The sequence below is a fragment of the Nomascus leucogenys genome, chromosome 22a (assembly GCF_006542625.1).
Source record: "Nomascus leucogenys isolate Asia chromosome 22a, Asia_NLE_v1, whole genome shotgun sequence".
Lineage (NCBI taxonomy): Eukaryota > Metazoa > Chordata > Mammalia > Primates > Hylobatidae > Nomascus > Nomascus leucogenys.
Window position 1 is genome coordinate 39,459,033 of NC_044402.1, and position 72,089 is coordinate 39,531,121.

Below are 72,089 nucleotides of genomic sequence, written 5' to 3' on the forward strand. Positions count from 1 at the left end.
TTCTTACAGCTTTCACTTGAGAATTTTAGGCATGAGACACAAAACTTACAGATTCACCAGTTTTGACAGTTGAGTCAAAATTATATTTTTGGCAAGATGGGACCTGTTCATATGGCTAAACTTTATTTGCCCTCATAGGTAATCTAATAAGGCTGCAGACCAAAATTGTGGGTGAAGCAATGTGGTTAAAAAAAAAAAACAACCTCTTTCTTTTTTTCTATTTTAAAGTTTCAAATGAGTTTAGGGTTAAATTTTCAATGTTTACATTTTAGCTAGGACTGGCTGAATTTTATAAGAAAAAAACCCCCAAATCTCCAAATAGTCTTTTTAGCAACAAACCTATCTTTTGTTTGCCGGTTTGGTTTGCTTGACAGTTGATGCAGGTGGAGAAACATTTTAGCAGGTTTTTTTATTTCTTTTCTTTTTGGCCTCTGCATAGCAGACAATGCAAAATTTATGCCCGACAAAGACACCTTATATTATTGCACTGAGCTCAAGATTTTGACCTGTTTAATCTGAGAGTATAACTTCCAAAAACATTTGTCTAGTTCTTCCCTTTCAGACTATCAATCCTTGGATTAACTGTTCCATCACCATAAACAACTGCTAGTCATAGCATTCCATCACCATAAACAACTGCAAACCTAAATATGCATTTCCAAAAGGTGTCTAGGTTGTTGGTTACCATGGAGCTATTTTAATTTAGTAAAGCCATTCAACGGAAAGTCATGTGAGACTCTTTTAAAACCTTGGCTGAAATGCCACAAACAGTGAGTTTTATCTCAACATCAGTAGAAAAGTTGACCGATTAAAAGTTGGCAGAAAAGAAATAGAGATAGGGAAGTTAGAAGGCTCTACATGTTAACTCTATAGTTGCAAGGTGTTTTTAAAAAGAGCTTGAGTAATGATCATTTGGGCTCTGAATTTTTCTTGATGTAATTTGCCCATCAATTTTTAAATTGCACATGAGAATAGGCCATAATATATGGACAGTGGGAGTCCCAGAAAACTTGACATGCTTTAATGTTTGAAAATTCTGTTTCTTATTAATTTCTCAAGAACAAAGAAAATGCTATAAATTCTTTCATAAAATATCAAGAATTTGGACCAGTGTTTTAGTTGATGGTGACCACACTAGTGGCTTTCAATTAGCTATCTTGCATACACCATCTAGAATGTTTATTTTTGCTCTTGGACGATTTTTAGAAACAAGTAAGGGAAAAGGGCCAAATCATTTACAGATGGGCATAACCAAGCCAAAATGGAACCAAGATAAGAGTGTTCACAAAACTTTTAACCCAGGCATGCAGATCAAACAAAATATTGAATTAGGCTTGCAAAAAGGACCAAAAGTAAATTTACCAGAAAAGATATGCCTTGTAATAACCAATGGTATGCTTTTTTTTTTTTTTTTATACTGGTTTTACATGTGCACAATGTGCAGGTTTGTTACATATGTATCCATGTGCCATGTTGATTTCCTGCACCCATTAACTCGTCATTTAGCATTAGGTGTATCTCCTAATGCTGTCCCTCCCCCCTCCCCCACCCCACAACAGTCCCCGGAGTGTGATGTTCCCCTTCCTGTGTCCATGAGTTCTCATTGTTCAATTCCCACCTATGAGAGAGAACATGCGGTGTTTGGTTTTTTGTCCTTGCGATAGTTTACTGAGAATGATGTTTTCCAGTTTCATCCATGTCCCTACAAAGGACACGAACTCATCATTTTTTATGGCTGCATAGTATTCCATGGTGTATATGTGCCACATTTTCTTAATCCAGTCTATCGTTGTTGGACATTTGGGTTGGTTCCAACTCTTTGCTATTGTGAATAGTGCCGCAATAAACATAGGTGTGCGTGTGTCTTTATAGCAGCATGATTTATAGTCCTTTGGGTATATACCCAGTAATGGGATGGCTGGGTCAAATGATCTGTTCAACCGAGGATCCCATCTCACATACATAAAGACCATCACATAATGATACCCTTAGGCTCAAAATAAAGGGATGGAGGAAAATCTACCAAGCAAATGGAAATCGAAGAAAGCAGGGGTTGGAATCCTAATTTCAGACAAAACAGACTTTAAACCAGCAAAGATCAAAAAAGACCCTTTACATAGTGGTAAAGGGTTCAATTCAACAAGAAGACTTAACTATCATTAATATATATTCACTCAACACAAGAGCACCCAGATTCCTAAAGCAAGTTATTAGAAACCCACAAAGAGACTTAGACTCCCACACAATAATAGTAGGAGACTTTAACACTTCACTGACTGTAGTAGACGGATTATCAAGGCAGAAAATTAACAAAGGTACTCAGGATCTGTACTCAACATTGGACCAAATGGATTTGATAGACCTTTACAGAACTCTCCTCATCAAACCAACAGAGTATACATTCTTCTTATTGCCACATGGCACATACTCTAAAATTGGCCACACAACTGTACATAAAACAATGCTTAGCAAATGCAAAAGAACTGAGATCATACCAAATACACTCTTGGACCACAGCACAATAAAAATACAAATGAGGACTAAACAAATTGCTCAAAACCATGCAATTACATGGAAATCAAACAATCCAATCCTGAATAACCTTTTTGTGTAAATAATGAAATTAAGGCAGAAATCAAGAAGTTCTTTGAAATTAATGAGAACAAAGATACAACATACCAGAATCTCTGGGACACAGCTAAGGCAGTGTTAAGAGGGAAATTTATAGCAGTAAACACCCACATCAAAGGTTAGAAAGATCTCACATTAGAAACCTAACATCACAATTAAAAGAAATAGAGAAGCAAGAGCAAACCAATCCCAAAGCTAGTAGAAGCCAAGAAATAACCCAAATCAGAGCTGAACTGAAGATTAAGGCATGATAAACCATTCAAAAGATCAATAAATCCAGGAGTTTTTTTTAAATTAGTCTAGCTGCTAGCTGGATTAATAAAGAAGAAAAGAGAGAAGACACAAATAAACACAATTAGAAATGACAAAGGGGATGTTACCACTGACCCCTCAGAAATACAACCACCAAAGATTACTATGAACACCTCTATGCAAACAAACTAGAAAATCTAGAAGAGATGGATAAATTCCTAGACACATACACCCTCCCAAAACTAAACCAGGAAGAAACTGAATCCCTGAACAGACCAATAATGAGCTCCAAAATTGGATCAGTAATAAATAGCCTACCAACCAAAAAAAGTCCAGGACCAGACGTATTCACAGCTGAATTCTACCAGATGTACAAAGAAGAGCTGGGACCATTCCTATTGAAACTATTCCAAAAATTGAGGAGGAGTGACTCCTCCCCAACTCATTCTATGAGGCCAGTATCATCCTGATATCAAAACCTGGCAGAGACAGACACAAAAAAAGAAAACTTCTGGCCAGTATCCTTGATGAACATTGAGGCAAAAATCCTCAACAAAATACTGGCAAACTGAATCCAGCAGCACATCTAAAAACTAATCCAACACAATCAAGTAGGCTTTATCCCTGGGATGTGAGGTTGGTTCAACATATGCAAATCAATAAATGGGATTCATTACATAAACAGAACTAAAGACAAAAACCACATGATTATCTCAATGGATGCAGAAAAGGCTTTTGATAAAATTCAATGTCCCTTCGTGTTAAAAACTCTCAATAAACTAGGTATTGAAAGAACATACCTCAAAATGATAACAGCCATCTGCGACAAACCCACAGCCAACATCATATCGAATGGGCAAGGGCTGGAAGTATTGCCCTTGAAGACTGGCACAAGGATGCCCCCTCTCACCACTCCCATTCAACATAGTACTAGAAGTTCTGGCCAGACTAATCAGGCAAGAGAATGATATAAAAGCCATCCAAACAAGAAGAGAAAAGTCAAATGATCCCTGTTTGCAAATGCCATAATTCTATATTGAGAAAACCCTACAGTCTTGGCACAAAAGTTTATTTAGCTGATAAACAACTTCAGCAAAGTTTCAGGATAAAAATTAATGTACAAAAATCACTGGCATTCCTATATATCAGCAACAGTCAGGCCAAGAGCCAAATGAAGAATGCAATTCCATTCACAATGACCACACACATAAAATATACCTAGGAATACAGCTAACCAGGGGGGCGAAAGATATCTACATAGAGAATTACAAAACACTGCTCAAAGAAATCATAGATGACATAAATGGGAAAACATTCCATGCTCATGGAAAAGAAGGATCCATCTTGTTAAAATGGCCATATTTCTCAAAGCAATGTATAGATTCAATGTTATTTCTACTAAACTACAAATGACATTCTTCACAGAACTAGGAAAAAAACTATTTTAAAATTCATGTAGAATCAGAAAGGAGCCCAAAGAGCCAAGGCAATCCTAAGCAAAAAGAACAAAGCTGGAGGCATCATGCTGCCTGACTTCAAACTGTACTACAGGGCTACAATAACGAAAACAGTGTGGTACTGGTGCAAAAACAGACACATAGAACAATGGAACAAAATAGAGAGGCCAGAAATGAGGCCACACACCTGCAACCATTTGATCTTCGACAAAGCTGACAAAAATAAGCAACGGGGAAAGGACTCCCTATTCAAATAAATGGTGCCAGGATAACTGGCTAGCCATCTGCAGAAGATTGAAACTGGACACCTTCCTTACACCATATACAAAAATCAACTCAGGACGGATTAAAGACTTAAATGTAACACCCAAAACTATAAAAATCTTGGAAGATAACCAAGGCAATACCATTCTGGACGTAGGAGGCGGCAAAGATTTCACAAAAAAAGACACCAAGAGCAATTGCAACAAACGCAAAAATTGACAAATGGGATCTAATTAAACTTAAGAGCCTCTGCACAGCAAAAGAAACTATCAACAGAGTAAACATAACCTATAGAATGGGAAAAATTTTTTTGCAAACTATGCATTTGATGAAGGTCTAATATCCAGCATCTATAAGGAACTTAAACAAATCTGCAAGAAAAAACAAAAACAAAACCAAAACAAACAACCCCATTAAAAAGTGGGCAAGGGACACAAACAGACGCTTTTCAAAAGAAGACACACATGTGGCCAACAAGCATATGAGAAAAAGCTCAATATCATTGATCATTCGAGAAATGCAGATCAAAACCACAATGAGATAGCATCTCACAACAGTTATAATGGCTATCATTAAAAAGTCAAAAAATAACAGATGCTGGCAATGTTGTGAAGAAAAGAGAACACTCATATACTATTGGCGGGAGTGTAAATTAGTTCAAGCATTGTGGAAAGCAGTGTGGTGATTCCTCAAAGACCTAAAAACAGAACTACCATTTGATCCAGCAATCTCATTACTGAGTATATACCCAAAGGAACATAAATTGTTCTACCATAAGGACACATGTATGCGTATGTTTATTGCAGCACTATTCACAATAGCAAAGACATGGAATCAACTTAAATGCCCATTAATGGCAGGCTGGATAAAAAAAAATATGGTACATATACACCATGGAATACTATGCAGACATAAAAAAAATGATATCACGTCCTTTGCAGGAACATGGATGGAACTGAAGGCCATTATCCTTAGCAAATGAATTCAGGAACAGAAGACCAAAAAGTGTATATCCTATCTTGTAAGTGAGAGCTAGATGACGAGAACATAAGGACACATTGAGGGGAATAACACACCCTGGGGCCTACTTGAGGGTGGAGAGTAGGAGAAGAAAGAGGATCTAAAAAATAACTACTGGGTACTGGGGTTAGTACCTGGGTGAGAAAGTAATCTGTACAACAATTCCCTGTGACATGAGTTTACCCATATAACAAACCTTCTCATGTACTTGTGAACCTAAAATAAAAGTAAAAAAAAAAATGAGAAAATTAAAAAGGAAAAAGAAAGAAAATTAAAAAGAAAAAAGAAAGAAAAGAAAAAAGAAAATGAAAAAAGATATGTCCTGCAGACAAAATGAAAATTCTAGAGAAGCCAGAATACTCAAACTAGAAGGATATTTGTACTTATACCAGAAAAGAATTGCTAGAAAATACAGTCTTTTATCCCTCCAGAGGGATGTAAGGTCCTTTATTTAAGGTGGCCTTATAACAAAATCAAATCCCAAATAAAGTCAAATCTACTATCAAAAGGAGGGAGGCTCAGCCTGAGAGAAGTCTCACTAGAGCAGAAAAGGTGAGCCGTAGAAGTGGAGAGCTCAAAGGGTTAACACATCAGTTCTGCACACTGGCGTAAGGCACACCGGTTCCAAGAATCACTGATTCCTTCCAATAGTGATTTTTCTTCAGATCCCAGTTGTGACACCATTTATGCCAACCTAAATAATGAACACAGAGAGAGCAGTCTAAAGAAAACATTTCCTATGATAATGATATCCCATTGAAATCTATACCTCTGTATGATATCTATACCTCTGTAACCCTACCCTATGTCAACAAAAGTGAACTGAGGGTGAGACACCCACTACACTAGTCTTGCTTGTGGACATCTGGACCAGGACAGTGGCTGAAACCCACATCTCTTCAAAGGTCGGAAAGGGTTATTGATTATTGGAGAGAGGAGGAATACCGGCTGGTGCATTCACTGTCAATTCCAATTTTACCAGATGGGGTGAAGGCACAATCTACTTATCAAGATCTTAGGAATTCTGATCTAAACGTTTCAAAATACAGTTACATTTTCTTACTTAGGGATCATCCCTGCCTCCATTATCTATAGTTGCAGCTCTGGTCCTGGGATCACTGCATCAGGTAGGAAAAATAAAGTTGAGGTGATGCAGGGGAGAATTGTTTGCTCACACCAACATCCTTCCCCATGGTAAGGTTTCTATAGTCATGTCATTATGCTCCCTCTCCTCTTATTCAGATCCCCTAGGACAATAGAGGAATCTATCTAGTGGAGACTCTCAGTAGCCCCTCCCATGTATAATTCGAGCACACATTTGTGAAGGTGTGTAAGCCAGCCTTTTATGCCTTTATTTTCCTCCATTTTAGATATCAAATTTTCAACTGACCATTTGAATTCTCTATCAAACCCTAACTCTAAGGATGAGACTATGTTGTTTGGTCTGAAGAAATGTGTCCTGGTTCATATTGGTACAATATCTTTTTCTCAGTCTTTTTATAGTATTTTTAACATTTCATCTACCACCGGTTATGCAAAACCCAATCCAGAGTAAGTGTCTTTTCCTGTCAGGACCCATTAATTGCTCCCAAGTCTACCCACACTGATCCAATGAAACTGACTTGCCAGCTGGGTTAAGGGCTTTTCCCCTCGGGAAATCTGTCCCAGAGCCATCTGCAGTCTGTCTCTCTCACTGGCACACAGAACAGATCTTGTTGGCATTTTCTGCAAGGGGAATATGTCTAGATTCAGCCCATCTCTGCATTGCTGAAGTACCACATCTACTCATTTCATGGACCCAGGTGGCCATCTCAAGCAAACACAACAGGATATACTCTTGCCAATTCTAATTGCCTTCTGACCCTAGAAAGGATCTCTTCTGATGAACATTATCATATTCTACTTTAATGTGTTCCTTAAATTCCTATAGTAATTTCCATGAGGTTGTGCCCCATACAGGCGTCTACTTAATAGGCCAGTGTTCCATTGACTATATAGCCAGGTCATGGGCTACTGTCATGAGTCAGTAAAAACCCAAACATAAAGGCTTTTATTATTACTCAATTCCCCCTTCACTGCCAGGAAAACAGCATGTGACTCAGTCCGTTGAGCTAATTTGTTATCTTTTTCAGTCAGAGTCTTTCAATCTGCCAGTCTTAGTGTGGTGGCCTTCCAAACAGGAGGCTATTCATCCACCTTGGAACTGCCATTCAGGAACCAAGCAGCTCTTTGATGGTTAATACAGATCTATTAACAGGGCACCCTCCAGGTGGCGACAGGACCCAGTAGCTCCTCAGGTGTCAATCCTAGAGGGAAAGAGTCTACCTGCTTGTAGATACAATGAGTACCTCTGTGTCCCCCCAGTAACATGTTTCTCTCATTTCCACTTTATTATGGAACTCTTCTGAATGCTGTCTTCCTTATTAGATTGTTTCTCTGACATAACACAAGACAATATCAGTATTTCAGGTTTCAGAAGCATTTTATGTCCTTCACTCATAGGGGCTGTTACCATTAATGTCCAATAGTAAGGTAGTAGCTGTTTCTCAAGTTGTGTATATCTTACTATACCATTTAGGAATATTTTGATACAGAATCCCAGTGGTCACCTATAAGTGGTACTCACAGGCTTTTGCAGTAATCTCCAGTCTGCATATAATAGGCATGAGTTACAGATACTTCCAAGATCATATATGGTAGGGAAGGACAAAATAAGCATTGAGAGAGGAACTACTTTTTGCAATTCAGCCGTGGCCTGCTTTTTTGTCCCTCATTCAAATACAGCATTCCTTGGGTAGTTTTATGGATAGCAGTGAGCAACATTTCTAGATGTGGAATACGCATCCTCCAAAATCTAAATAGACCAATGAAACATTGGATTTCTTTGTTTATTTCAAGGGGTAGTAATGAGATCAGTTTATTTGTGCTTACCAATGGAATGTCATGGGTGGCACCTGCCCAGGTTATTCCTAAGAATTCCACCATTTTGAGAGGCCTTGACCCTTGCTAGACTTATCAGCCAGCCTCTGCTGGTCATGTGTGTCACTGCTGCATTTAGGTCATTCCTCACCTGGCTTTCAGTTTCAGATATTATCAGGATATAATCAATATAGTGTATTATTACACTCAGAAACTGCTTTAATCCAAATCCCTTTTAACCAAATTATTGTAGTAGCTGGTAAATTTAAATAATCCTATAACAATGTAATCTTTCCATGTCAGGGCAAACTGCAACTGTTTTTTTTTCTAAGAATGACATAGAACAAAAAAAGCATTTGCAAAATCAGTCACTGAGTACCAGACTCTCCAGCCTGCTGTACTTTTTGTGTCATTGAAGCAATATCAAGCCTACTAGTGCTATGGGTGGCACCAGTTTATTCAAGCCTCAATATTCCACTATTAGTCCAGATGAGCCATCTGCTTTTTTCACAAGCCATACAGAGCTTTGTATAAAAAATTCATGGATACCAACACTTCAGCTTCTAACATGTCATTGATTTCTTTTTGTGCACCAGATGTCCTATAATATTTCAAACTAAAACCTATGAGGTCTTGAGCAGCTCTAGTTGTTCCCAATTAGCATGTCCCATCAAGACTGGCAGACTTGACTCAGGGCAGACTTAGATGCTTTCTGTTTTACAACAGTAGGTAGGGAAAGTGTTCCATAGTCAGACTAATACCCATACCAATAACACATTTAGATACAGGAGACATGAAGTCCCTCCAAACATTCCAATTCTTTTTTTTTTTTCTACTGGACAATTTCAACAACAGAAATGTAAAACATTCTAACTTATATTCGATCTTTCACCTTAATCCCATGAGCCACTGCATGTCTGTGCCCTCCCAATCTAATTGTAGCTCCCATTAAGACTTCATTAACAGATTTTGAAATCACTATGTATTGGTGTCCTTAGTCAAGGAGTCCTAGAAAAATCTTCTCTACTCCTGGTCATTTCACCCTACATGTGTATAAGGCCTTGAGTCTCCAGGTGGGATACAAAACAGAAGACCTAGTCCTCTAGTCTATCTTCATTGTGATTAATCTGGCAGACCGTTGTGACAGGTAATTCAGATTTCTCATTGTCATCTTTGTCCTTTGTTGTTGTTTTTTAATTCCTCAAAACAGGGGTAAATAGAGCAGAGTTACTTAAGGTCCTTTAATATTGAGGGGTCAGGAGGGTTTCCCATTGGCCCACCTAACTTCCACAGTGTTGCATTAAGACCTTTGTTTTAACCCCATCAATGTCAGCTTTATTCATTCCATTTCTTCATTATTTAAATATTTCCACTCTGCTGGGACATGTCCCTTGACTCTTCCATTTGTCTTTCCTCACTTTCTTGTGAATCACCCTAATTTTCTCAGCATTTGTAAAGCCCATAAGGGTAAGCTAAGATAACACATCTGATGAGGTTTCTCTTACCATTGTTTGATTTTATAGCAGTAAGATTATATGCGGTCCCAGGCAAAAGGGTCCCCCTTAAATCTTCGTATTTACCATGACGTGGGTAAGGGCTATATTTCGTGGATAAATAACCTGATCATTATAATGTTAATCCAACTTGGCTTGCATATGAAGTGTATCAGCTCCTTTATTTGGAAAATTCCATTGGGCATTTTTTTTTTTTTTTAGTAAAACAATCCCCCTTCTTAATGTAAATACATTTTACAGTAGCCTTTATCCAGTCCTCCAGGCTAGCTGTACCTGCTATGTGTCTGGATGATACACATCTACAATGTTCAAAAGAGAGCTGTGGATTTTACAGCAACCCAAACATGTTCTTCTAATCTGCAGTGTTCAAAGCCAAGGATGCTGCCCCTATGTTAGTCATTTTCACAATCATTTCAGTAAAGGCTTTACAAAAAAAATGATGGTAATGATCCACAAAATGAGACAAGTCTTTCACACTATCCCCTAGTTTCTGTAGTTTCTTGGTTTTACCCTCCCTCCACCTGGACAACCTTCCCGGTGACCAGAGGTTGTAGGCATGATGTCTGTTGTCCCAGCATAATTTGTCCCTTATTTCTTATTATTTTGCATTTTCTTGCATATCAAGCAAGCCAACTCCATGGGAGCTGGGTCTACCACTTCTAAATTTTATTGATTACTTTTGCCACTCATAACTGATCACAGTGCAGCTATAGTTCCATACCATGGATGACCAGATAGCCACCCAGAATTAAAGGTTCACCAATCCCTGCCCTTATTTCCTTTCTCTATCCAAATCACATAGTTCAGTGAGTCAGGGTTGATCTAGTGAATCCTGGTCCAGAGGCCAACTGCAAAAGTTACTTAACTATGAAGTTGGGAGAATAAATCATAAGACCCCCTCACTTCTGACACCAGTTGCAAGTGTGAAGATCCCTAGAGCACCCTCAGTTTCAGTCATTCACTAGAAAGACTAACAGAACTCACTTAAATCTATTATACCCACAGTTACAATTTATTACAGGCAAATAATACGCATAAAAATCAGCCATGGGAAGAGACACATAGGGCAGAATCCAGGAAAGTTACCAAATATGAGAAGCTTCTTCTCCCCATGAAGTAAGGATAGCATTGCTTTCCTGGCACAGGTGCATAACAATACACACAGAATACCAGCAATGAGAGATGCTCATCCAATCCTTGGTGTCCACAGTCTTTACTGGGACTCATATAGGCATGCTTGACTTCCCAGTGGCTGGATGATGTCAGTTTGCAGTCCCCAAGGAAGTCAACCACTGTGTGAGGTAAAGCCCCCACCCTAAATCACATTGTTGGTGGGGCTCAAAGCCCCTACCATAAATCACGTTGTTACTGTCTGGCTCACCTAAGACCCCAAGGCAAGCAAAGCCACTCCCAGGTGGGACATTCTAAGGGCTTAGAGACCACCTCCCAGAAGCAAAGCGGGGGGAGGGGAAAGAGGTCAGACATCTTTTGGGCAAGGTTAAATTTTTAACTACATAGCAATCCTCAAGTGTTATTTAAAAACAAGTAGGAAAACTACAGAACACAATTTAATAGTATTTTCCTCCTTTTTCACATAAGCTTATGGCCAAGTAAAGGATCCTAACTCTAGCTCTGGATACAGTATTTGGCTCATTCTGGGAATCTGACTTTGATAAGAAGACGAAGAACTTTGTGAATTGAAGTAAATCACATGAGAATCACTGACCTGACCTAGAAAAGTTTGGATTTCTGTGAAAGAGTATTCTACCACTCCTAAATGAATATGCATTTGGCTGCAGTTTTCCACTTTTCACATAGGAGAGTGAGCTTTCTCTTGTTTGAACAACCATCAAGAACTGGGATATTATCTCATTTCAGGTGAAAATGGTATTCATGTGTGCTTATCACAAATTCAGTATTCAGGATTCAGTATTTGCACAGAGGAAAAGCAAGCATAAGTTTTAGATGAAAGACATAAATTTTATTATTTATTTTTAACTTCAAAAATATTATTTTCTATGCACATATGGACCTATAAAAGAGATCAAGAAATTAATACATGTGTATAATACATTTATAACTGCCAGACCTTTATTTGAGTCTGGTCATGTTACTCAGTGAGAAACTTTTTTCTAAGTCTTAATAAGATGTCTTACACTATATTTTTATTTATATGGCTTTGGCTTGTGATTAATTGCTTTGCTATTCAATACTGGCAAAATTTTTATATAGTAAATAACATTAATTAAAATAAATTTATAAAGCTTATTTAAATAAATCTATCAAGACAATCTTTCAAAAAAAATTCCTTTTGGTTTAAGCCAGTTATTTAAGGGAAATGTATTATGTTTGTCTCAAGAATTTTTTAAATTTGTGAAAAGGAAAGAAAGATTAATTTCAAGAAAGGTTTCCAATCTTGGAGCTACCTGATTATATTCAAGACAGATTGGCTTAAAAAATTTGTTAGCTTTAAATAGCAGAAATAACTACTCTTGCATGTATCATATGCCATGTCCCATACCTCATCAGCATGTCTTATACTATAAATAAAACTTTGAAGTCTACTTGGATAAGATTTTTTGAAAATCAGGTAGGAATTTATTAAAAGGAAAAACTGAGATTTTCTTACCTACATTACTGACTTGCAGTAGAAGGGTTATTCTTTGTGGGGTGGAGGGTAGGGGGACCACACAAAAAGAGCAGGCTGATAAATTGGCTACCGTAAATAGATCCATAGGAAAATGTCACTCCTTATAAAAAATTGCACGACAAATAATAGTAGGTTATTATATCCATAGCTTACTGTCATAGTAATGACCCATAGCTTTAGATGTAATTATGTTTATGCAGGGATTCCTGGAGACCTGAAAATTAACTCAAGCACTCCTTCGAAGTAGAAAGATTGAGAATGGACTAGAACCTACTGCCACTATGTCAGTGTGACTTGGGTTTCTGTGACTTCTCGTTTGCTCACGTTCTGATCCCCGAGGACTGTGAAGAGCAAAGGTCTACTGACCACTGACCCCAGGCCACTCAAAAGGCAGGATCCGTTATGACATCGTTTTGCACAAGCAGAGCCCTAGTGCCCAGTTGGGCATCAGCTCCACTGCAGGATTGAAACATGGCTGCTAGTCTCCCTGTATTCTTATGAGTGCCTTCAGTCAAAAAGTGCAGAATTGCTCTTACATGAGGTAAATATACCATGTGCTGATTAAAAAAAATCTCTGAGACATATTAGCATGAAAAACAACTTATCAAATGGAATATAGTGTGTAAATACATTTATGCAAACACATTAAGCTATATAGTTACTATTATGCATCACTTAACCACCAGGAAAATTTTGAGAAACCTGTTAGGGAATTTATTTGTGCAAACATCAGAGTGTATTTACACAAACCTAGATACATAGCCTACTACACACCTAGACTATATGGTATAGCCTATTGGTCCTAGGCTACAAACCTGTATAGCATGTTACTGTACTGAATACTGTAGGCAACTGTAACACAAATCACTAGGTGATGGGAATTTTTCAGCTCTATTGTATGTGTGGTCTGTCATTGACAGAAATGTTGTTACATGTGGGCTGACTGTAAATGAGTTTCTGTGATTATGTATTCCAAGACATAGAGGTGAAGTTAAAGGTTATGATATTGTAATATTAATTATAATAAGAAACATTTATTTTGGTCATCTTCCCTGGTCAGAACTGGACAGAGCTCGAGAAACCGTTGTAATTTCCCAAGTAATAAAGGTGCTAGGAGCATATTTTGTTCTAATGAGGTGACTCTTGCTGGGTTCCTTAATGAAGCCTGGTCACCAGGAAGATCAAGGCATGGTTAGAAGCTTGGAACCCTCCCTCATCCCCTGTCAACAGGTAGGGGAGAGGAACTAGAGACTGAGTTTATAATTGATCATGCTTACGTGACAAAGCCTCCAAAAAAATCTCTAAAAGACAGGATTCAGAGAGTATCCATGTTGGTGAACACATCCTATGTGCTAGGAGGGGGTTGCATTCCAACTCCATGGGGACAGAAATTCTGTATTCAGGACCCCTCCAGAGCTCTCTCTATATATCTCTTCATCTGGCTGTTTATCTGTGTCCTTTATAATATCCTTAATAATAAACTGGTAAACGTCTTCCCCTGAGTTCTGTGAGCCATCATAGCAAATCATCAAAATTGAGGAGGGAGTTGTGAGAACCCTCCATTTGTAGCCAAGGCTGATAGAAGTGTGGGTAACCTGGGGATTCACTACTTGAAACTGGCATCTGAAGTGGGAGCAGTCTTGTGGGACTGAGCCCTTAACCTGTGATGTCTGCACCAACTCCAGGTAGTTGGTGTCACAGTTGAATTATAGGATGCCCAGTTGGTGTCCAGAGAGTAGCAGAATTGGTTGGTATCAGGAAAACTCCCACACATTTGGTCACAGAAGTGCTGAAAGTGTTGCATGTCATAGAGAAATGCTTTCCTTTCCTCTTTACGGTAAACTGGGGAGAGAACGGAAGGAAAAAAACTTCCTTCTTTAAAAGCCATGGAAAGGAAAGGAATTTTAAGAAAAATAAAACTCTTAAATATAGCAAATGGGATGACAGCTGCTGTATGCAAAATGACAAAATTAACAAAGTAATATACCCATTATGTGTACAGCAATTTGCAGTTATCAAAAAATTTTCATATATAATGCATGTGTGTGTATATATATATGTATAGATTATGTAGATTATATAAATGTGTATGTGTATATAAATTCTCTTCCTGAAGATAGAATCAACTGGTTCTTCCTGGGGCAAGAACACTGAGTTATAGCTTCAAGACCTGAGTCATATTACTATTTGCTCTGAATTTAAAAGTTAAAAAGTCAAACAGATTTGCAAGACTAGGTTCCAATGAGTTACTTTGTCAAGGATGCAAACCACTTTTCATTTCAAAAGCGTATGTGGACTTAAAGCTGTGAAAACCAGATAAAGGTAGGCATCCTTTGGAAAGAAACTGCCTGGTATAGAGGGATTAATTGTTTCCACACATCTAAGCCTGACTCTAAAACTGGCAATGGAAGACTGTATCTTGCTAACAAGTCTTAGACATGTAGTACTTGAAAAAGAACAGGTAAGGCCAGGCGCCGTGGCTCATGCCTGTAATCCCAGCACTTTGGGAGGCCGAGGCAGGTGGATCACGAGGTCAAGAGATCCAGTCCATTCTGGCCAACATAGTGAAACCCTGTCTCTACTAAAAGTACAAAACTTAGCTGGGCTTGGTAGCACTCACCTATAGTCCCAGTTACTCGGGAGGCTGAGGCAGGAGAATTGCTTGAACCCAGGAGGCGGAGGTTGCATTGAGCCAAGATTGTGCCACTGTGCTCCTGCCTGGCGACAGAGAGAATCTCCATCTCAAAAAAAAAAAAAAAAAAGAACAGGTATATCCTATACCAAGGTGTTTGGAATGGAGACCAGGAAAATGATAGGAACGAAAATGTGTTAAGAGCAACCCAGGCTGAGACTGGGGAGGCACACTTGAAGACAGGACGGGGCAAGAGGTTTCATAGTTAACTTGGTTTCCCACCCATAGCTGCATTTAGACACTCTACTAACTTCAATAGGCATGTTGGGCCAGGATACAAAATTATTTGCCTTTTAGTTCACAATATTTTATCCATTTCATAACACATATGGCTTAGAAGTTGAGAGTATGGGGCTTGAAGACAAATCTCAGTGCTAATGAATAATAATTATTAATAGGCTGGGCAGGTTATTTAACTTGTCTCTGATTGCTTCCTTATGTTTCAAGGGAGGATAGCACCACCCACCTCAGTGGGTTTGCATAAAGATAAAAACACCAAATGTGCCTCAGTTTGGTACATAGAACATACTACAAAACACGGACCCATTAGTAATAAAAACAGCTGCTCTAGAACTCTCCTTAGGAGGAAAGAGCCTGATTTTAACAGAGAACAAACATAAGCTGTGTTGCACAACCCCTTTCTTCAGCTGAATCTTCTGTGTGTCTCCCTGGGTCCCAACACACAATCCTCATGACCCCATAGGAGGCTCAAGGCATCTACAGAAGACAGATGTTAAGACAGAGGTGTGATTATTTTTTAAGAGACTAAGAAACTCCAAATAATGAATGGCTGTCTGTCATGTGCAATGACTCTGGAGAAATACAGAATACAAACTCTGCCCTTAAGATATTGTCAGCCTGGTGGCAGTGGGAAGAGGGGCAGGGGAAACACTGAAACTTGGTTTGGAGAGACAGCCATGTAAAACCAAGTAGATGTATTCATAAGGCTTCCCTGAAGAAGGGATGCCTTTGCTGAGTCTGAGGGAAGAGTAGAACAATCCAGGGAATGAGAAGATGCAAGTATGAGATGCAAGAACATTGTTATGTTTATAGTAGAAGGAGCTTGTGAAGGCAAAGGGAAAAGAATCAGGAACAAATCAACAAAATCCCAGTGTGGGAAGGCAAGAAATGTATATTTTATCACCAAAGCCAATGGAAAGCCATGGTTGAATCTCCACAATGAGATGAACTTGATCAGCTTTTCACCTTGGAAAGGTTCCTCCAGCTTGGTTTCGAAGTAAGAGCAAAACAGAAGCTACAGCTACACTCCAGGCAAGACAGATGACCACTTCAACAAAATGCAGTGACTGAGGAATCAGGAGAAGATAAACTAAAAGGTAGTAGATATCATATTAGCAGGGCTTGGTGACAATTGGGTATGGAAGAAGTGAGAAGGATCTTGGCTGACTGCGGTTTCTGGCTTAGACAACTGAATGGATAGTGGGCCCATATGTTAACATAGAAAATGCAAGGAAAGGGCCGGGCGCGGTGGCTCAAGCCTGTAATCCCAGCACTTTGGGAGGCCGAGGCGGGCGGATCACGAGGTCAGGAGATCGAGACTATCCTGGCTAACACGGTGAAACCCTGTCTCCACTAAAAATACAAAAAATTCTCCAGGCGTGGTGGCGGGTGCCTGTAGTCCCAGCTACTCCGGAGGCTGAGGCAGGAGAAGGGCGTGAGCCCGGGAGGCGGAGCTTGCAGTGAGCGGAGATTGCGCCACTGCACTCCAGCCTGGGCGACAGAGCAAGACTCTGTCTCAAAAAAAAAAAAAAGAAAATGCAAGGAAAGGACCAGAGTTCCTGGGAGCTGATGTGCACAGTCCATAGTGATTCATAGAGGTCCATGTGCACTGTGGCCGTAAGCAAAGCTGTGAAAGACGCCCTGTGTGATGGACAGAATGTGATTTGGTGTCTTTCAGAAGGAGTCTCAGTCCTGGTTTGGGGCTTTGATGACTCAACAAAGTGAAGTCTGGAAAGAGGGCAGGGAGACCTCCTGGTGTGTCCTAGAGGGAGGAGAAAGGAAAGGATACCCTGACTTAGAGAGGAGAGAGAACAGTAGCTGCCCAGACACCCCAGGACCTGCCCAGTCTTGAGCTACTCCTGTCGCTGGGATTCCCTCTGTGCCCTAGACAAAGCAACTGGGACTCACCATAAAGGTAAGAAGATTGTATGTTGAATATTTTATATAAATAGATCTATAGAGATACAGAGATATGAATAAATATTCTTCAAAAAATACCATAGGCCTGAGACAGGTGTCCCATCCCTTGGGCAAGAGAATGCTATAGAACGGTATATGTGCAAAGACTTTCCAAGAGGTAAGTAGCCATATATATATATTTTTAATCAATTTCTTCATTAGTATGAAAGATTCAGAAAGGCAAATTTTTAAAGTTTATAGAGACAAAATAGATAAAGATTGTCTGGGCCTGGGGCTAGGAAGAGGGATCAACTGTAAAGGGCATGAGGGGTTTTACTGGAGCCATGAAAATGTTCTACAACTCACCGAATGTGATGGTTGCACCAGTTGGTAAAGTTACAAAAATCATTGAATTGCAGACTTAAATTTTATGATATGTGAAATGTATGTCAATAAAATTATTTCTTAAAAAAATAAGTTTTTTTTTTTTTTTTTTTTTTTTTTTTTTTTTTGAGACGGAGTCTTGCTCTGTGCCCCAGGCTGGAGTGCAGTGGCGCGATCTCGGCTCACTGCAAGCTCCTCCTCCCGGGTTCACGCCATTCTCCTGCCTCAGCCTCCCGAGTAGCTGGGACTACAGGTGCCCGCCAACACACCCGGCTAATTTTTTGTATTTTTAGTAGAGATGGGGTTTCACTGTGTTAGCCAGGATGGTCTCGATCTCCTGACCTCGTGATCCGCCTGCCTCGGCCTCCCAAAGTGCTGGGATTACAGGCTTGAGCCACCGCGCCCAGCCAAAAAAAATAAATTTTCAGATCTTCAACTTTCATGTGTGGTCTTTCCTAAATATGATTTGCCTGAGAAATCACCTGTGCTTGCTTATGTAAAATTCACTTTGCTAGCTCCCCTTTTAGTTGGCCTACTCAAAAAGGAAGAGAGACATATTCTTTTCCTATCCTTATTTTTACTATGGTGAAAATGGAGTGTTGAGTGAAGAAACCTTCAAGCTGCCAACAGTAAGACCATCCTAAATATTGTTACTGAGATGCCTCCTTTAATGACTCATGCCTTGTGGCTTGTTATCTTTCTCTTTTTTACTTAATTTGGTGAAGAGTATAGCCTTGTTTTAGAAATTAAATGTCTTCACCTGCTTTGGGATGTTCTGAATTCGGATATATGGTAGAATGGGGCAGTGGATGTGTTGACAATTTTCCTTTAAGGACCTCACCTTTCCGTACTTCAGCTCTTATCAAAGAACACAGCTGGGGAGAATTCCACAAGAGATAAGCAATGATAGCATGGATATACAACATTCAGTGCTGCAACTAGCTTTTCCAGGTATTACATGTGTGCAATCCTTTTCAGCTCTTCTCAACAGTCACCCATAAGTTGTGTTATTAGCCGGGGGGGAAAAGTCACCTTTGAACAGATGAAGCTGAACCACCTAGTGACACTGGTTTAGTGACTGCCAAAGTTTTCAAGATATATTAGAAAAAGCCATGAATCAAATTTCAAATAACTTCTTCAGATTCAATATGAATTAACCGGAAAGATAGTTGGAGTTTATTTCATCCAGTCACATCATGAAATCCATAATCTGGCTCCATCATCACTAATCTCAGGTGGCCCCAGGACCAGGTTATTTCCTCCTCTGCCATCTGCTCATAGGGGACACTGCCTTAAGACCATGTAACACATATGGCTTAGAAGTTGGGAGTATATAAGCTGAGAGAGAGGCATCCATGCAACAGGGGTAGGTGGCATGGGAATCTGGGCACCTGCTTATGTGATTTGTGTAACCTACTTTGACCTGATCCTTATCGTATCACTTCCTTCAAATGGTGGGTTGCTGCTGTGTCCTTCTAACTTTAAGACTGAGAGAGCCCAGGTTATGATGAGTAGCTCTAGTCACATCATCCTTTGAAATTCCATGGTCAGGCTGGGCGTGGTGGCTCACGCCTGTAATCCCAGCACTTTGGGAGGCCGAGGTGGGTGGGTCACCTGAGGTCAGGAGCCTGGCCAACATGGTGAAGCTCTGTCTCTTCTAAAAATACAAAAATTAGCTGATCATGATGGCACGAGCCTGAAATCCCAGCTACTCGGGAAGTTGAGGCGGGAGAATTGCTTGAACTCAGGAGGCAGAGGTTGCAGCGAGCTGAGATCATGCCACTGCACTCCAGCCTGGGCGACAGACTCCATCTCAAAAACAAACAAACAAACAAAAAAAACAAAAAAACACCAAAAGAAATTCCATGGTCAGATACTCAGTCTCTACCAGGGATCAGGTGTACTTGCTACTTTTCAAATGTTTTATTGTTTCGTGCTGCATTTAGCATTGCCTTGCACTAGAACCCTAGGGTTCTGTGCTAAGACTCCCTATTGGAGCTTACCAAGGATTACTCATTAGAGCTTTATTGGCACAAATATCTGGGACTCTATGAGATCCATTAGGTCCTGTGGCCCAAGTGGCAGGGCTGGTTATACAACATCTTAACCTGCCGCAGAGCCTTCTCTTACCCTGGGCCCCACTCAAAACTGACAGCCTTCATAATCACCCAATAAATAGGTTGCAGCAGAATTTCCAAGAATAGTTTGCAATGTCCCCCAAACCTGAAGAGCACTACCAAATTTTCATTGTCTTTCAACTCTGAATGAAAGTCTCAGTATGCCTCAAACCACTGGAATCCTAAAAACCACTCATGTGATGGGTTTCTGGATCTCTGCAGGATTTACCTCTCACCCTCTGAGGCACATATGTATTACTTAGACATTCAGAGTTCCTTTGACTTCTGCTCATCATGTCCAATTAACATTATGTCATCAATATAATGCACTAACATGAAATTCACATTTTAAGTACTCAGGTGCCCAAGCTGGAAAACTGGGCCTCATTTTTAGCTCCTTTTGCTCCGAGGGTGACCAATTTCTCACAAACGGCTGATAATTTTGACTAATAAATATTTCCCAAATCTAACTTACTTTCTGCATCTATACTACTTCTGACTAGTTCAGGGCCTGGCTGGATCCCTTCCACTGGCCCCTCCAGGCGCATGCCCCACTCTGTTCCATGCTCTTGGAGGCTGAGCTGTGTGGATGACATCTCACTTCCAGAAGCGTTTTCCTAATAGAGAATCTGATAGATCAGAGGAAAGGAGGGAAATGCGGTTGTGGTTTCCTTCTGCAGGGGTGTCTCTGGCTTACTATGACACTTAACCAAAGGTCACAGCCCCTGACAGGCAGCCCTCTGTCTTTGTCCTTCTTGGGGTAACTCACTTCCTCCTCTTGCCCCTTCAGGCCTGGATGGTATTAAAACCTCCCTGTGCCTGGCTCCAGTGCTGCACTATCTCTTGTGGTTACCCCATATTTTGCCTCTTAAATAGCCCCTTCATGAAACTCTCTTCAATTTACCCAATTTAAATATGCCATCTATTTCCTGACAGTATCTGATGGGCACAAGACCTTAGTATCTCTTGCTGCAAGAATCTCCTGGCTGCCACATCAAATAAGTGCACGTGCATATACACACATGCTAAAGTCTCTATACAGCAAAAATCTGACCTTATCAATACCTGACTCCTTTGAATTTCTTATTAAATTTCAGTAACTCCCATTTGCACTCTACATAAAGTCTAAGCTTTTTGTTTTGGCATGCAATAACCACCACTATCCAGCCCTTGACCAATTCTATAGCTTCATCTCCAGCCACTCCCCACCTCATATTTGCTGTTCCAAGGATAACAAACTCTTGGTAGTTTCTCTCACTCTGTGCTGGTTTTCTCCCCCTTGCCCTTACATGTGCTAACTTCCTTGCTTGGTATGCCCTTCTATATTTCCAAACTCCTTACTCCATTCTCCTTCAAGAATAAGCTCTGAAAAATTAAAATAAAAAAAAACAAGTCATGTATACTGTGGTCCCATTCATGCAAAATTGAACACACAGCTATTATATGACAATGGATATTTGGAGAGGTGACTTAAAGAATGGCAAAATAGTAATAATAGTTAACAGTGAAATATCAAATTTTTACTTATGTTGGATAATTTTTGAGAAGGTAAGATAATGACTCCCATACAAATATAAAATGAACAAGTGCCAACATTTAAAAAATAATTAATTAATGAGGGGAACCACAAAGCCATTACAACTGATTCAAAGGTAAATTCAAAGAACCACACATATATAGGACATAGGGAAGAGTAAAATAAGTTTGTTTAATAGATGCAAAGCTGATTTCTTCCAGTGTAGAAGGAAAATTGAATCTCCTCCAGATGAAATTTATATGCATCTATGGATAGATGCAAATATTTATTAGTTATCAAAAACTCTGAGTTGTAAATAGCTCAAAGACAATGTAAGATACAGAGACCCCACAGAATCAGGTCACCTAGAAGAGTAGCTAGATAACGCCTAGTTTTTCACTGAAGATACCCAGAGTCCATTTCAAAGTCAGGTCTGTTTTAGAGTCTTTTGCAACTTTTCTCTCAACTTTCTTATACATTTTTACAAATGTTTTAAAAACAATTTATAATGAACATATATCCTTTTTTAATTAAAAAAGCATGCCTCCTAAAAAACAAACAAATGCAATATTAGAAGCTCCTTTTCCTCAATTGACTTAGGTGTCACCTTTTCCAGATTATTTATCTAACCACTGCCACCCCAAGGTTAAGTTAGGCGCAATTCCTTCTCCTGTGCTCCCATAAAATTGTGTGACTCATATGTTCCTCCTACCACAATGTATTATAATCATATTTTTCTGCAGGCCCAGCTCAGGCTGTGAGTGCTTTGAGTACCAAAATCATGAGTCATCTTTGTATTCTGGCCGCCCAGCCCATAGCAGGCTCCCGATAGATGCTCACTGAATGAATGAAGAGACTAGTGCATGCATAGATTCTGTATCTTTTGCCAAAATTATATATATATGACTGGGGCAGAGAAGGAGAGAGAGAGAGAGAGAGAGGGAGAGAGAGAGAGAGGGAGAGAGAGAGAGAGAGAGATGCTTAGCTTTTAAAAATAAACTGTTTGGAGTGACATTAACAAAATGTTGAGTAGGAAGAGAAGAAACCCAACACTGTTTTGAATCCTCGGCTACAAGGGAGGTAGGAAAACATAATGAATGAGTAGGGATTGTAGGAGCCAAATTTCAGAGAAAAAAAGAATTGTGAATTTGTCTTTAAAGTTTGCTTCAAAAGCACTTATCTGCTATGATATTTACCTAAGATTTACTAAGGTTGAAGTACTTAAATAAGGGAATTGGGTTTATGTAAATAAGTTCATAGCTACAGATCTGTGAAGATTTGAACAGAGACTCAGTATTCTAAATATCAGGAAAACACAAGTTCACAGTGTACACAATGCCTGATACCACCCAAAGCCTGAATACTTAAAAATCAAGAATGGGTACTTTACAATAAATGCTTTAAGACCAGAGCTGAACTGACATCACTGACTGCACAGGGGAAGGGTCTGACATGCAGTAACTAAGGAATTTGACCTGTAGGTCCAGTGAGGCCCTTAAGAAACCATTATATCACTGCAGCCAAATCTGCATTCATTCATTCATTCATTCATTCATTCATTCAACAAATACCTATGAAGCAATTGCTAAGTGCCGGGCACCCTGCTAGAAGTGACAAATGTAACATGGTCACTTAGAGTTAGAAAGAGGAATGTGAGGAGTAAGCACAGGAGGGCATCAGGTCACATGGAGGAGACAATGAATAAGCTTTGGGGTGTCATGTGCTGAAAATGAAGATAAGTCTAGAAGAAGAGGCTGAGGGATGAAAATCAGACAGAGCAGAGAGCACTGGGAGCAGGGAGTCAACTGTGTCTCGAAGCTTGAGGCTAGAGACTCACGGAGGACCAAATGATAAAACACATCACTCTTAAGCAGCTGTGGAACTTTGGGCACTTGATAATTTACAAAGCCCTCTCACATCTTAATTTATTTGGGCGTCTCGCAAGAAACCTGTGAAGTAGATGTTCATTATCCTAGGGGTTCTCAATGAATAAATATTTATTGGATATGTTGACCTAAGATAATGAAGCTGAGGCAAAATTAATACAAGTAGAGAGTTTATTTGGGCCAAGCCTGAGGATTGCAACCCAGGAGCACAGATTCAAGTTGCCCTGAATATACGCTCCAATTAGCAGAAGTTACAAGTGGATTTTTAAAGGCAAAAAATGGGGAAGGAAATGGACTGTTACAAAACTGTCAGAAATTCTCATTGGCTTACACAAAGAACATTGATTAGTGATTGGCTACACATTTATAAACTACAGAGTGTGTGTTATAGTGTCTGGTGTGGCATTATTAGGTTAATTTCCAGCTACTTGTGGCAATAGCAAGCAGTGTCAAGAGATGAATACTTAGCTCAAAGAGGGGAGTAGGGTGTGGGATTGTGGCCTCATTTTAATGTCTCTCTGGGCCTAATAATTAACAGGATTTGGATTCCTCAGATAAAAATTATTTCTTTTCTCAAACCTATGTGTGCATATGCCAGAATTTGATACCAGATAACAGAAGCCACTCAAGCTAATTTAAAGAGATTTCATATATGAAATTCTGTGTTCATAAAATCACTGGAAAGGCTAAATGAGCAGGCTCGAGGTTGATCTTCCAGGAGCTATTCCCAGATCCACCCAGTTCTAGCCCAAAACTGCTTCCTGCTTACAAGAACTGCTTACTGGGACTGTGACTGCCTTTCTAGAGGCTTCCCTCCTTGGACTGAGTTCAACAAGAGGGAGATCAAACAGAAACCACCATGTTTACTTAGGCCCCTGACCCTGGGTTGGGGGGCCTCATGTCCCCTGTGGCTCCACTCAGCATGAGAAGCACCAGCAGTGGAGCCAACTATAGGCTCAAACTAGCCATCAAAGCTGCCATGATCACAGGATCTACAAACAGGTGAGAGCAACTCTTTGGGAATTTGGGAACTGTGGGTGTCTCTAGGTTTTGTTGACCTCATTTTCTTAGGCTCATCCCCTCAAAGCAAAGCCTACTAGGTTTAACTGCTAGTAGTTTTTTGGGAAGGTGATCTTAATGAGAAATATTGAGGAAAAGGAAAGGAAACTAGAAAAGGAGACAAAGCCAGTGCAGGATGTGTAATGGCGTCGGCCCACTATAGGCCACTCAGTGATAGGTTTCAAAGGTCTTCTAGGAAGCAGGAAATGCATCTCAGAGGCATCTATCAGTGGAAGAGGAGAGAATTCCTCTGTCAGTCAAGAGTTGCCCTATGTGGGTTAACGCCTCACACTTTCAAGCTGCATGCCTGTGAGCACTCAGTGGTTTCACATGCCTGAGGCAGGGAGCTCTCTGGTTGCAGCTACAAAGCAAACCAAAGCCTTGAGGAACTGAGAACGAGTTTTCACAGTAGGAATTCTAGTGGGAGGGGAGGCCAAGAAGATCTGATGTGGACATAGGAGGTTCAATGCATCTGTGGACTGACCTATTTCCTCTTTATCTCTTCTGGTCCTCTGACCATCCATAGTACAGCATGAGGTTAGCTGCTCTGAGTTAGTGGAGAGAATTCATTTGGTGCCTCAGGGCTAGAAATGCAGCAAGAAAAGTCTCAGTCCTAGTCTAAATTGTCACCTTCTCCTCATCTTTGCCCCCAGGTTCGGCTTCGCCATTGCCCAGCGTCTGGCCCACGATGGGGCCCACGTGGTCATCAGCAGCCAGAAGCAGCAGAATGTGGACTGGGCTGTGGCCACGCTCTAGGGGGAGGGGCTGAGCATGTGCCAGACACCCTGTGCCACACGGGGAAGGCTGAGGACTGGGAATGGCTGGTGGTCATGGTGAGGGGCATAGAAGGAGGTGCAGACAGGCTCAGGGATTCTGATACTATGACCCACACTAGGGCAGAGGGATAAAGGCACCATCACAGGAATCAGGTCAACTATGTGTCACTTGAGCCTTGTCCACGAGGCCCAGTCTCCAGTTAACAGACCTGGGCACAGAAAGGACCAGCTCAGGGAGGGCGTCCTTTCTCCACCCAGGTTTGTTCTCTCCCTCAGGGAGAGAGGGAGTGCATGTGGCCTGGAACTCAGGGAGATGTTGGGGTGGGGACCATGCTGGTGGGAAAGAAGAAGCTGGCTTCTCCACCAGCTCCGTGGAGCCAGCCAGGCCCTCCTGGTAGATTCCTGAGGAGGAGTCTGAGGGGACAGAGATGTACAGAAGGAAGCCCTCATCTTATAGTCAGAGGTAGAGTGTTCAGGGAAATGGAGAGGGGACAGTGAAATTTCAAGACACAGTGCAGGTGAGAGATGTGTTTGGGGACAGTTAGCAAACAGTGCCTGGGACTAGAAGGAGGACGTGAAAGGGTACTTGGGTGATGCTCCACTGCTTTTTATCCAGAAGCTCAGTACCTGGATCCCAAAGGAAAAGAGATAATCTCCATCCTCACACCATATTGTTCTCTTGTGCTTTGAACTTGACCTAGGTACAGCCTCTGGGACATTAAACAGGAGTCACCTTTCACTGCTGCAGACACCTTCCTCTTCCGTAACCTTATTCCTTTATGTCCCTTTCTCACTCTCAGGCCCTGGAACACTGTGGGGGTGTGGACTTCCTGGTGTGCGTGGCAGGGATCAGTCCCTTGGTGGGATGTGCCTTGGGGATCAGTGAGCAGGTCTGGGACAAGGTGAGGTCTGGGGAAGCCAGGAGGGGGCAGGCCGGACTTCATCCTCACCTTCCTGCCATGTAACCCTCTCTCCATCTAGGCTCACACATCCAGAGCTGATCCTCAGCTCTCACACATCCACCTTCCCATGACAGGTTCATTGGTGCAGAGTGAGGCCTGGGGCTTGGACTTTCTAAGCCTCAATTTCCCCATCTGTGAGATGGATGTAGGAGTGTCTAAGTGGCAGTTTTGGTCCCCGCTGTTCAGGAGCTACCAGTCTGCAGGGAATGTCCAACCAAAAACCAAATGTCACAAAAAATATGGGGCACAGAGAAGGGAATGACAGCCTAATCCCTAACACGGGTACCTCCTGGCTATCACCCCAAAATCTAGCCTTTCCTAGACTCAGCTGTTGATGCCTCCTCTGCTCCAGATGAAACTAGTGTGCTTGGAAACATTGGGAGACAACCCATAGACTCTGGGGTCTTCTGCTGGAAGAGTCTTCACCCCAATCCATTTACTCCTGTATCTTCAGGATGCCCCCATTTCCACGAATGCACAGGAAAGCCAACACTCCACCCACATTATGGGTGTCAGAGGCCATCATGCCCACATCCTAACCTGGTACATTTCCTAATATGGTGAGACCGCTGGACTGACTGCATCTCCACTCCCCCATCTCCTGTTTGCCCTGATTTCAGATTCTAAACATCACTGTGAAGGCCCCAGCCTGCTGCTGAGCCAGCTGCTGCCCCACATGGAGAAGATGGGGCGAGGGTGCGGAAGGGGAATAAGGAGGTAGCTGCTTGATATCAAACAGGGAGCAGGGAAACTAGAGTGAGAGGGGGCCGATTTGAGAGTTAGACATTCCTACTGGGAAACAGGCTTAGCTGAGCCAGTCACACAAGAATGGTGAGTGTGTGGCTTTCATACTTCTGGGTCAGCTAAAGAAACAAAAGTTCTATCCATTAGTGTCATTCTCTCACATCTGGAGTGCCCAGGGGGTCTGGCAAGGACTTGACTGGAATAAGGAGGAAGGATCCACAGACAGAAGGTCCCAGAGTCCTGACAACGGTCTTGGAATCAGAGACCCTTGGGCTACAGGAGCTCTGGCCACAAGAGTTCAGGCTGATGACCCTGAGGCACCCCATAGCCAGCCTGTAACTAGAGCAGTTGTTTCCCAGTCCCACTCAACTCTTATCCCTCCTGCTTCTTCTTACACCTGTCCTACCCGACCTTTTCCTGGCTCCCGCCAGTCAGTTCCCAAATTAGGAAGCCTGCTTCCTTGCTGTCCTCACAGCCCGTGATAGAAGCATCACCTGTGGGATGGGCCTAGGGCTGTCTCTTGCTGTCAATTCCCCACTGGTCTCAGCGACTCAGGATGTTCCCAGATATTCTCCCCATGCCATTTGTCCTAGGGTTGGAACAATCTGCCTGTGCTCCTGGGAGCTCCTTTTTTGTTCTTGGATTTCAGCCCAATCATTAGAAGATTTAATTTTCTGACCATCTTAGGAACACACCTTAAGCCTGTCTCATTCCTGTTCTAAAATAGATCCCTCTGGCCATGCCCCAGCCTCTTAAACATCTCCCCCCACTTAGCCATGCCTTCTCTGAAGGTCAGGGCCACCCAGTTATCTCTACCAGCATTGCCCTCACTCTCTTCTTTAAAATGGTCAGTGGAGGTAAAGTGAATTTTCCTCAGTCTCAGGTAAAGTGCTTTGCAGATAGATGTAGTTTCAAGACTCTTTTTCCAACTGTTTTGCTTCCCTTCAGTTCCCATATTGACATTCTGGAGCAGCCACTGAATTCAGCAAGCATTTACTGAGCAGCTAGTATAGACTGGGCTGCTTCCCTGGACTTGTGTGATCATCTGTGAAACACAACCAGGACTTCTAACTAATGAGGACTTCTGAGGCCCCTTCCATCTCTAACACAGGCATGGTGTGATATTAGATTGAATCTCAGTGGTCCCAAGTCACTGAGAACAGTGGGGAATTGACAAGAAGAGACAGTCCTAGGCCCATCCCGCAGGTGATGCATCCACCATAGGCTGTGGGGAGAGCAAGGAAGCAGACTTCCTAATTTGTGAAATGACTGGCAGGGGCTGGGAAAAGGTCGAAGAGGACAGGGCCAGTGTAAGAGGTAGTGGGAAGGACAAAAAATATCATTTTTGTTGAGAGAAAATGGCCAAATACAGTAATTTATGTGGTTGAACACAATACAATGGTTTTCAAATTATTTTTAATGGCAGAAACCTTTTGTCAAAGAATAACCTCCATAGGATTCCAATATATAAAACAGACAAAAGCAGAAATGCCCAGCTTAAAATTGGATTAGGGGCCTGGTGCTCAACCATCTGGTCCCTGTTCCTCGTACTGGGCACCTCTTGCGGAATCTGGCTTCACAAAACTTGTTGCAAACTACAAATGTAATGAAGACAGCATGGGCTTTGGAGTCAGAGAGACCTACCTTTAGATCCCTGCCCTGTCACTAGCTACATATGCTTGGTAACTAAACTCTCTGGGCCTTTGTTTCCTTACCTATTAAGTGGGATAATGATGCTTGGCAGACCTCTTGTGGACATTAATTGGCATGATAAAATATGTTGATTATGCACATAGTAAAGACTGTGTCTATGTATATTTACTAGAGTAAATAATAAACACTGGCCGGGTGCAGTGGCTCACACCTGTAATCCCAACACTTTGGGAGGCTGAGGCAGAAAAGTCGCTTGAGCCCAGGAGTTCAAGGGTGCAGTGAGCTATGATCACACCACTGTACTTCCAACTGGGTGATCAAGTGAGACGCTGTCTCAAAAAAATTATTTGAAAATGAATATTATCATTTTCACAGCTACAAGAACATCACAAACTAAAGTTCTTTACAAGTGAAAGAACTTTACATCACAATTAAAAGAACTAGAGAACCAAGAGAAAACCAACCCCAAAGCTAGCAGAAGACAAGAAATAACCAAAATCAGAGGTGAACTGAAGGAGACTGAGACACAAAAAAACCATTCAAAAGATCAATTAATCCAGGAGCTGGTTTTTTGAAAAAACTTAATAAAATAGATGCTAGCTAGACTAATGAAGAAAAAATCCAAATAAACACAATTAGAAATGACAAAAGGGGTCATTGATCCCACGGAATACAAGTAGCTATCAGAGAATATTATGAACACCTCCGTGCACGTAAACTAGAAAATCTAGAAGAAGAGGATAAATTCCTGGACACATACACCCTCCCAAGACTGAGCCAGGAAGAAATTGAATCCCTGAACAGACCAATAATGAGCTCTGAAATAAAATCAGTAATAAATAGCCTACCAAGAAAAGCCTAGGAATGACAGATTCACAGCTGAATTCTCCCAGCTGTACAAAGAAGAGCTGGTACCATTCCTACTGAAAGTATTCCAAAAAATTTGGGAGAGGAACTCTTCCCCAACTCATTCTATGAGGCCAGCATCATCCTAATACCAAACCCTGTCAGAAACACAGAAAAAAAAATGTTAGGCCAATATCCTTGATGAACATTGATGCAAAAATCCTCAACAAAATACTTGCAAACTGAATCCAGCAGCACATCAAAAAGCTTATGCACCACAATCAAGTAGGCTTTATCCCTGGGATGCAAGGTTGGCACAACATACACAAATTGAGAAATGTGATTTATCACATGAACAGAATTAAGGACAAAAAACCACATGATTATCTTAATAGATTCAGAAAAGGCTTTTGATAAAATTCAACACCCTTCCTGTTAAATACTCTCAATAAACTAGGTATTGAAGGAACATACCTCAAAATAATAAGAGCCATCTATGACAAACCCACAGCCAACATCATGCTGAATGGGCAAAATGTGGACGCATTACCCTTGAAAACTAACACAGGACAAGGATGTCCTGTCTCATCATTCCTATTCAACATAGTATTGGAAGTCCTAGCCAGAGTAATCAGGCAAGAGAAAGATATAAAGGACATCCAAATAGGAAGAGAAGAAGTCAAATGATCCCTGTTTGCAGGTGATATGACCCTATATTGAGAAAACCCCACAGACTTGGCACAATAGCTCCTTAAGCTGATAAACAACTTCAACAAAGTTTCAGGATACAAAATTAATGTACAAAATTCACTGGCATTCTTATACACCAACAACATGGTGTATACACCAACAACATGTTGTTGGCTGTGGATATCTAATGAGGAATGCAATTCCATTCACAACTGCCACAAAAAATACCTAGGAGTACAGCAAACAGGGAGGTGAAAGATCACTACAATGAGAGCTAGAAAGCATTGCTAAAAAAAATCAGAGATGACACAAACAAATGGAAAAACATTCCACACTCATGGATAAGAAGAATCCATATTGTTAAAATGGCTATATTGCCTAAAGCAATGTATAGATTCAAGGCTATTCCTACTAAACTACAAATGACATTCTTCACAGAACTAGAAAAAGAACTATTTTAAAATTCATATGGAGCCAAAAAAGAGCTTAAATAGCCAAAGCAATCCTAAGCAAAAATAGCAAAGCTGGAGGCATCAAGCTACCTGACTTCAAACTATACTACAGGGCTGCAGTAACCAAAACAACATGATACTGGTACAAAAACAGACACATAGAATAATGGAACAAAATAGAGAGCCCAGAAATAAGGCTACACACCTACAACCATCTGATCTTTGACCAAGCCAACAAAAACAAAAAATGGGGAAAGGACTCCCTATTTCATAAACAGTGCTGGGATAACTGACTGGACATATGCAGAAGATTGAAACTGGATGCCTTCCTTACACCATATACAAAAATTAAATCAAGATAGATTAAAGACTTAAATGTAAAACGCAAAACTATAAAAACACTGGAAGACAATCTAGGCAATATCATTCTGGATGTAGGCATGGGCAAAGATTTCATGGCAAAGAAGCCAAAGTAATTGCAACAAAAGCAAAATTGACAAATGGGATCTAATTAAATATAAGAGATTTTGTATAGCATAAGAAACTATCAACAGAGTAAACAGACAACCTACAGAATGGAAGAAAATTTTTGCAAGATATGCATCTGATGAAGGTCTAATATCCAGCATCTACAAGGAACTAACACAAATTTACAAGAACAAAACAAACAACCTCATTAAAAACTGGGCAAAGGACATGGACAGATGCTTTTCAAAAGAAGACATAGATGTGACCAACAAGCATATGAGAAAAAGCTCAATATCACTGATCATTAGAGAAATGCAAATCAAAACCACAATGAGATACCATCTCACACCAGTCATAATGGCTATCATTAAAAAGTCAAAACATAACAGATGCTGGTGAGGTTGTGGAGAAAAAGGAACACTTAAACACTGTTGGTGGGAGTGTAAATTAGTTCAACCATTGTGGAAACAGTGTGGTGATTCCTCAAAGACCTAAAAACAGAACTACCATTCCATCCAGCAATCCCATCACTGGATGTATAACCAAAGGAATATAAATCATTGTATTATAAAGGCACATGCACACATATGTCCATTGCAGCACTATTCACAGTAGTAAATACATTGAGTCAACCTAAATGTCTATTAATGACAGATTGGATAAAGAAAATGTGATAAATATACACCGTGGAATACTATGCAGCCATAACAAAGAATGAGATCATGTCCTCTGCAGGAACATGGATGGAGCTGGAGGCCATTATCCCTAGCAAACTAATGCAGGAACAGAAAAGCAAATACTGCATGTTCTCACTTATAAGTGGGAGCTAAATGAAGAGAACACATGAATACATAATGGGGAATAACAGAGACTGGGGCCTATTGGAGGGTGGAAGGTAGGAGGAAGGAGAGGATCAGGAAAAATAACTAGTGGGTACTAGGTTTAATACCTGGGTGATAAAATAAAAAAAATCATGAAAAAAAAAAAAAAAAAAAAAAAAAAAAAAAAAAAAAAAAAAAAAAAAAAAAAAAAAAAAAAAAAAAAAAAAAAAAATACCTGGGTGATAAAATAATCTGTACAACAAATCCCCATGAGACAAGTTTACCTATGTAACAAATCTGTACATGTACCCCTGAACTTAAAATAAGAGTTAAAAAGTAAAGAAAATAAATATTAACTACAGTATAAATGATCACATAAGTAGTACAAATAACATTTGATAATAATTTAATTGGTTTCAATATTTACAATAAACATTATTAATATTATTACTACTACTACTATTGTTAGTTGTGAGATCTGAGCAAGTAAAAGATTGCTTTCTCCAACCTTGTGGATAAGGCAGGACTTTATGAAGGAAGCTCCACTTAAGTTGTTTCTATTTATTCTTATCTACTTGCCAAAATCCTATCATTCCTAACCCAATTTAAATGGCGATTCCCATATGCTAAAAGAATATAACTATCAACCTAGAATTCCATATCTATCAAGTATATCTTTCAAAAATTAGGGCAAATTTATAACATTTTCAGAGAAATGAAAACAAAGTTTACTACCAGAAGATCTTCACTAAAGGAAATTTTATTTATTTATTTATTTTTATTTTTTTATTATACTTTAAGTTCTAGGGTACATGTGCACAACGTGCAGGTTTGTTACATATGTATACATGTGCCATGTTGGTGTGCTGCACCCATTAACTTGTCATTTACATTAGGTATATCTCCTAATACTATCCCTTCCCCCTCCCCCCATCCCACAACAGGCCCTGGTGTGTGATGTTCCCCTTCCTGTGTCCAAGTGTTCTCATTATTCAATTCCCACCTACGAGTGAGAACATGCAGTGTTTGGTTTTTTGCCCTTGCGATAGTTTGTCATGTCCCTACAAAGGACATGAACTCATCCTTTTTTATGGCTGCATAGTATTCCATGGGGTATATGTGCCACATTTTCTTAATCCAGTCTATCATTGTTGGACATTTGGGTTGGTTCCAAGTCTTTGCTATTGTGAATAGTGCCGCAATAAACATATGCGTGCATGTGTCTTTATAGCAGCAAGATTTATAATCCTTTGGGTATATACCCAGTAATGGGATGGCTGGGTCAAATGGTATTTCTAGTTCTAGATCCCTGAGGAATCACCACACTGTCTTCCACAATGGTTGAACTAGTTTACAGTCCCACCAACAGTATAAAAGTGTTCCACTAAAGGAAATTTTAAATGGTACTTTAGGCAGAAGGAAAGAAATGATTTCATATGGAAAATCTAAGATGAAAGTAAGAATGATAAACACAGAACATAGTAACATGAACAAATTAAACCACTTCTTGTAAAAAGAAATATTTTCGTGGAGTTAAAAAAATTAACTCCACAAGTAGTTAAATATGCAAAAATAATATTTAAATCAGGAGATAGAAATGGAGTTAAGGTGTTAGAAGATTTTTATGTTGTTAGAGAGATGGTAAGGATATTAATCTTAAACTTTGATAAGCAAAACAGGCCTGTTTAACTTTATAGGGCAAAGCTACAAGAATGGCAATGGAGTATGAAGTATATTTTCAAATTAATAGAGAGAGAAGTGGAAATGGAAAAAATAATCTTAAAAAAAGCAAGAAGGGACAGAAAACAAAACAAAGAACTGGGGGAATTTTTAAAAAGCACAAAATTGGATGCTAGACATTAATCCTAGTATATCAGTGATGACAGTTAAAATATAAAGATTGTCAAGCTAGATTTTTAAATCAAATTAAAAATTTTAAATCTGATTAGACAAATGACATATTTTATTAAATTTTTCATTTCTGTTGAATGAGTTTATAGAAATTTATTTATAGAAACAGTTCTAGGAAATGTATAGTTCTAGGAAAGGCTAGCAATTAAGAAATTGAAGTAGGACAGATAAACCTCAGCACATTTACAATGTGTACTCAGCTCAACTGCTGTAGTTAAAATGAACATTTTAATCCTTCTTTACAGAATTAAAGTATATCTTTCTTGATGGTAACCAAAGCATTATATTGTCAATGCTAAGTAAAAGTCAAAGCTGAAATTTTCAGGAGAAAAAGCACTCAGAAAGAAAAAAGAAAAAAATATAGAGCAGAAGTCAATGGAAAATAAAACAAAATACAATACAGGGATCAAAAAAACAACAAAAAAAGATTTTTTAAGAAAATGAATGTTTTTGGCAAATTTCCAATGGGATTGAGCAGGGAAAAAGAGGAAAGACGTAAATAGCCAATATCAGGAATAGAAACAAAAGATATAGATCCTGAGGACAATAAAAGGCATGAAAAGAATGATAATGCCAAAGAGAAATTTTTATGTCAAACTTATGTTTATGCTGAAGTTATAATGAAATAGAAAAAAATTTTCAACTTATATATCTTACCAAAACTGACTCAAGAAGAGATAGAAAACCTGACCAGTCCTATAACCATTAAATAAATGTAATGTATAGTCAAAGTTTTTCCTACAAATCAAAATCCAGGGACCAGGCACAGTGGCTCATACCTGTAATCCCAGCACTTTGGAAGGCCAAGGCAGGTGGATCGCTTGAGTTCAGGAGCTGGAGACCAGCCTGGGCAATGTAGTGAAACCCTGTCTCTACCAAAAATATGAAAAATTAGCCAGATGTGGTGGCATGTTCCTGGGGTCCTAGCTACTCAGGAGGCTGAGGCAGGAGGATCACTTGAACTGGGAGGTGGGGGTTGCAGTGAGCCAAGATTGCCACTGCGCTCCACCTCCACCAGACCCAAGCTATTCTTTTTCACTCACATAGTCCTCCACTCCTCTTCCATACAGCCTCCATTCTCAGTCACACACAAGATAATAACTGTCTTCCACTCACATACCACCCTATCTTAATCTTTCCAGGCAAGATTCAGTGGTCCTGGTCTCCTCAGTTTCAGCCTGTATTATTGCTGTAAGTATGACCATCTCATGTCTCCAGGTTAGATAAGCAGAAACTCTCATTTCATCTGGAAAATTGGATATATGGAAATATCCAGGGTTTGACAATTGCTCCCTCAGGACTACTCCAATGCAAAAGTGATTATGGTGTATCACAGGCCTTGCCTTTTACATAATGCCCATAGTAGGAGCCCTTTGCCATCTCTTTTGGGCATTGTCTCCCATACTTGATGATCTGGAGGTGTTATTGGGATGAATTCCTTGGGCAGAACCCAGGAAATCCAAGTGACTCTCCCTTATTCCCAGTTCTAATCTATTAATCTATTTCCCTTTCTTTCCACAGAGGCTGGGGGCCTATAATGTCAGTAAAACAGCCCTGCTGGGCCTCAACAAGACCCTGGCAGGGAGCTGGCACCAAAGAACATTCGGGCAAACTGTCTGATACCAGGAATCATTGACACATGCTTCAACACAGTGGTGAGGACCACGGGCAGCTCCTGTTCCTATCTCCTGAGCAGTAGTGTGCCTTCCCCTTCCAGGCCATGCGCCACAGAGAGCTGGACTCTCTGGCCTGGACCTGTGGACTTTTGCTCTGATATCCACAGCCTTTGGGATCAGTAGCAGAATCAGAATCAGTTCTTTGTGAGAGGCCACCCCAACAGTTCTTTCACAAGGACACAGGCCTGCAAGATGCACAGCCCATGTGACGTGACTCCATCTGTAGGAGCGGCACTAACTTTTTTACCCTTCCTGTAGCTCCTTGAGGACCCGGTCTTGGGAGATTACATGAAGAGTCTCTTCAGAGTACAGAGGTGAGTTGTGGAGAGGCAGTATCCCTTGTGGAGCTGGATTAACATGACCTCAGAACCTTCGTGATGAGCGAAAGATCACACACTATCCCTCACAGGCTTACCCATTCCCCTTTCTGGGGTCTGACCATCCTCTCAGTCCTGGGAGGACCTCTGCAGGTCCCTGCAAAGCCCACATCTCTTCACTTACAGCCCTTTGCTCACCCCCACAGGGGTCTTGACTTCACAGCATCCCATGGGAACCCAGGGCTCACGAGGAAAGTGTAATTAGTCTCAGCCCCACCTCCTTTTTCCATGCAGAGTGGGGTGGCCTGGGGACTGTGTGGGGCTTGTGTACTTCCTGTGCTCTCCAGACACCAGCCGCATCACCGGAGATAACATCGTGGTGGCCAGCATTTCCCCTCACCTCTGAGGGTCAGGAGCTCTGAGCTTGGGCTTGTGTCTGGTGCAGGAGCTTCAGGGGGTCCTCGGGCCACCCCACTGCAACACCTTGTTAACAGTGGGTCCATGCTCCAAATACACACTTTGATTCGAAACTGTCACAGGTAGAAACAATAAAGAACATCAGAAAGATGTCATATCACAAGAGGGCTTGTGGTATGAAACTATCATTAAAATCAGATAAAGTGATGTGTCAGCTTCACCAGAAACTAAATGGTGTTCTTGGGAGTCTTAAGGAAAGGAGCGAAAGTCAGGCAGAGAGAGAGAGCTGGAAGGAAGGAAAGGAAAAAGGCATTTTGAGCATGCTGCTAGATGCTGTCACGTGGATTGTCTCCTAAACATCTCTGTGAGCCTGATGACTTGGAGCAATGTAAGGAAAATGCTTTGAGGGCACACGGCTAGGCCGTGATCAGAAACAGAACCCAGTGTGTTGGCGCAACAGGAAGGGATCAGCATGGAACCTGTATTTGAGAGGGAAGATCAGCCCCTGCAGTCCTCATTCTTCTCTCAGATCCTTATCCTAAAAGTCTAGCTCTGGTCTACCTGCATTCACACAATTCAGCCTTCCACAGATAAGTGCCATGGCAGTAACCATCATCTCTCATACAATTTAAATCCTTGGTGCTTGAAAGTCAGGAACAGTGCCACACCTTGAGTGCCCCACCTATATCCCTTTGGCCCACATTGGGATCAAAGACATCTTTGGTGAATAATTGCCAGATACACTGAAGGCTCCCCACCTCAAGCCCTTGTGTTTCTCTCCTGGAGAACAGGTAGGCATATATAAAGGGGCACAAACCAACATAACAAGTAAGTAAACTAGAGACTTGCTCTCATCAACCCTTCCTGAGAAATCCCCTGAAAGTCAAGCTTTCGACAACCAAAATAACTAGAGGGACATTGACGTAAGGACTGACAGTGAATGCTATAGTTCCTTGAAGAACTAAAACAAATGAGTTTAAAAGGAAGGCAGTGTGACGTATCATGGCTTTCTGCTCTGATGGTATAGATACAGCAGAACTATAAAAAAACTAAATATTGGCCAGGTGTGGTGGCTCACACCTATAATCCTAGCCCTTTCAGAGGCTGAGGGAAGAGGATTGCTTGAGGTCAGGAGTTCAAGACCAGCCTGGCCAACATGGTGAAACCCTGTCTCTACTAAAAATACAAAAAAATTAGCCAGGCATGGTGGTGTGTGCCTGTACTCCCACCCAGCTACTGGGGAGGCAGAGGCATGAGAATCACTTGAGCTTGGGAGGCAGAGGTTGCAGCAAGCTGAGATCGTGCCACTGCATTCCAGCCTGGGCAACAGAGTGAGACTCTGCCTCCAAAACAAAACAAAACTATAAAACTTAACGTCGTTACTGTATTAGTCTGTTCTCAGGCTGCTAATAAAGACATACCCGAGACTGGGTAATTTATAAAGAAAAAGAGATTTAATTGACTCACAGTTCCACATGGCTGGGGAGGTCTTACAGTCATGGTGGAAGGCAGAGGAAGAGCAAAGTCACATCTTCCATGGTGGCAGGCAAGAGAGCTTGTGCATGGGAACTCCCATTTATAAAACCATTGGATCTCATGAGACTTATTTACTACCACGAGAACAGTAGGGGGAAAACCACGCCCATGATTCAATTATCTCCACCTGGCCTGCCCTTGACATGTGGGGATATTACAAATCAAGGTGAGATTTGGGTGGGGACACAGCCAAACCATATCAGTTACTTATAGAACTAAAACGAAATGAGAGTTATAAGAGAGGGAGTATGGTATGTAATGGCTATATGATTTGGTAATATAGGTATAGTATAACTGTAAAAATGAAGGAGAGGTTGGAGATGGCACTTGCAAAGAAAAATTTTAGCTATTTTCAAAAATAGTGGTAATAGAATGGTTTTGTATTCCTCAGGCCTTTGTGTGGTTTCTAATTTGACTCGTTAGTGTCATTAAACTCATGATAATTTTTTTCTTAGCTCTGTCCAAAGAAAAAGCCTAGAAACATCAACCAACCCGAAGCTCTTGCATCCCTGGCATTCAGATTATGGTCTTAGAATATCGTTTCCCACCAAAAGACCCCAAGGCTTCTTAGAGATGCACCTGATTCCAGGTCAGGGGCAGGAAATGAGCAAGATGAGTAAAGAACTGTGATCTTTCACTGTCGCAGCTGACGTCACTCTTCTGCTCAGCTGCTCTGTTTCTCTGAACACCATAGTCTATTAGCCATTGTCATAAATCCCTGTGGCTCAGAGTCCCATGGCTACCATTCTAGTTTTGCTGCTTAATAGAGCAATTAGAACTGATTGGCCTTTCCTGTTTTAGATTTCTTTCATCATACTGATAAAAGGGACATGAGCTCCACAGATGCCTTCCTCCTTGTCATTCTTTGCTTACAAAAAAGACCCTTGAGCTTCTCAGCAGTCAGTTTCCCTTTTCTAGTTGATTTCTCATTCTTTTAGTAAAGGGAGTATCCTCTGTATCATAGTCAACTTACACATTCTCTGGTCTTTTAAATAAATCCATTCTCGCATGTCTACTCTGTGTTTCAGCATTTGGGGATAGGTGTTCCCTGAGATTTTGTCTATGTAATTCATGTTTCCTGTTTCGGGTCTGGTCTCCACACACTGTTGTCCTGAGCCTTCTCCTTCTTTTTTCACCATACCACCCGTCTCATTTATCCATTTTCTTCTATATTCTCTCATGGCTTATGTTTCCCTATAGGGGTCAAATCCAGCTTCACTGGAATGGCAGTAAGTTGTATCTTGCAGATCCTTCCAGATGATGATGCTTCCTGGCCCAGCTGAGGTTGCGAGACAGTGAGGGTTTGTGTTAATCATCTGAGAGTGGGTGGAGTCTGGTGGACTCTGGAATTGGGTTTTGAGAGAAGAAGCATCAATTCTGTCATGCTGAATACTGGAAGTGTAAAAAATTTAGAAGGGGGGGAAAAAGCAGGAGTCGTGCCTCAATTTGGTGTATAGCTTAATACTTAAGAAGATGGGCTTTGGAACTGGTGGACTGGATTCAGATCTTCTCTCTATTGCTTACCATGTGAGTGATTTTGGTAAAGTTAAAGTCTCAATTTTTTCGTCATCTATAAAAGTGATGATTAAATGATGTGTCTGATGATTAAATGACATATTAAGCATTAGGTAAATTTACCTTTATTAGTAATAATTGTATGAAGAACCTAGTAAAGGTCTTGATGATCTATCCTCAGTGGCTCCAGAATTTGCAATCAGGACTAGTTTGGGAGCTGCACACTGCCTTGCTGTGGGTGAATGGTAGTGGAGGGGCCTAAAACTTTATTTATAAGACACTTTACAGAAATTGAGAAAATAAATAAAATGACTCTGGGAAATGTTTCTTGTCTGATGACCAAAAGTGATTGAAAGGGAACTGGGAATGCTTAGCAGAGAGAAGGCCAGGCAAAACTGGGATAGGTGAAGATAATATAACCTGTTTCATGGTTTGAAGTGCTGTCATAGGGAAGAGAAAATTGACTTGCTCAATAATGCTCAATGTTGCCTGGGCACGGTGGGTCAAGGCCTATAATCCCAGCACTTTGGGAGGCTGAGGTGGGTGGATCATGAGGTCAAGAGTTCTAGACCAGCCTGACCAACATGGTGAAACCCTGTCTCTACTAAAAATACAAAAATTAGCTAGGCATGGTGGCACGCACCTGTAATCCCAGCTACTCAGGAGGCTGCGGCAGGAGAATCACTTGAACCCGGGAGGCGAGATCACGCCACTGCACTCCAACCTGGATGACAGAGACTCTGTCTCAATAATAATAATAATAATAATAATAATAATAATGCTCAATGATGTAAGTACAAGGGATGCATCTGATACCAATGGGAAGAAGCTGTATATAGAGAAAGGTTTCTGCCCCTATTAAAAAGATATTTTCCTTGCGATAGTTTGCTGAGAATGATGGTTTCCAGCTTCATACATGTCCCTACAAAGGACATGAACTCATGGGGCCTGTTGTGGGGTAGGGGGATGGGGGAGGGATAGCATTAGGAGATATACCTAATGTTAAATGATGAGTTAATGGGTGCAGCACACCAACATGGCACATGTATATATATGTAACAAACCTGCACATTGTGCACATGTACCCTAGAACTGAAAGTATAATAAAACAAATAAAAAGATGTTTTCAAATCCCCAAAGAGGAAATATAGCCATGGGTTATAGGAGTTTCCCATGTCACGAGAGATTTTCAAGAGAGGATGGAAGGTCTACTTTGCTGTAAGGTTGCAGAGGGAATGAACCTCAGGCAGGTTTTAAGCAGATAATCCAAAGACAGCTCCACACCAGAAAGTCTCTGATTCTTTATTGAGGTATCTTGTTTTTAGAGGAATATAAGGATGAACTTGTGGGAAAGGGTCAGAGCAATCTCAAGGATTAGATGAGAGTAAGGGCCAGAACGCTGAAGTGATTTGAACTGAATGAAGTGAACCAATAATGCTTTTAAGCAGTGTTATGCCCACAGAAATGTATGAACCTATATATTTATAACCTGCCAAATTTGTGCATACTCTGTGTTCCTGAAATAAACTGCTCTTTTCTTAGTTGACTCCTAAATAATATCTCCCAAATGACTCTTCAGGAATAAAACTTCTTTAGAGCAAAATTGTCCAAAATGGAAAGGAAATCTTCAAAAGAGTAGAAACATTACTTTTGGCTGGACATGATGGCTCACACCTGTAATCCCAGCACTTTGGGAGGCCAAGGTGGGAGGATCACTTAAGGCCAGGAGTTTCAGACTAGCCCTAGCAGAACAGTGAGACCCTATCTCTACAAAAAATAAAAGTAAAAAATTAGCCAGGTGCCGGGCATGATGGCTCACATCTGTAATCCCAGCACTTTGGGGGGCCGAGGCAGGTGGATCACAAGGTCAGGAATTCAAGACCAGCCTGGCCAAGGTGGTGAAACCCCATCTCTACTAAAAATACCAAAAAAACCAAAAAAAACCAAAAAAACCTAGCCAGGCATGGTGGCAGTGCCTGTAGTCCCAGCTACTCAGGAGGCTGAGGCAGAAAATTGCTTGAACCCTGGAGGCACAGGTTGCAGTGAGCTAAGATGGCACCACTGCACTCCAGTGCAGGTGACAGAGTGAGACTCCATCTCAAAAAAAAAAAAAAAAATAGCCAGGCATGATGGCATATGCCTGTAGTCCCAGCTACTCAAGAGGCTGAGGTGGGAGGATGGCTCAAGCCTGGGAAGTTGAAGTAAGCTGCAGTAAGCTGTGGTTTCACCACTGCACTCCAGCCTGGACAACACAGCAAGACCTATGCCTCAAAAAGAGAAAGAAAAGAAAAGAAAAGGAAAGGAAAGAAAAGAAAAGAAAAGAAAACATTGCTCTGTCAAGCATGACAGAACCAAACAACAGTGAACCAAAGTCCCAGTGTGTGTACAGGCATACCTCAGAGGTACTGTAGGTTCAGTTCCAGACCACCATAATAAAGCAAATATTACAATAAAGCAAGTCACGGGAATTTTTTTCGTTCCCTAGTGCATACAGAAGTTATGTTTACACTCCACTGTATTGTAAGTGTGCAGTACCACTATGTCTAAGAAACAATGTACATACCTGAATTTAAAAATACTTCACTGCTAAAAAATGCTAACAATCAGCTGAGCATTCATCAAGTCACACTCTTTTTGCTGGTACAGGGTCTTGCCTTAACGTTGATGGCAGCTGACTGATCAGGGTGGTAGTTGATAAATGTTAGGGTAGCTGTGGCAATTTCTTCCACTAAGACAACAGTGAAGTTTGATGCATTGAATGACTCTTCCTTTCACAAAAGATTCCTCTGTAGCATGCGATGCTGTTTGATAGCATTTTACTCACAATAGAACTTCTTTTAAAATTGGAGTCAATATTCTCAAACTCTACTGTTGCTTAATCAGCTAAGCTTATGTAATATTCTAAATCTTTTGTTGTCATTTCAGCAATGTTCACAGCATCTTCACCAGTAGTAGATTCTATCTCAAGAAACTGCTTTCTTTGCTCATTCATAGAAAGCATCTCCTCATTTGTTCAAGTTTTATCAGGAGATTGCAACAATTCAGACACATCTTCAGACTTCACTTCTAATTCTAGTTCTCTTGCTTTTTCCACCACATCAGCTATTACTTGCTTTCCTTCACTGAAGTCTTTAACCCTTCAAAGTCATCCATGAGGGCTGAGAATCAATGTCTTCCAAACTCCTGTTAATGTTGATATTTTGACCTCCTCCTAAGATCACACATATTCTTAATGACATCCACAATGGTTAATCTTTTATTATTATTATTATTATACTTTAAGTTTTAGGGTACACGTGCACAACATGCAGGTTTGTTACATATGTATACATGTGCCATGTTGGTGTGCTGCACCCATTAACTCGTCATTTAACATTAGGTATATCTCCTAATGCTATCCCTCCCCCCTCATGGATGAAGCTGGAATCCACAATGGTTAATCTTTTCCCGAAGGTTTTCAATTAACTTTGCCTAGATCTGTTAGAGACATCACAGTCTATGGCAGCTATAGCCTTACAAAATATATTTCTTAAGTAATAAGACTTGAAAGTCAGCCCAGGCGTGGTGGTTCACTCCTGTAATCCCAGCACTTTGGAGGCCGAGGCGGGTGGATCACTTGAGGTTAAGAATTCGAGACCAGCCTGGTCAACATGGTGAAACTCCGTCTCTACTAAAAATACAAAAAATTAGCCAGGTGTGGTGGTGCATGCCTGTGATCCCAGCTACTCGGGAGGCTGAGGGGGGAGAATCGCTTGAACCTGGGAAGCAGAGGTTGCAGTGAGCGGATATTGCGCCACTGCACTTCAGCCTGGGAGACAGAGTGAGACTCAGCCTCAAAAAAAAAAAAAAGTCTTGAAAATCAAAATTACTCCTAATTCGTGGACCACAGAATGGATGTTGTGTTAACAGGCATGAAAACAACATTATTCTCCATGTACATGCCTATCAGAGATCTTGGGTGACCAGGTGCATTGTCAATGGGCAGTCACGTTTCTTTTTTTTTTTTTTTTTTTGGCATGTGAAGAAAAGAATGTAAAATTCCATTTTATTTCCTTTCAATAATATTAACATGAATGATAACAAAAGATATTGTCTTTCTAAAACAAAGAAGACATATGGCGATGGCCTACAGATAATTACCTTAGAGGAGGGGATGGGCAGTGGAGATCCTATATATTGGGTTATTTCTCTTTTTATATATATACACTTTAAGTTCTAGGGTACATGTGCACAATGTGCAGGCTTGCTACATAGGTATACATGTGCCATGCTGGCCCACTGCTCCCATCAACCCATTATTTACATTAGGTATTTCTCCCAGTGTTATCCCTCTGCCCGCCCCCCATTTCATGACAGGCGATGGTATGTGATGTTCCCCACCCTGCGTCCAAGTGTTCTCATTGTTCAGTTCCCACCTATGAGTGAGAATATGCGGTTTGGTTTTCTGCCCTTGTGATAGTTAATGAGCAGTCATATTTCAAAAGGAATCTTTTTTTTCTGAGGAATAGATCTCAATAGTGGACATAAAATATTCAGTAAACCATGCTGTAAACAAATGTGCTGTCATGCAGGCTTTGTTTTTCCTTTTATATAGGGCACAGGCATAATGCTTATGGAACTTAGGATTTTTGGAATTGTAAATGAGCATTGGCTTCAACTTAAAGTCACCAACTGCATTGGCCCCTAATTAGACAGCCAGCCTGTCCTTCAAATCTTTGAAGCCAGGCACTCACTTCTGTCTAGCTATGAAAGTCCTAGATGGCATTTTCTTCTAATAGAAGGCTGTTTTGTCTACATTGAAAATCTGATGTTTGATGTAGCCACCTTCATTAATGATCTTAGCTGGGTCTTCTGGATAACTTGCTGCAGCTTCTACATCAGCACTTGCTGCTTCACCTTGTACTTTTGTGTTCTGGAGATGGCTTCTTTCCTTAAACCTCATGGACCAACTTCTGCTAGCTTCAAACTTTTTCTCTGAAGCTTCCTCACCTCTCTCACATGTCATAACTCTCTTTAATTGAAGAGAATTAGGTCCTTGCTCAGGATTAGGCTTTGGCTTAAGAGAATGTTGTGGCTGGTTTGATCTTCTATTCAGACCACCAGAACTTCCTCCATAACAGCAATAAAGATGTTTTGCTATCTTATCCTTCCTGTGTTCACTGAAATAGCACTTTTAATTTCCTTCAATAACTTCTCCTTTGCATTCACAACCTGGCTGTTTGATGGAAGGCCTAGCTTTTAGTCTATCTTGGCTTTCAACATACCTTCCTTACTAAGCTTAATCATGTCCAGCTTTTGATTTAAAGTGAGAGATGTGTGACTCTTCCTTTCACTTGAACACTTAGAGGTCATTGCAGGGCTATTAGTTGGCTTAATTTTAATATTGTTGTATCTCAGAGAATAGGGAAGTCTGAAGAGAGGGAGAGACAAGGCTGTTCAGTGGAACATTCAAGACTTACACAAGATGTATAGATTAAGTTCACTATTTTATATGGGCTCAGTTTGTGGCACCTCAAGACAATTGCAATAGTAACATCACAGATCACCATAACAAATATAATAATGGAAAAGGTTTGAAATATTGTGAGAACCACCAAAATGTGATGCGAAGACACGAAATGAGCACATGCTCTTGGGAAAATTCTGCCAATAGACTTGCTTGATGCAAGTTTGCTACAAATCTTCAATTTGTAAAAACATAGAATCAGCAAGGTGCTATCAAGTGAAGAATAACAAAATGAGGTTTGCAGGTACTTTAATGATGAATAAATGTCATTATACATTTGTAAAGACCCATAGAATACACAACACCTAGAATGAACTCTAATGTAAACTGTGGACTTTGGGTAATTAAGATTTGTCAATGTAGGATCATCAATTATAACAATTGTATTTCTTTGATGGGGAATGTTGATAATAGGGGAAGCTATGCAGGTACGGGGACAGTGGATATGTGGAAAATCTTTGTAGCTTCCTCCTAATTTTGCTGTAGACCTAAAACTGCTCTTAAAAAAACTTTTTAAAATGCATGGAACACATTTTTTAAAAAGTTAATTGAAATCCTCAACATTAGTTTTATGACCCACTAATGATTGAGACCTGCAATTTGAAAAACAGGCTTCCACAGCTACTTTAAAAAATGGTAGTGGAAACTGGGCATGGTGGCTAGTGCCTGTAATCCCAGAACTTTGGGAGGCCTGGGCAGGTGAATTGCTTGAGCCCAGAGGCAGGATGGTGAAAACGCTTCTGTACAGAAAATTCAAAAATTAGCCAGGCACGATGGCGCATGACTGTAGTCCCAGCTACACAGGAGGCTGATGTGGGAGGATCACCTGAGCCTGGAGTGGTCAAGGCTGCAGTCAGCCATGATCACACTACTGCACTCCAGCCTGAGCAACAGAGTGAGACCCTGTTTCAAAAAAAAATTGGTAGTAGAGAAACTGCTTAATATACTTAACATATAAGTTATACCTCGGAATATTTAAAAGTTTTAAAAATATTAAATTATCAAAAAGTGATATGATGTAGGGTGGGTGAAAGAAAGGGAGACCAGATTCATAACCTTTATGGTTAGAGGGCTCCAGATCTGAGGATTCAAATTTGGGAAGGAGAAGAAAAATGTGCATAGAAGACAAATGGTGTGGACAGGAAATAGATAGAAACACTAATAACTTCATTTGACAAATTCTGCTGAAAACAGAAGAGTACGCTCCTCAGTCAGGAGACCTAAAAATTTCTAATTCCCAGATGGCAGTATCACCAGCACGTGGTGAACAATATGTTCTTTTAAAAGTAATTTCATTTCATTTATTTTTAATGACAAAGTAAGACATAAATACATTCTCGTCGTAAAAATTAAAATTATACAGAAAAAGTCCTTTTTGACTCTGTTACTTCTCCCTAATTGCAGTGACCTTTCAAGAACAATTTTAACTTTGAGTATACTTCCAGATCTTTCCTAATACATTTTCATTGAGCTAGAAATCAAATGTGCATGAACGCATAGAAATATATTAAAAACTTAACTGGTATTATGATGGGTGTTTTGTTCTGTAACTTGTTTTTTACATAACAATACATCATAGAGATTTTTCTATATTAGTGGATGTAGATTTATCTCATTCTTTATAATGTACTCATAGTACTGATATATTTGGATTTAGATGTGCCACATTGTAAATTTGTTTTTGTGTGTTCCTGCTGTGTTTTGCTTGTTTCTCCTTTCTTGTCTTCTTTTGGGTTATTTGAATATTTTTAAAATATTGCATTTATAAATCATGATTTTCATTATATTTCTTTGTATACTTTTCTTGGTGGTTGCTGTAGGGATTAAAAAATATATAGCTTTTCACTATCTACTTACAGTCATTTTATCACCTTAATTGGAATATAGAAACCTTACCACCTTATAGGACCCCTTACCCTTTCTACTTTATGCTATAGTTGTCATAGATTACTTGGTGAAACCCTGTCTTTACAAAAAATATGAAAAATTAACCAGGCATGGTGGTGCATGCCTATAGTCCCAGCTACTCAGGATGCTGATGTGAGAGGATCACCTGAGCTTGAGGAGGTTGAAACTGCAGTGGGCCATGATCATACCACTGCACTCCAGCCTGGGCAACAGAGGGAGACCTTGTTTCAAAAAAATTATAGTGGAGAAACTGCTGAATATAGTTAACATATAAGTTATACCTGGGAATATTTAAAAGTTTAAAAAATATTAAACTATAAAAAAGTGGTATAATGTACGGTGGGTGAAAGAAAAGGAGATGAGATTCATAACCTTTAGGGTAGAAGGCTCCAGACCTGACTATTTAAATTTGGGAAGGGGAAGAAAAATGGGCATAGAAGACATACATTGAAAATCCTATCAGACAGTGTTATGACTTATGCTTTCAACCATCAAACATATTTTTTAAATGCAAGAGAATAATAGTCTATTATATTTAACCAGTATTAATCATTTCTGTAGCCCTTACTTCATTCCTGATGTTCAAAGTCTCTTTCTTGTATCATTTCTCTTCTGCCTGAAGGAATTCCTTTAGCAAGTCTGTTGGAACAGATATGCTGGCTCTGATTTCTCTTAGTTTTCCTTTATCTGAGAATGTTTATTTTACCTTCAATCCTGAAGGACACTTTCACTGAATATAGAATTCTGGGTTGACAAGTCTTTTCTTTCAGAATTTTAAAAAATGCCGTGTCACTTCCTTGTGGCTCCACAGTTTCTGATAAGAAATCTACAGTTATTTGAGTTGTCCCCTCTAAGTAATATGCTGTTTTCTTCTGGTGGCTTTTGAGATTTTTTGTCTCCAGATTACAGCAATTGGCTTATGATGCCTGAATGTAGCTTGTTTTATTTGTTTGTTTTTCTACTGAGGATTCTCTTACTTTCTTGAATTTGTAGGTTTACGTCTTTGGTCAAATTTGGAAGGTTATTAGCCATTCTTTCTTTTTTTCTTTTTTTTTTAAAGTCTCATCTCATTCTGGGACTATCTTCAAATTCAATTACCATTCTGCTATTGAGTCTATCCAGTGAGGTGTTTTTTGTTTGTTTGTTTGTTTTGTTTTGTTTTTTCATGAGACAGGGTCTCACTCTGTCACCCAGGCTGGAGTGCAGTGGCACAATAATAGCTCACTGCAACTTCAACCTCCTGGTCTCAAGCGATCCTCCTACTTCCACGTCAGCCTCTTGAGTAGCTGGGACTAGAGACATGTACCACCATACCTGGCTAATTTTTTCTTTAAATCAGTTATCATAGGTTTTAGTTCTAAAAGTTCCATTTGATTAATTTGTTTGAACTGTTGGACCATATTCATTGCATAAATATACCACAATTTATTTACCTATTTGCCTATTGATAGACAAATGTTTTTAACTCTTCTTTATTACGAACAATATTATAATGAACATGTTTCTTCATACATATGAATGAAGATCTCTTTAGGGTGTATGCCTCTAAATGAAATTGACAGTTCATAGGACATACCACATCCAGTTATGCCACCCCTTCCTAGATTCTTTCAGTTGTATCATCTCTAAGCCTAGGCCTCTTGCTCAGTGAAGTGTTCCATCTGCAGCCTCCTTACCATACCAGACTGGGTGGATATACATCAGCTGCATGGAGGGTATTCACCAGTGCATGAGTAAATGAGCTGCAGCTGGTCAGTGGCTTCTCCAGCAGCAGTTGGGCAGCTGGACCATGCCTCTTCTATGTACTCTGAAGAGCAGCTTCAACTGTTTCTACACCATGGTCTACAGCTCAGCCTATGTTCTAGTTAAGGCCAGGAGATTCTCCACGTTGAACTTCAGCTCTGACTCCTCATTTCTGCCTTCTGATCCTCTGCCTGTATCTTGCAGAATCTGGCTAAACATGGTTCTGGCTTTGTTCTCTACTTTTGGACCTACATTAAAGGCTATACTGCCATGCCACTGCCCAGAAGAGCCAAGTAATACAATTCCTAAGTGTGGGTGTGGAAGAATTAATGAATGCCCAGTGGGGCAATCTTTGACCAATCAGAAAAATATAGAAATATAATGTGAGCCACACATATAATTTTAAATTTTCTAGTAGCTATGTTTCAAAAGTGGAAAAAAATAGATGAAATTAATTTAAAGAATATGTTTTATTTAGCCTAATTTATCTAAAATATTATTTCAACATACAGTCAACACAAAAATTGCTAAGGAGATATTTTATTTTATTTTATTTTTTGAGACTGGGTGTTGCTCTGTCACCCAGGCTGGAGTACAGTGGCATGATCACGGCTCATTGCAGCCTTTACCTCCTGGGCTCAGGCATCTGCTCACCTCACTCTCCCAGGTAGCTGGGACTACTGGTGCATGCCATTGTGCCTGACTAATTTTTTTGTATTTTTGTTTGTTTGTAGAGACAGGGTTTTGCCATGTTTTCCAGGCTGGTCTCAAACTCCTGGCCTAAGTAAGCTACCCACCTTAACCTCTCAAAGTGCTGGGATTACAGGTGTGAGCCAGCGCACCTAGGCCTTTTTATTTTTTTCCCTGAAGGCTTTGAAATCCAATGTGTATTTTACACTGACAGCACATCTCAATTAAAATGCTAAATTTCGTCAGAAATAGTTGGTATATATTTAGATTTCATAACATTTATAGTTGAAAAAAATAGATTCACAGGTCCAAGCTGTTTCAACACAGAAGTTTTCCCATAACTGAACTGGGCATCAATTTTAAATTAAAATTAAATTTCATTAAAATTTAAAATACAGTTTCTTCATCACATTGTCCACATTTCAAGTTTTCAGTAGTCACATATGGCAAGTGGCTACTGTATTGGACAGTACAGTTTTAGACAGAGTCCTAATTTCTGCCTGTTTGGAAGGGAGTTTGGAACTTCCATATGAGTGTGTTTTTTTGCATTAGGAGGCAAATATTCACTAATGGGAGAACATGATACAATAATAATTTGGAATACTGTATTAGTCTCTAAGGCTGCTATATCAAACACCACAGGCTGGGTGGCTTAATAAACATTTATTTCCTTACTGTTCTGGAGGCTAGACGTCCAAGATCAAAGTGCTGGCAGGTTTGGTTTCACTGTGAGGCCTCTCTCCTTGGTCTTTTCTTCTATGCATGTCTGTACCCTAATCTCTTTTTATAGACACAAGTCATTGAACTAGGGCCCTCTCCAATGACCTCCTTTAATCTCAATTTCCTCTTAAAGACACTGTCTCCAAATACAGCCGCATTCTGAGGTACTGGGGGTTAGGACTTCAACATATCAATTTTGTGGGGACACAACTCAGCTCCTAACAAAGATTAATCTAGATGTCCTTTTCTTCTATCTTTGATTACCCCCATTCTGGCCATGAGACAAGATGTTGCCAATTCCCTCAGTTTATCAGTTGTCTATTTCTGCGTAACAAATTACTCCAGAACATAGTAGCTTAAAACAACAAATACTTATTAGCTTACAGTTTTTGTGGGTGAGCTCATCTGTGTAGTGATGGCTCAGAGACTCTCATGTTGTTAGTCTCAGAGTGTCAGCTGGGGTGGACATAGGTTAGAGCATCTGCTTCTAGAATGGCTCACTCACATGGCTGTTGGCAGTAGGCCTCAGTTCCTCATTACTTGGGCCTTACCATAGGCTGCTTAAGTGACCTCACATTATGGCCTCTGGCCTGCCTGTGCATGAATGATCTAAAAGAGAGTGAGCAGGAAGTTACAGTACCTTTTATGACCTACTTTCCTGCTATGGTTTGAAAGTGTGTTCCAAAATTCACGTGTTAGAAACTTAATTCCAAAATTAACATTTATCTGAGGGGTAGAGCCAAGATGGCTGAATAGGAACAGCTCCGGTTTACAGCTCCCAGCCTGAGCAATGCAGAAGATGGGTGATTTCTGCATTTCCATCTGAGGTACCGGGTTCATCTCACTAGGGAGTGCCAAACAGTGGGTGCAGGACAGTAGGTGCAGCGCACCATGCGTGAGCCGAAGCAGGGCGACGCATTACCTCACTCGGGAAGTTCAAGGGGTCAGGGAGTTCCCTTTTCTAGTCAAAGAAAGGGGTAACAGATGGCACCTGGAAAATTGGGTCACTCCCACCCTAATACTGCACTTTTCCAATCGGCTTGGAAAACGGCACACCAGGAGATTGTGTCCTGCACCTGGCTCGGAGGGTCCTATGCCCACGGAGTCTCACTGATTGCTAGCACAGCAGTCTGAGATCAAACTGCAAGGCGGCAGCAAGGCTGGGGGAGGGGCGCCCGCCATTGCCCAGGCTTGCTTAGGTAAACAAAGCAGCCAGAAAGCTTGAACTGGGTGGAGCCCACCACAGCTCAAGGAGGCCTGCCTGCCTCTGTAGGCTCCACCTCTGGGGGCAGGGCATAGACAAACAAAAAGACAGCAGGAACCTCTGCAGTCTTAAATGTCCCTGTCTGACAGCTTTGAAGAGAGTAGTGGTTCTCCCAGCACGCAGCTGGAGATCTGAGAATGGGCAGACTGCCTCCTAAAGTGGGTCCCTGGCCCCGCAGCAGCCTAACTGGGAGGCACCCCCCAGTAGGGACAGACTGACACCTCACTCGGCCAGGTACTCTTCTGAGACAAAACCTGCAGAGGAACAATCAGAGAGCTGAATTTGCGGTCCATGAAAATCCGCTGTTCTGCAGCCACCGCTGCTGACACGCAGCAAAACAGGGTCTGGAGTGGACCTCTAGCAAACTCCAACAGACCTGCAGCTGAGGGTCCTGTCTGGTAGAAGGAAAACTAACAAACAGAAAGGACACCCAAACCAAAAACCCATCTGTACATCACCATCATCAAAGACCAAAAGTAGATAAAACCACAAAGATGGGGAAAAAACAGAGCAGAAAAACTGGAAATTCTGAAAAGCAGAGCACCTTTCCTCCTCCAAAGGAATGCAGTTCCTCACCAGCAATGGAACAAAGCTGGACAGAGAATGACTTTGACGAGTTGAGAGAAGAAGGCTTCAGACGATCAAGCTACTCCGAGTTACGGGAGGAAATTCAAACAATGGCAAAGAAGTTAAAAACTTTGAAAAAAATAGATGAATGTATAACTAAGATAACCAAGGCAGAGAAGGGCTTAAAGGAGCTGATGGAGCTGAAAGCCAAGTTTCGAGAACTACGTGAAGATTGCAGAAGCCTCAGTAGCCAATGCAATCAACTGGAAGAAAGGGTATCAGCAATGGAAGATGAAATGAATGAAATGAAGCGAGAAGAGAAGTTTAGAGAAAAAAGAATAAAAAGAAATGAACAAAGCCTCCAAGAAATATGGGACTATGTGAAAAGACCAAACCTATGTCTGATTGGTGTACCTGAAAGTGATGGGGAGAATGGAACCAAGTTGGAAAACACTCTGCAAGATATTATCCAGGAGAACTTCCCCAATCTAGCAAGGCAGGCCAGCATTCAGATTCAGGAAATACAGAGAACGCCACAAAGATACTCCTCGAGAAGAGCAACTCCAAGACACATAATTGGCAGATTCACCAAAGTTGAAATGAAGGAAAACATGTTAAGGGTGGCCAGAGAGAAAGGTTGGGCTACCCACAAAGGGAAGCCCATCAGACTAACAGCTGATCTCTTGGCAGAAACTCTACAAGCCAGAAGAGAGTGGGGGCCGATATTCAACATTCTTAAAGAAAATAATTTTCAACCTAGAATCTCATATCCAGCCAAACTAAGCTTCATAAGTGAAGGAGAAATAAAATACTTTACAGACAAGCAAATGCTGAGTGATTTTGTCACCACCAGGGCTGACCTAAAAGAGCTCCCGAAGGAAGCACTAAACATGGAAAGGAAAAACCGGCACCAGCCACTGCAAAAACATGCCAAATTGTAAAGACCATCAAGGCTAGGAAGAAACTGCATCAATTAATGAGCAAAACAACCAACTAACATCATAATGACAGGATCAAATTCACACATAACAATATTAACTTTAAAGGTAAATGGGCTAAATGCTCCAATTAAAAGACACAGACTGGCAAATTGGATAAGGAGTCAAGACCCATCAATGTGCTGTATTCAGGAAACCCATCTCACGTGCAGAGACACACATAGACTCAAAATAAAGCGATGGAGGAAGATCTACCAAGCAAATGGAAAACAAAAAATGGCAGGGGTTGCAATCCTAGTCTCTGATAAAATAGACTTTAAACCAACAAAGATCAAAAGAGACAAAGAAGGCCATTACATAATGGTAAAGGGATCAATTCAACAAGAAGAGCTAACTATCCTAAATATATATGCATCCAACACAGGAGCACCCAGATTCATAAAGCAAGTCCTGAGTGACCTACAAAGGGACTTAAACTCCCACACAATAATAATGGGAGATTTTAACACCCCACTGTCAACATTAGACAGATCAACGAGACAGAAAGTTAACAAGGATACCCAGGAATTGAACTCAGCTCTGCACCAAGCGGACCTAATAGACATCTACAGAACTCTCCACCCCAAATCAACAGACTATACATTTTTTTCAGCACCACACCACACCTATTCCAAAATTGACCACATAGTTGGAAGTAAAGCACTCCTCAGCAAATGTAAAAGAACAGAAATTATAACAAACTGTCTCTCAGACCACAGTGCAATCAAACTAGAACTCAGAATCAAGAAACTCACTCAAAACCACACAACTACATGGAAACTGAACAACCTGCCCCTGAATGACTACTGGGTACATAACGAAGTGAAGGCAGAAATAAAGATGTTCTTTGAAACCAACAGGAACAAAGACACAACATACCAGAATCTCTGGGACACATTCAAAGCAGTGTATAGAGGGAAATTTATAGCACTAAATGCCCACAAGAGAAAGCAGGAAAGATCCAAAATTGACACCCTAACATCACAATTAAAAGAACTAGAAAGGCAAGAGCAAACACATTCAAAAACTAGCAGAAGGCAAGAAATAACTAAAATCAGAGCAGAACTGAAGGAAATAAAGACACAAAAAACTCTTCAAAAAATTAATGAATCCAGGAGCTGGTTTTTTGAAAAGATCAACAAAATTGATAGACCACTAGCAAGACTAATAAAGAAGAAAAGAGAGAAGAATCAAATAGATGCAATAAAAAATGATAAAGGGAATATCAGAATCGATCCCATAGAAATACGATCTACCATCAGAGAATACTACAAACACCTCTACGCAAATAAACTGGAAAATCTAGAAGAAATGGATAAATTCCTCGACAAATACACCCTCCCAAGACTAAACCAGGAAGAAGTTGAATCTCTGAATAGACCAAGAACAGGCTCTGAAATTGTGGCAATAATCAATAGCTTACCAACCAAAAAGAGTCCAGGACCTGACGGATTCACAGCCGAATTCTACCAGAGGTACAAGGAGGAACTGGTACCATTCCTTCTGAAACTATTCCAATCGATAGAAAAAGAGGGAATCCTCCCTAACACATTTTATGAGGCCAGCATCATCCTGATACCAAAGCCCGGCAGAGACACAACCAAAAAAGAGAATTTCAGACCAATATCCTTGATGAACATTGATGCAAAAATCCTCAATAAAATACTGGCAAACCAAATCCAGCAGCACATCAAAAAGCTTATCCACCATGATCAAGTGGGCTTCATCCCTGGGATGCAAGGCTGCTTCAACATATGCAAATCAATAAATGTAATCCAGCATATAAACAGAACCAAAGACAAAAACCACATGATTATCTCAATAGATGCAGAAAAGGCCTTTGACAAAATTCAACAATGCTTCATGCTAAAAACTCTCAATAAATTAGGTATTGATGGGACGTATCTCAAAATCATAAGAGCTATCTATGACAAACCCACAGCCAATATCATACTGAATGGGCAAAAACTGGAAGCATTCCCTTTGAAAACTGGCACAAGACAGGGATGCCCTCTCTCACCACTCCTATTCAACATAGTGCTGGAAGTTCTGGCCAGGGCAATCAGGCAGGAGAAGGAAATAAAGGGTATTCAATTAGGGAAAGAGGAAGTCAAATTGTCCCTGTTTGCAGATGATATGATTGTATATCTAGAAAACCCATTGTCTCAGCCCAAAATCTCCTTAAGCTGATAAGCAACTTCAGCAAAGTCTCAGGATAAAAAATCAATGTACAAAAATCACAAGCATTCTTGTACACCAATCACAGACAAACAGAGAGCCAAATCATGAGTGAACTCCCATTCACAATTGCTTCAAAGAGAATAAAATACCTAGGAATCCAACTTACAAGGGATGTGAAGGACCTCTTCAAGGAGAACTACAAACCACTGCTCAATGAAATAAAAGAGGATACAAACAAATGGAAGAACATTCCATGCTCATGGGTTGGAAGAATCAATATTATGAAAATGGCCATTCTGCCCAAGGTAATTTATAGATTCAATGCCATCCCCATCAAGCTACCAATGACTTTCTTCACAGAATTGGAAAAAACTACTTTAAAGTTCATATGGAACCAAAAAGGAGCCTGCATCACCAAGTCAATCCTAAGCCAAAAGAACAAAGCTGGAGGCATCATGCTACCTGACTTCAAACTATACTACAAGGCTACAGTAACCAAAACAGCATGGTACTGGCACCACAACAGAGACATAGATCAATGGATCAGAACAGAGCCCTCAGAAATAATGCCGCATATCTACAACTATCTGATCTTTGACAAACCTGACAAAAATAAGCAATGGGGAAAGGATTCCCTATTTCATAAATGGTGCTGGGAAAACTGGCTAGCCATATGTAGAAAGCTGAAACTGGATCCCTTCCTTACACATTATACAAAAATTAATTCAAGATGGATTAAAGACTTACATGTTAGACCTAAAACCATTCGCAACCTACTCATCTGACAAAGGGCTAATAACCAGAATCTACAATGAACTCAAACAAATTTACAAGAAAAAAACAAACAACCCCATCAAAAAGTGGGCAAAGGACATGAACAGACACTTCTCAAAAGAAGACATTTATGCAGCCAAAAAACACATGAAAAAATGCTCATCATCACTGGCCATGAGAGAAATGCAAATCAAAACCACAATGAGATAACATCTCACACCAGTTAGAATGGCGATCATTAAAAAGACAGGAAACAACAGGTGCTGGAGAGGATGTGGAGAAATAGGAACACTTTTACACTGTTGGTGGGACTGTAAACTAGTTCAACCATTGTGGAAGTCAGTGTGGCGATTCCTCAGGGATCTAGAACTAGAAATACCATTTGACCCAGCCATCCCATTACTGGGAATATACCCAAAGGACTATAAATCATGCTGCTATAAAGACATATGCACACGTATGTTTATTGCGGCACTATTCACAATAGCAAAGAGTTGGAACCAACCCAAATGTCCAACAACGATAGACTGGATTAAGAAAATGTGGCACATATACACCATGGAATACTATGCAGCCATAAAAAATGATGAGTTCATGTCCTTTGTAGGGACATGGATGAAACTGGAAAACATCATTCTCAGTAAACTATTGCAAGGACAAAAAACCAAACACTGCATGTTCTCACTCACAGGTGGGAATTGAACAATGAGAACTCATGCACACAGGAAGGGGAACATCACACTCCGGGGACTGTTGTGGGGTGGGGGGAGGGGGGAGGGACAGCATGAGGAGATATACCTAATGCTAAATGATGAGTTAATGGGTGCAGCACACCAACATGACACATGGATACATATGTAACAAACCTGCACATTGTGCACATGTACCCTAAAACTTAAAGTATAATAATAAAATAAAAAAAAGAATTGGGTTTAACATTAATAGTCCACTAATGTAAAAGTGAAATTTGGCTTATTTCATATAAAAATCATACGGGAAGCATTGTCAAATATGAAATGTTTGGTGTTTGATTTTCTTTAGGCTGTTTTTATATAAATATGTTATTGGTATGTATTCCAAAATCACGGGAAACTCCTATAATTCTGACAGGACTTAGTGTACATCATCAGTAATAATTGTAACTGTTATGTAAAATTTTGTATGCCACAGAAGTAACAAAATTTCCTTATCAATTGTGGCTTTAATAGTGGCTGTTCTAAGACTTTTTGTCATCCACAAACAATTGTTGTCTGTTTTAATCCTCTTTAGAAAGTGGGTTATAATCAACTATAGAACTCTAGGCCAGGTGTGGTGGCTCACACCCGTAATCGCAGCACTTTGGGAGGCTGAGGCGGGTGGATCACAACATCAGGAGTTTGAGATCATCCTGGCTAATACGGTGAAACCCCGTCTCTACTAAAAATACAAAAAATTAGCTGGGCCTGGTGGTGGGTGCCTGTAGTCCCAGCTACTCAGGAGGCTGAGGCAGGAGAATGGCATGAACCTGGGAGGCGGAGCTTGCAGTGAGCCAAGATCGTGCCACTGCACTCCAGCCTGGGTGACAGAGTGAGACTCCATCTCAAAAAAAAAAAAAAAGAATTCTAGCAGGTGTTCTTGAATGCAGGTTTTTAAAATGACTTCGGAGATGGTGACATCAGAATTGAGAAAAAAAAAAACTTTCAGGACTCTCATGGAGAACTGAAATGTTCATGAATATCAAGCCAAACAGGAGTTAACTAAATTAACTGAGCCAATAAAAAATTGAAGTAATCTTTTTAACTTTTGCTTAAAATGTTGCTGATCCTTTGTTTTGTTTTTCAGAGTCAAGGAAACTTTTCCTTTGAGCTATTTACAGCTTTTAGCAATGGAGTAAAGTGTACTCCTATTAACAAAATTTGGAGCATATTTGTTTCACTGTAGCTGATTTCTCCAGAATTTGGAAAATATTTGTGAGTATTCTTCAGAGCTTGTTTGGAGGTTCTAGCAGGGGAGAGTGGCTACTTGTATACCCTTGACTGAAGACCAGTCCTCCTCTACTGGGGATGGTTGTCCTCTTCAACTGAGCACACAGCTGTGGGAGGGACACACATGGAGTGGTAGCCAGATCAGCTGAATCAACCCTGACAATCAATGGGGTGACAGATGTTGCAGCCAAATCACCCTCACATCCTATTTCTAAGTATTCTTAATTTATGGCAATATAGTTGCCATAATTTATGGTGATATAGTGTGGCATAAATTCATTAAGAATCTGTTTTCTTTTGTAACAGGACACAATTGGAAAAATTGGTTATTTTGCCAAGGCTTTAACTGGAATGGTGTGCTTTCCTTTAAGCAATTAGACTTATAGAGCCAATAAAAGCCCCTGGGGGAACTGGCCTCATACCTTGCCTACACAGTCCCTGTACAGAGTTTCTGACCTGTGGTAAGTAAAGAATGTCACTTTCTCACATGTCCAGGAGCCTCAAGTTATCTTGGGACCTCAAAAGGAGAGAAATTTACTCAACTCCTAGGTATTTTAGGGTACAAACCCATGACAGGGTTTGGCTCTAAAAAAGTCTTATTTGAGATTCCTTCTATACAATCAAGTTCCATCAGAGTCAATTTAAGAAGAGATTATGTGAAAAATTATTCTTGCTGCACTTTATACAAATAATCAGACCAAATATAATAAAGCAAATCAGTCTTACCATGATTTGTCTTTAGTAAAAATGAGAAACTGGCGAGAGAAATATTATGTTTCAAGAAATATGGTACCCTTGTTATTAAATTCTAGTCTCATCAGTTTTTTTTAAGTTTGTTGCTGCAATTTTGAAAGACTGCTTTTTCCTGTGAACCAAGCAGGGATCTCTGACTGCTGCTTAGAAGAAACAAGAGGGATGGGTAATATAAAAATCTGGATCGGTAGTCTAATTTTGGGCACACTGGAATCAGCTAGTGACCCCATATCAGCTTGATTCCAACAGTTTCCCAGTTCATGGAAAGCCTCACAATTTAGTTTATTTGGGATAATTTTACTTATTTTGTTTTACTCTTGTGGAATATATTGCGGTTGTACTCTTTGTGTAGGAATCCAGGATAAGTTTACTGAATGTTTTCTTAATCTGAATATTTATTAATCTTTCATATAGCACCTTTTGTCAAAACTCAGTTATGAATGACCTTCACCATACCAACACTTTCTGACTGAGTTCCTCTCTGCCCTGAATGCAAGAGACACTAATAATTAGGTAGGAATATCATTGCCCCTATTCAGCCTGAAGAAGTTGCAAAAGATTGATCTTCGTCCCTCTGCAACCCTTAGGATTAAGGGTTCTCTTATAGAAGGGAGGGGGGAACTGTCAGAGGCATTCGAACCAGAGCAACTCCATCTTGAACAGGAGCTGGGCAAAATAAGGCTAAGACCAACTGGGATGCATTCCCAGAGAGTTAAGGCATTCTAAGTCACAGGATGAGATAGGAGGTCAACACAAGATACAGGTCATAAAGATCTTGCTGATAAAACAGGTTGCATCGACTGCCTGTTGCATTCCCCCAAATGAACAATAACTCAAAATCTTTATGTGTAAGAGATTTTCATGAAGATTGAAATAATACAAAGAGAATACTGCTCAGATCAGATCAGGTAACAAGTTAAAAAGGCATGTGAGAGATCAGTCTTCTTAAGTTCCCAGGCTCCATTCCTTATCTTTCTTGCTCTTCAGGGCAAAACTCAAAATTCCCAACACTTTATCATACAACGCAATTTTAGGTTCAGCCTTCACACTAGTCCAGGCTCTGAGCCTTCTGCCTTGCTCTCCCTTGGATAACTTGCTTTTGGAGAAGTCAGATGCCATGCCATGAGGACTCCTAAGCTACGCTGTGTAGAAGTTCAAGTGGCAAGGAACAGAGGCTTCCTGCTCACAACAGCATCAACTTTTCAGTCTCTTGGAGGCGGATTCTGCAGCCCTAATCAAGTCAACATCCTAACTGCAACCTCATGATAGACTGTAAACCAGAACTACTCAGGTAAGCCTCTCCCAAATTCCTGATAATACATGTTTATTGTTTTTTAGGCCCCTAAATTTGGGGTGATTTGTTATGCAGCAATATATAACTAATACACATACCTTAAAATTGCTGATTGCTAACTCTATTATTTGGGCTATCTTGAGCTTTCTTCTTATTGTCTGTGGGTCACATTTTCGTTTTGCCTGATAATAACATTGCTGTGTCAGCTTTCCTGTGCTTAGCATTTTCAAGATATATCTTTTGCTTTCAACCTATCTGTACCTTTATATTGTCTTTCAAAAACAGCGTATAGTTGGATCTCGCTTTTTTATCCATCCGAGCATCTCTGTTTTTTAAATGAAGTGTGTAATTCATGTACACTTAATGTAATGTAAACATAATTTGTTTCAAGTCTACTTTCTTGCTATTTGATTTTTATTTGTCATCTCTGTTCTTTCCTCTGTTCCTGTCTCCTCTTGGGTCAGTCAAGTATTTTTTTTAACCAAAAATTACTTTACCAATAAATTATATCACATTTTTCCATGTAATGAGAAATTTTAAAACTCATTTATGAAAAATATTAATGAATATAACTATATAGCATTTTTGGTATTTTTCTAAAGAACTAGACCAGGGGAATGTATTACTCCTTTTGTAGTAATATACACTAAACTATAAACAAAGTTGTAGACACCCTCAAATGGTAACACACCTCATTCTTGCCAAATCATCTAATTATTTTCTCACCAAAAAATGGTGAAACAGCTATACACACTTCAAAATGCAAAATTAACTTCATTTTTAATACCTTACTTTTAGATAGGCAAGTTAAACCGGTAATTTTAAAAGCAATTTTATTGCTTTTGAGTGTAACCACCCAACAGGTTCTCCTTGCCCACTGCCTAGACTGAGCCAATTTATCAAGTCAAGGGAATTGCAATAGAGAAAGTTAAATTCAAGCATAGCTGGTGGTATGGGAGACCAGAGTTTTATTATTACTCAAATTAGTCTCCCCCCAAATTTGGGGATTGGGGTTGGTAAGAATAACTTGGTGGCCATCCTGGACAACATGGTGAAACCCTGTCTCTACTAAAAATACAAAAAAAAAAAAAATTAGCCAGGTTTGGTGGCACATGCCTGTAGTCCCAGCTTCTCAGAAGGCTGAAGCAGGAGAATTGCTTGAACCCGGGAGGCAGAGTTTGCAGTGAACCAAGATCACGCCACTGCACTCCAGCCTGGGCGACAGAGGGAGAATCTGTCTCAAAAAAAAAAAGAAAAGAAAAGAAAAGAAAAGAAAAGAAAAAAAAAAGAATAATTTGGTGTGGGTATGGGATTGGGAAGTGAGGAATGCTGATTGGTGGGGTCAGAGATTAAATCATAGAGGGTTGAAGAGAGTTTTTCTTGGTATCTTCTGTTCCTGGGTGGGATTGCAGAATTGGTTGAGCCAGATTACCAGTCTGGGTGGCCTCAGCTGGTGCATCAGAATGCAGGATCTGCAAAATATCTCAGGAACTGATCTCAGGTTGTACAACAGCGATGTTATCCCCAGGAGCAATTTGGGGAGGTTCACATCATCTGGGCCTCCAGTTGCTTGACTCCTAAACCATATTTCTAATCTTACAGCTGATTTGTTAGTCCTACGAAGGCAGACTAGACCCCAAGAAAGAAGGAGGTCTGTTTCAGGAAAGGGCTGTTATAATTTTTGTTTCAAAGTTAAACTATAAACTAAGTTCCTCCCAGAATTAGTTCAGCCTATGACCAGGAGTGAACAAGGACAGTTTGGAGGCTAGAAGCAAGATGAAGTTGGTTGGGTCAGATCTCTTTCACTGTCATAATTTTCTCACTGTTACAATTTTTTCATGAGGACAACAGTACAAACTTGTGTTATAGATATATCATATTTTAGAGCGATGTTGTTTTTGATGTTTTGACAAAAAGCATATGACCATAGTCTTCAAGCCTCATTAAAATGACAACTTTTTTGTAAACAAAATGTTTCATTGATTTAAAGTGGCATGAAATAAAACTAACTTTTAAGAAAAGTTATAATCTTTATGTTTATTTCTTACATTACTAATGTTTGTTTAAGAATATTTATAAGTAAAGTTAATATTCCTATATCAAGTTCTTTTTAACTATTTGATTCTATCTATTCTATTGGCTTTTTAGCTAAACGTTTTTCCTTTGTATTATGTTTTTAGTGGTTGCTATAGAGATTACCACATGCAGTGTTTGCTTACTATTGTCTAACTTGGTTTAATATTACATCACCTCACAGGTATGTAATATAAGAACATTTCAACTGCATAATTTTATTGAACTCATAATCCTATTCTTTGTGCAGCTGCCATGTTATATTTTAGCTGTACATAAATTTAAAACCCCAACAGTGCATGTGCCTTTTGGGAGTCCAATGGAAAACCCCTCTCCTGAGCATTAGATAACTTGAAATTTCTGCCACCACCCCCAGATGTTGCCATCTGTTGAGTTAATTACATTCTTGGTCTCCTCGTGCACAGTTCCAGAAATAGCCAAGGATTTGAGGGAAGTTTTGAAACAGAAGCTTCCTCTCTGTAGATTCCTACTTTCCACAACTTTCCTATTCAATGTCCAGCTATGCTGGCAGCCCATGAAATCCAACCTCTGGCTTCTTAGCCCAGTAAAAATGTTGCTTTCAGCCATACAAAAAATGAGATCATGTCTTTTGCAGAAATATGGATGGAGCTGGAGGCTATTATCCTTAGCAAACTAATGCAGGAACAGAAACCAAATGCCTCATGTTCTCACTTATAAGTGGGAGCTAAATGATGAGAACTCGTGAACACAAAGAAACAACAGACATTGGGGTCTACTTGTGAGTGGAGTGTGGGAGGAAGGAGAGGAGCAGAAAAAATAACTATTGTGTACAGGTCTTAATATGCGGTTGATGAAATAATCTGTACAACAAACGCCCAAGACACAAGTTTACCTATGTCACAAAGTTGCACATGTACTTCTGAACCTAAAATAAAAGTTTTTTTTTAATGTTGCTTTTTGCTCAAGATCTATCCCTTGTGCACCACTGAACTTGAGAGTATTTTCAAAGGCAACACACAAAAATATGTGGACCTCACTTAGCATGAGACAATTCTTTCAAGGTTTGAATTTTCATTAGTTTCTGCTTAGTTTTGGTCTCTCTCCAATGTCTTCAAACAATTGTATTAAATTATATCTAAAGTTTATAGTTATAATTAGCATGAAGGTGAGCTTGGTATAAGCTATTTTACCATTAATGGGAGCCAGAACATGATTTTGTTTCTTTATTTGAATATTTAACCCCGTAGAAATGTATTCCATTGTATATTGTAAGATAAAACTCTAACTTTGTTTTCTAATAATTAACCAACTGTACCACATGATTTTCTAATTCATCCTTTTAGATGTCACGTATACACACACACACACACACACCACACACACACACACATATACACTCTTCTGGGCTTTGTATTCTGTTCCATTGCTCTTCTTGACTCATATTTTGCACCATTACATGTGTCTTATGCCTTTCTGGCGATAGAACTTTGATCCTTTTCCTAATACACCCAGTATACTCTTCCTTTTCTGAGTTCAGTTTCTAAATTTGTATTTCTGTAAAATTATCCATTTCATGAAGATTTGTAAATGTATTAGCACAGAGATTATCACAATTTTCTCTTTTAGCTTAAAACAAAACAAAAACAAACCCCTCAAACCACCTATTTCTTGTAGCTCTGTGTAGTGGGATAATGTTTCAAAGTGTTCATTGGTTGCTTTATCACCCTGTCCTCAGCTTTTCTGTGCTCTTGGAATTCCTTTACTTATATCCCAATAGTCTTCATACCACCTATTCCCTACCCTTAACTAGTACAACCAGAAGTGAAGCTCCCACCCTAGAAGCAGTAAACAAAAAGTACCAATGTTTGTTTCAAAAATTGCTGGTCTATGTATACAGCAGAAAGGTTCAGACATACACTTACAGACTGGGTTTTTCTGCTTTTGTAGGCTACTTAAAAATTTCTATGAGTTAGTGAACAAGAAAAGAAAGCAAAAACTGTCGGCCTAAAATGATTTGTGAATGCCAAGTCCTGCTGTCCTAATATGGCTTTGCTGTGTCCCCACCCAAATCTCATATTGAATTGTAGATCTCATAATTCCCACATGTTATGGGAGCACCTGGTGGGAGATAATTGAATCATGGGGTCAGTTTCCCCCATAAGTCCCACGAGATCTGATGGTTTTATATGGGGAAACCCCTTTTTCTTGGCTCTCATTCTCTTTGTCTGTTGCCATTTAAGATGTTCCTTTCACCTTCCGCCATGATTGTCAGGCCTCCCAAGCCACGTGGAACTGTGAGTCCATTAAGCCTCTTATTCTTTATAAATACCCAGTCTTGGGTATGTCTTTATCAGCAGCGTGAAAATGGACTAATATACCTTCCTATTGCCACCAAGGAGAGCCACACCCATACTCATCGCAACTCCTATGAGGAACGAGGGTGAATAAACAAAGATTAAAGGAGTAAAGGCAAATCTCTACCTCAGTATATTTCCCTAGAGCTGGTGGGAAAACCCTCAGAATTCCCTTCAGGATTGATCCGGTTTTCTCTCTCAGCTTCCCATAAGATAAGGAGACAAGAAGACTACAAGAAGCATTTGCATTCAGCTGGCAGCAGTGGTGACTGAGTTATACATCTGGAAAGGCATTAAAACAGAAAAAAGGAAGAACCAGTCTCAGCAAGAGAGTTGTGATTGGGGCCAAGAGCAAACTAAAAGCAGGAGCTCAGAGCCTGTATCTATGAGCCTAAGATACTAGAAATTTGCAGAAATGGGGGCAGGATGTAGACAGTGGATTTTCCACAGAATGTCAAAATACAATTTTATTTTTTTCTGAAATAACAGAGTTATTTCATCTTAACATCTGGATTATGCAAATATTGTAAATTATTTTTATGAGCCTCTGAATACCACAAGAAGTTAGCATACTTGTTACATCTACACTGTAGATTACAGTTACAATAAACTACACTTGCCCTGATATCATTGTCAAGGGCCTTCCAGATTTATAATCCGGCCCATCTTCCCTCCTGCACCCAAGATCCTACAGCACTATATCCTCAAGCCCCAGAGCTTTGGGGGACAATACAGTCACAATGATGCTCTTTAAGCCCTTGGAGAATATGATATGGTCCATCTACCATTGTCCAATCCTGGATAATTGGTGAACAGAACTGATAACTGAGGAGCTATGGCCTCAAGCTCTGCTGCTCTGGATTGAGGATCTTGGAGTCCTGAAACCCAGGTATCTCATGGACCTGGGGTCCATAAAGGGGAATGGTCCTTAGAAGCATCATTTTTGCCCATCAATCTCCAGCTCCAGAAGCATCATTTTTGCCCTTCGATCTCCAGCTCCAGGTGGTGCTATCCTGGACTTCATGGCCACTAGGCTGGAAAATCTCTGATGATGTCCCTTCTTGAGGTCGTGCCTTCTTTCAACTCACAGTGACAACTGAAGCTTTGAACCCCATCTACTGCTTACTCTTTAGACCCAAGGGGACAGCTTCCTAAGAAATGGGGCCGCATACAGAGCCTGTTGTGAGGTTAGCAATTTTGATTACCGTCACTGCTCAGTCAAAAGAAGGAGGGCTAATCAAACCTCACAGACCAGCCAGGGTAGATTTGATGGCAATTTTGACCCTTCTGGAAGTTTCTAGATTCATCTAAGGGGAACTTGGTAGCTAGGTGGTTTGGTCTTGGAGCTGGGAGATTTTCCTTTGACAATGGACTAGGGGAAGAGCAACTGAAGCAGATTATCCACAAAGTTTCTCAGGCCTCTAAAAGCATAAATCATTGAAGGGTTGGGATGAGGAGATGAAAATGAAGCTCCAGATTCTCCCTTTTCCCCGAGTTGGCTTGTCCCCAGACCTGAGAACTGTCCCTTCGTGTACTCTGCCTGAGCAGTTGCTTCTGGTGCTTCCATATCCTGACGTGGTTGAGGTAGAGCCTGAGATTCAGAGCATGGGATAAAAATAGGAGATCATCTTTGGCAACACAAAAAAAACCAAACAAACAAAAATACAAAATATCAAAAATATGAATTTCTCCTTTTAAAAAAAGAAGCTAATCTTTTTGAAGTGAAATGCTTGCTGGCCAGATTTGTTAGGCTACAAACAACATTTACACATTTTTTTCTTGCACTCTATTTTCTGTAAGCTCCTACATCCACAGAGAAAATACAAACTGTCAGTACCCACAGCACTAGTTAGATTTTTTTTTTGTTTCTGACATTTACAATAAAGATATTTGTGCTTGAGTTAGTTTTGTGAAGATGTTTGTATAATAACATAAGTTCTAAAATGGTGGCTATGTGAAAATTAATGAATATTCAAAATTGTGTGAGTTGATATAAATGATTCAGCAGTAAAGCTTACCGAGTTTCTTTCTACAGAGGCATTATCTAAAAAAGCTATAAAAAGCTCAGTGGAAAGGCTTGCTGTTTAAGATGAATGACTTCACTCTTCCTACTGCAGTATGGCTGTGTTATTCTTTTTATTTTCAAATAAAGTGATTTCTGACAGTTTATTCCTCCAAAACCTAAACATAAGGTAAGGTTGTTTGTCAATTATACCTTCACAGTGGAAAATTAAGCAGCCTGGTTAGTGTTGCCAGCTTCCCCATCACACTTCCATTAGGTTCCCTGTGGCAGGCTCTGCATCCAGACTACCCAATAGCCAAAGCTCCTTAGAGAAGATAAGCCCATCTCCAAAGAGCAAAACATAATTTGTCCAAGGAAATAATAGTAATCCCATTAATCTTTACTAATGATTTGCATAGGGGCAACCCTATGGCCAGTGAGACATGGGGGAAATATTCTGGGAGGCTCTCTGATTAAGTTTGGTGTTGAAGATATCATGTAATTAACATTTATTGGACTTGGAGAATATTAAAAGGATTAAAACATGTTTTCTACTCCAGGGACACTCAATGGAATAGAGAAATATAAACATATTTACAATATAATTTAATGAATATCATGTATAAAGCACTAAGGAAGAATGAAAAGAAAAAAGCAAACTGTTCAAGTATGAAAGGGCTTCTCAGAAGAGATGCTTATGGTAGGCACTTGGGACATGTATCTAAGAAATCTTTGTCTATCCCAAGATCAGAGATTTTTTCTTACATTTTTTTCCCTAGAATTATATAGTATTAGGTTCTACATTTAGACCTATTATCCATTTTGAGTTGATATTTGTACATAGTATAAAGTGCGGATTGAAGTTTTTCTTTTTTTTTTTTTACATATATTTAGCCAGTTGTTCCCAACATTTACTGAAAAGGCAATTCTTTCTTCTCTCTGTTGCCTTTACACCTTTGGCAAAATCAGAAAATCAGTTTATATTTATAAATCACATGATTTATATATATATAAATATATATGTGTGTGTGTGTATATATATATATATATATATGTCAGTCTCTTTCTAGACTCTATTATGTTCCATTAATCTATTTGTCTGTCTTTACACCAACACAACACTGTATTAATTACTGTAGCTTTATGTATGTCTTGGAATCAGGTAGAGTTAGTCTGCCAATTTTGTTCTTCATTTATAAAGTTGTTTTGGATATTCTAGTCATTTGCATTTCCATATGGATTTTAGAATCAGCTTTTCATTTTCCACCAAAAAAGGCAGTTGGGTTCTTTACTGGACTACATTGACTCTATAGGCCAATTCAGGGAAAAATGACATTTTAAGGATATTGGGTCTTCCAATTCATAAACATGATACTTTTCATTTATTTACGTCTTCTTTAGCTTATCTCAGTAATGTTTTGGAGTTTTCAGTATATGAGTCTTGTACATATTTGTCAGATTTATTCCCAAATATTTAATACTTTTATGCTATTTTAAGTGGTTTTTAGAAATTTTTAACTTTTGATTGTTCATTGCTAGTGTATAGAAATGCAATTGATTTTTGTATATTGATCTTCTATCAATATGCAACCTTAGTAACCTTGTATCAGTATGCAACCTTAGTAAACTCACTTAACACTGCTAGTAGCTAGAGTAGATTTCATTGGGTTTTGTACTAGACAATCATGTTATCTGTGAGTAAAAAAGGTTGTACTGCTTTCTTTCCAATCTAGATTATTTCATCCTTCCCAATCTTGGTGCATTTTATTTCTTTTTCTTGGCTTATTGCACTGCCTAGAACCCCAAGTACAACATTAAATAGAAGTGGTGAGCGAGAGCATCCTTGCCCTGTCTGAAAAAGTGAAAACCTTTGTTTTTGAAAGATATTTTCATTGTGTATAGAATCCTTGACTGACAGTTTCTCCCAGTTATTTAAAGACATTGCCCCACTGTCTTCTTGCTTGCACCGTTTCTTGCTTGCTTTGCTTGCATCGCTAAGAATGTGTTGTCATTCTTACTTTTGTTCCTCTGTGTGTAGTATGCCATTTTTTCTTAACCTCTTTTAAGATGATCTCTTAATCATTGGTGCTGAGAAATTTGACTATAATATGCCTTGGTATAGTTTTCTTCATGTTTCTTGTTTTTGGGATTCATTGAGCTTCTTGGTTATGTGGCTTTATAGTTTTTTTAATCAAATTTGGAAATTTCTCAGCCGTGATTTCTTTGAATATTTTTTTTCCTGTTTCTCCTCCTACCTCCTATTTTCTGGGGACTCCAGTAAAATGTAGATTGTGTTACTTGAAGTTGTCCCACAGCTCACTGATGGTTTGTTCATTTTTAAAATTTTTTTGTGTGTGTTTCATTTGGATAATTTCTATTGCTACATCTTCAAATTAACTATTTTCTTTCTACTGCAGTGTTTAACCTGTTGTGAATCCCATTCAGTGTATTTTTTATCTTATGCACTACAGTTTTCATTTCTAGTAGCTCAACTTGGATTTTAAAAACATCTTTCATGTTTCTACATAACTTTTGAGCATATGCAATACAGCTGTAACACCTGTTTTAGTGTTCTTTTCTGCTAATTCTAACATCTCAGTTCTGTGTTCATTTTGGTTGATTTATTTTTATCCTTACTATGATTGTATTTTCCTGCTCCTTTGTATGCCTTATATTTTTTAATTGGAAGCCAGACATTGTGAATTGTATCTTGTTAGGTGCTGGATATTTTAGTATTCTTATTAATATTTTTTATTTCTGTTCTGGGGTGCAGTTAAGTTACTAGGGAACAGTTTCATCCTTGCCTTTAAAGCCTATTAAATGCGTTCAGAGCAGTGCTCATTCTAGAGATAATTATTCTCCACTCCCAAGGGAAGACTACTCTGAGCACTAAGCCCAATGCTTTATGAATTAGGAGGTTTTTCAGTCTGGCTTGTGGGAAGAGGCACTATTCCCGGCCCTGTGGGAGCACCCTGGCACCTTTCTTGTGGTTCTTTCCTTGGCCTTGCTTGGTTTCCTCACATATGTGTGCTCTTCTGACCACTCGAGAGGAACCTTCTGTCCACTCGAGAGGAACCTTCTGTAAACCTGTGAACTTCTCCTTGCAGCTCCTTCCTCTCCAGTCCTCTGTCCTGCAAACTCTAGCTGCTCCAGTCTCCCCAGACTCTTAGGTCTGTTTCCCTAACTGAAGGAGACCTCAGTCATCACAGTCTGTAATTAATAAATGAATGTGATCACTTGACTAATGTCTGACCCTTACTTTACAACCAGACTGTAAGCTTCTTGACAGCAGATGACTTAGTCTGTTTGGCTCATCACTGTGTCTCTAGTGCCTTGCACACTATCTGGCTGATAGTGGGTCCTCAATAAATACACAGTGAATAAAAGAATTAAGATTAAACTGAAGCATACCACATGGAAATACTAAGTTCACAAATGGGCATTAATACATAATATTTTTTAATCATCTCTCTTTTTTCTCTTTTATGTTTACTGAAGTTAAACTAAATGGATCAGAACTACATGTATCTACAGAATAAACCTCACATAATGTTGAACAAAGATAACAAGTTGCCCAAGAATATGTTCAATGTGCTATCATACATAAAGTTTAAATATATGGAAAACACTATATACAGTTAAGGGATACACATATGTAACAAGGTATGAAGACTTGCATAGGAATAATCTATACCAAATTTAGGTTAAGGGTTTCATCTTTAGAGAAAGAAAGGGGAGAGGCTGGAAAGGTAGAATAGAGGGAATCAATTCTATATGTAATGTTTAATTTTTTAAGCTAGGATGTGGTAACTGGCTGTTCATTATGTCACTTTCTATACTTTATGTTTAAACTATTTCATAATATAAAGAAAGCTACTTGCAGATTTGAAAGAATTACAGATTATACATGCTGATATGGACAAACTATATGCAATGAGGCTCTAATAAAATAAAACCAGATTCAGAAGAAAGAAAGAAAAAAGAGAAGAAATTGGCCAGTAAAAAACCTTAAGTGACATACACAAATGAAAATTATCTAATTGTGAGAAAACATCAAACAAATCACAGTTGAGGACATTTGATGAAATACCTGTCAAGTTCTTCTGGAAAATATCAATGTCATCAAAACCAAGGAAAGTCTGAGAAACTGTCACAGCCAGGAGGAGTCTAAGGAGATATAATGTGGTATCCTGGATGGAATTCTGGAGCAGAAAAAGACACTAGATTAAAGCTAAGAAAATCTGATTAGCCAAAGTATGGGCTTCAGTTAATAACAATGTATCAGTGTTGGTTGATCAATTGTGACAAAGCTACCATACTAGTGTAAGGTGTTAACAATAGGTGAAACTCAGGGTGAGGTATATGAAAATTCACCGTACTCACTCTGCAACTTTTCTGTAAATGTAAATCTAACCTGATAGTTTTTTAAAGTAAAAATACAAAACAATAGAGCGACATCTGGCATGCTTGTGTCCTGCTGTGTTGCAGTAGGCAGTGCATAACATCAACTGTGTCATGTTCTAACAAACAATTTAACCTAAATTTAATCATTAATAAACCATCAAAGAAATAAAAACTAGGGGTCATTCTGCTAAAACCTGGCCTGTCCTCTTAAAAAAAAAAAAAAAGGCTGGATGCGATGGCTCATGCCTGTAATCCCAGTACTTTGAGAGGCAGAGATGGGAGAATTGCTTGAGCTCAGGAGTTTGAGACCAGCCTGGGCAACATAGCAAGAACCCATTTCTATTAAAAAAAAAAAAGAATTTAAAAATCAGTCAGGGAGAACTAGCTACTAAGGGGTTGAGGGGAAAGGATCATTTGAGCTCAGGAGTTTGAGGCTATAGTGAGTGCAGTCTAGCCTGGGCAACAACAACAACAACAACAAAAGCATATGTCTTAAAATGTTTATTTAAAAAAATAAGAAAAAATTTTAAAAGAAAAAAATATGAATGACCATTTTAGATTTCTGAAGACTAGTGATGCACAGCAATCAACTGTAATGTGTGAAACTTGACTGGATCCTGAATTGAAAAATAACAGCTACCAAAAGCCATTTGCGTGCTCATTGGAGAAAATTGCATTTGGAATGTTTAGTGGATTCTTGCAATTCAAAGTGTGGTCCGCAGACCAACAGCATCACCATAACCTTGGAGCTTGTTAGAAATATAGAACATCAGCCCTCATCACAGACCTACTGAATCAGAATCTGCATTTTGACAAGATCCAGGTGACTTGCATGCTTAATAAAGTCTGACAAGCACCATTTTCAGTGGTATTATATAATTGTTAATTGTCTCAAATGTGAAACTGTGTCAAAATGCCTTAATTCTTAGAAAATGCATGTTGATATGTTTAGGGGTAAAGTGCAATGGATGTCTGCAACTGACATTCAACTAGCACAGAGAACAAAAGTGTATGAGATGAAGTAAAGGTAGCAGGATGTTAACAGTTGATATTAGGTTAGTGCAACTAATGGCAAAATTGCAATTTCTTTTGCACCAACCAAATAAATTGCAGTGAGGGCTATACCAATGCTTATTGCGCTATTTTTCATCTTTTATGTAGATTTTAAATTTCCATAATTTCAAATGTAGAAGATTTTTATGGACTGTCTTTAAATTTAAAAATCTATTTTGAGGAAAGTTGACATATTGACAATATTGAGTTTTCTCATCAATGAATATGGTATATCACTCCCCATAATCAAGTTTTCTTCTTTGTCCTTCAGCAATGTTGAACACTTTTCTTCTTACAGATTTTATACATTTATTTTCAATTTACATTTACTCCTAAACATTTTACTGTTTTGTTGTTGCAATTGTGAATGGATTCTTCTCAGTCATAATTCTAACTGACTATTGCTGGTATATAGAAAGCTATTTATTTCAGAATATTTTTCTTGTAATTTGTTACCATGCTATAATCTTTTATTTTTCCAATAATTTTCATTCGTTTTCATGGATTTTTAGGAAGACAATGATAGCATCTGAAAATAATACAAAGTTTGTCTTTTCTAATATTTTTAGGGGTTTTTAGAAAACACGGTTTCTTAA

At 39.7% G+C, this 72,089-nt stretch overlaps 1 pseudogene; it reads left to right on the forward strand.

Moving 5' to 3' along the window:
* The first annotated feature begins 16,421 nt into the window (after nt 1-16,421).
* Nucleotides 16,422-36,222, forward strand: LOC100601239 (annotated as a pseudogene).
* Nucleotides 36,223-72,089: the final 35,867 nt, after the last annotated feature.